General features: G+C 37.2%; 2 protein-coding genes, 2 long non-coding RNA genes and 1 pseudogene across 5 annotated transcripts; 4 read left to right on the top strand and 1 right to left on the bottom strand.

Annotated features, from left to right (window-relative positions):
* Window positions 1-15,259: 15,259 nt before the first annotated feature.
* On the top strand, window positions 15,260-17,047 carry LOC145121116 (uncharacterized). The gene is made up of 3 exons (XR_013714507.1): window positions 15,260-15,413; window positions 16,409-16,450; window positions 16,718-17,047. It is a non-coding gene; the product is annotated as an uncharacterized LOC145121116 (long non-coding RNA).
* A 22,624-nt stretch (window positions 17,048-39,671) lies between these two features.
* On the top strand, window positions 39,672-39,790 carry LOC145122919 (5S ribosomal RNA; annotated as a pseudogene).
* A 1,071-nt stretch (window positions 39,791-40,861) lies between these two features.
* Window positions 40,862-42,692, top strand: LOC145120691 (uncharacterized). The gene is made up of 3 exons (XR_013714307.1): window positions 40,862-41,516; window positions 41,685-41,755; window positions 42,019-42,692. It is a non-coding gene; the product is annotated as an uncharacterized LOC145120691 (long non-coding RNA).
* A 6,738-nt stretch (window positions 42,693-49,430) lies between these two features.
* Window positions 49,431-53,022, top strand: LOC145119388 (uncharacterized). The gene is made up of 10 exons (XM_079055042.1): window positions 49,431-50,642; window positions 50,729-50,968; window positions 51,047-51,164; window positions 51,274-51,426; window positions 51,518-51,706; window positions 51,786-51,992; window positions 52,063-52,265; window positions 52,344-52,422; window positions 52,499-52,636; window positions 52,725-53,022. The coding sequence occupies exons 1-10, from the start codon at window positions 49,657-49,659 to the stop codon at window positions 52,848-52,850; spliced, it is 2,439 nt and encodes an 812-aa protein (XP_078911168.1). The 5' UTR covers window positions 49,431-49,656; the 3' UTR covers window positions 52,851-53,022.
* LOC145119389 (Saccharopine dehydrogenase) lies at window positions 52,889-55,656 on the bottom strand. Of its 2 annotated transcripts, XM_079055043.1 has the most exons (13): window positions 55,400-55,656; window positions 54,902-54,999; window positions 54,725-54,807; window positions 54,507-54,633; window positions 54,341-54,404; window positions 54,159-54,256; window positions 54,005-54,089; window positions 53,805-53,928; window positions 53,624-53,725; window positions 53,482-53,546; window positions 53,308-53,389; window positions 53,131-53,210; window positions 52,889-53,035 (listed from the first exon to the last, which is right to left on the bottom strand). In XM_079055043.1, the coding sequence occupies exons 1-13, from the start codon at window positions 55,588-55,590 to the stop codon at window positions 52,978-52,980; spliced, it is 1,257 nt and encodes a 418-aa protein (XP_078911169.1). In that variant the 5' UTR covers window positions 55,591-55,656; the 3' UTR covers window positions 52,889-52,977. The 2 variants fall into 2 exon arrangements, with proteins under 2 accessions (XP_078911169.1, XP_078911170.1); XM_079055044.1 differs by lacking the exon at window positions 54,902-54,999 and having other exon boundaries at window positions 54,714-54,807.
* Between the last annotated feature and the right edge of the window lie 16,433 nt (window positions 55,657-72,089).

The raw sequence follows: 72,089 nt of genomic DNA, 5'->3' as shown, positions 1-72,089 counted from the left end.
AAAGGTTTATATGTTGAATGTTAGATCATACTTGTTGTCTTTGTGATACTTGTATGTGCCTGGTAGGGAGGTGGGGGTGGGTGAGGTCCCGTATCTCATCACTAGCAGAGTATGTACGGGGTTCCATATCTCATTAGTAGCAGAGTAGGGGCGAGGCCCGAGATAGGAGAGAGGTGAGTGTGGGCGGGGACCCGTATCTCACTATCAGCAGGAGCATGGATGGGGTTCCATGACTCACCAGTAGTAGGACAGGGGCGGGGCCCAAGATAGGCGAGGCCTTAGTACATGAATTCAGTAGAGTATGTTTAGTTTGTGCATTATGTGCTATGTTATATGATTGTATGTGTTGAGTGGGCAGGGCCCGGAGACAGGCGGGGCCTAAGAGAGACAGATCTGTATACCGAGCGGGGCTCGATGCCAGGCAGGGCCTGATGCCTGGCGGGGCCCGATGGCGGAGCTAGTCCGATGCCGGGCAAGTCCCGATGTAGCGAGCGGGGGCCCAGTATGTGGTTATGTATGTGGTATGTGGTTGGTTGGGGAACTCACTAAGCTTCGTGCTTACAGTTTTCAGTTTTGGTTTCAGGTACTTCCGGTAGCGGAGGGAAGAGCTCGGGGTGATCACATGGCACACACCATTGTTTGTTTAGCCTGGGATGTTTTACTCTGATAAAAAGAATATGTTTTGAGATTATACTCTGATTTGATATAACAATCTTGTTCATATATGGAATGGTTGATTATGATGGCTTTCACTAATGATTTAAAAATGAAATTTTCGGACCGTATTTTTGGGATGTTTCAGCACTGATGAAGGCAACCCAAAAGGACCATGCTACAATCGGGTCAAGTACATCCCAGTTACAATTATGGGCTTAGACACCAAATCCAACAGTCTCCCACTTGGATAAGTCTAATAACTATAACCGCCAATGCAACTTCAGGATCCGATTAGCAATCGTAAGCTTCCAAAAGCTGCTTTCGAACTCTGACCCAGTCAGTGACTCGTCCTTTAGATAAGGGATCATATATTCCTCAGTTCTCAAGATATCTATGCGGAAAAATACATGGAACATAATCATACTTATTGTCCTGCAATTTGTTTCCCGATTTCCGATTCGTCTGACATAGAACATAACTGAACACATCAATTTAGTTCTGACCGGGCCCGACACATAGTCAAAACAGAATCATCGAGGGGCCCAATATATCGCTTTTAATCCTCTTAGGATAAAAGGAACATATAAACTTCGACATTATATGCTTGTACTAACTACTCATCAAATTATGCACAACAACACGTTTTATAACATCACGTTACTGATGCGTTTTCATGCCATCAATGCACAACCAACTCGTAGTCAACAACTCATATATCTTGGTTTGAAGATTATATGATATTATCGTCTCACAATTACTCGTGATAAATTCCATGAAGTAATTCAGGTGAGCGCGGGTTGAATCCAATACTCAAATCTTATTTCAGGAGTACTCATGAATGGTGTAGCAAACTTTTGCTACGTCTAACGCCTTTGACAATCTACAAGCCAACTCATGACAATATAGCCTTATTACCTACTTCCAAAGTATGATCAACTGTGGATGGTTTGAATAATCTTATTATTCCGGAAGTCAAAACATGCAAAGTGAAACAATAGTAAATAATTGACACAAGACAGTAACTTTACTTATAAATAAAACTCCTTTTACTTAATCATCAAATGTCAATTACAATTTAGCTATTACAAGTTTCTATTTATCTAAATACTAAAACTAATATCATCCGTTAGCCCAATACCCCTCGCATGCTGCAAGTGCTTAACCCTATTCGGTCCCTTCGTAAGGGGATCTGATGGGTTGTCCTTTGACGATATCCCCTTTACCACGAGGCGTCCTTCTTCTACTTGATGTCTTATGAAGTGGTACTTTCTGTCGATATTCCTGGATCTACCATGATCTCTCGGTTCCTTGGTTAAGGCTGTTGGGTTTTGAGCATTTTAACACTCCTAAGTGTACATGCAACCCTAAATACCTTGGATCTATGTTTTCTCTATTATACATGCAAACTTGAACTTTCCAAGGTATTACCCTAACTAGCATACAAAACATTGATACTTGGGTAATAAAATAAGTTATATAACATACCTTTTCTTGTAGTTGGAAACCTTGGACCTTTAAGAACTTAGTGCCCCAAGTGTTGCACCTCAAATGGAATCACACAACACCACCAACAATTGGAATAACTTGAGAGAAGAACACTTGCTTCACAAATCGGCTAGCCCTCATGTATATGCCCCTAAGTCCTGATTTTAGGAACCATGGGGTTTCTTATATAGTATGGACATTAGGGTTACACCATGTAACTCATGACTTTCCACATTCCTCATGATCCATGGGTTTTAACCTCCATGTAGTATCCATGGGTTACGACATGGGTTTAGCCCAACATGAAGAACTATGGATCATAAGCCCACTTTATAAGAATGAATGATTTACCAAATCAATCCCCATTTATTTGATTAGTCTCTTTTGATCACAAAATTAATTCCAAACTAATTCTTGATCAATACTAATTAAATAATATGATTTCATATTAATATATTAGAACTTATAATATATTAATAAATCATAAATATCATCTTCTCACAAAAGTCTATCCAAACTGTTCCGATGCCATGCAACCTAAATGGACCATTCTACTCTCGGGTCAAGTACATACCAATAATAGTTATGGGCTTAGACACCTAATCCAACAAAGGCAACCGCCCCTTCATTATCGCAGAAAATCTCCACATGCTCCTTTATGGATGGTATGACTCCAAGGTCTCCGATGAAGTTTTTCAACCATATCGCCTCCTTCGATGCTTCGCTTGCTGCTATGTACTCTGATTCGCACGTTGAATCATCTACAATCTTCTGCTTGGAACTTTTCCATGTTACTGCTCCTCTATTCAGGGTAAACACCCAGCCCGACTGAGAGCGGAAATTATCTCTGTCGGTTTGAAAGCTGGCGTCACTATACCCTGTCACTCTCAAGTCATCACTCCCACCGAGGGTAAGGACCCAGTCCTTAGTCCTCCGTAGGTACTTAAGAATGTTCTTAACCGCAGTCCAATGAGCTTTACCAGGATTCCCTTGATATTTGCTGACCATGCTCAAAGCAAAGGCCACATCAGGGCGAGTACAAGTCATAGCATACATGATCGAGCCAACTGCGGAAGCATATGGTATTCGACTCATCTCTGCTATCTCATCCTCTATACTCGGACTCTGAGTCTTACTCAGTTTGGAATTACCTTGGATAGGTAAGTCACCTTTCTTGGAGTTCTCCATGCTGAAACGCTTCAACACCTTGTCCAAGTAGGTACTTTGACTAAGTCCTATTAGTTTTTTACTCCTGTTTCTCAATATCCTTATCCCTAGGATGTAAGCAGCTTCCCCAAGGTCCTTCATAGCAAAACACTTCCCATGCCAGGACTTAACCTCCTGCAAGGTTGGAATGTCGTTTCCTATGAGATGTATGTCATCCACATACAACACCAGAAAGCTTACTATACTCCCACTAGCTCTGAAATATACACATGACTCATCCTCGCTTCTCGAAAATCCAAACTCTTTGACTTTCTTATCGAAACAAAGATTCCATCTGTGAGATGCTTGTTTTAATCCATAAATGGATTTCTCAAGATTACACACTCTATTAGGGTACTTTGGATTGACAAAACCCTCTAGCTGACTCATGTAAACATCTTCAGCCAACTTTCCATTAAGGAAAGCGGTTTTTACATCCATTTGCCATATTTCTGTTGGGTTTTAAGCACTATAACACTCCTATGGTGCACATGCAACCCTAAATGCTTTAGATCTATGTTTTCTCTAATTATAAATTCATTTTTCAATTTTTCCAAAGCATTCTCCCTAACTAGCATACAATTGAACAATTGAACAATACAACTAGTTAGATAACTTACCTCTTAGTAGGACTTGTAGTTCTTGGCCTTCAAAAGCTTGAGAATCTCAAGTGTGATGCCTCTAATGGTTCACAAACACCAAATGCAAAAGGAGGCTTGAGAGAATAAGTTACTTAGCACAAAATCAACTTCACTCTCTTAGAATGAATGGGGTAGCCAATTTTGGGACTAGGGGTATGCTTTTATAGTGTTACTAAGCTAGGTTTACATTCATGCAAACCATAATGCTCCATGACCTTTCACATTCTATGCTCCATGGGTTAAACCTCCATGGACTATCCATGGATTATCTCATTGGTTTAGCCCATCTAAACAATCATGGATCATTGGCCCACATTATAAGAATCATTGATTTACATAATCAATCCCCATATATTTAATTAGTCTCTTTTGATCACAAAATTAATTCCAAATTAATTCTTGATCAATACTAATTATATAATATGATTTCATATTAATATATATATATATATATATATATATATTATACTTATAATATATTAATAAATCATAAATAATCTTATTCTCAAAAGTCCATCCTATCAACTTGCACTGATGAAGGTAACCCAAAAGGGTCAAGTATATCCTAGTTATAGTTATGGGCTTAGACACCAAATCCAACAATTTCATAGTCATGAAATGCAACTATGGCTAGCATAACCCTTATAGATTTAATCTTCGCTACTGGTGAGAAGGTCTCATCATAGTCAACTCCCTGAGTTTAAGTAAAGCCCTCCGCAACCAGTCGCGCCTTATATGTGTGTACTTTCCCATCCATGTCGGTCTTCTTCTTGAAGATCCATTTGCACCCGACTGTATTTCGACCCGGTACATTATCAACCAAGTTCCAAACTTGATTGTCATACATGGACTGAATCTCGCTGTCCATTGCCTCTTTCCATTTAGCGGACCCGGGGCCTGCCATGGCTTCCTTGTAGTTAGATGGTTCATCCAAATTTACCAATGTGCTATCACTGATAAACGTATCACCTTCAATAGTAATATGAAAGCCATAAAACTCAGGTGCCATCCTAACTCGAGAGGAACGTCGAAGAGGTAATGACTCGTCAATAGGTTCAACAGGAGCTTCCTCCTTGGGTTGATTGCAAGTGTTTGAGGTTCCTTCACCGCTTGACTCTTGAAGCTCTTCAAGGTCAATTTGCCTCCCACTGTCCCCTTGGCCTATGAGTTCTCTCTCGCGAAAGACTCCTCTCCTCGCAACGAAGACAACATTGTCACTTGGTCTATAGAAGAGATATCCAAAGGACTTCTGTGGGTAGCCGATGAAAATACATCGCTCACTCCGAGGTTTGAGCTTGTCGTGAGTCGCGCATCTCACAAAAGCCTCGCAACCCCAAAATTTGATGTGGTCTAACGAGGGAACCTTCCCTGTCCACATCTCGTGAGGTGTTTTGGAAACCTTTTTGGTAGGGACTAGATTAAGGATATGGGCGGCAATCTCGAAGGCATACCCCCAGAATGAGATAGATAACGAAGCTCGACTCATCATGGAACGAACCATGTCAAGCAAGGTTTGATTGTGCCTTTCAGCCACACCATTAAGCTGTGGTGTCCTAGGTGGCGTCAATTGTGAAACAATTCCACATTCCTTAAGATAGTCTAGGAACTCGATACTAAGATACTCTCCTCCTCAATCGGATCGCAACATCTTTATCTTCCTACCCAATATTTTGGTATTAGTTTCTTATGAATGGGATGAATTTAAAAACAAATTTTTTTATCTGTATTTTTGGGATGTTACAAAACTAATCATACATCATCCCAACAAAAAAACACACCAAACACATGATCATCAACTTCCAAATTCCAACTTTATGTTGACCAACTTCATTAACACCTTGACCACATTCGTTAACAACTTGAGGGGCATTCATATATTGAACAAATTCATTTACCACTTGAGGGGCTTCATGGACATGAAAATTGAAAGGAGTGCCAGGGGGCATCTAAAATAACAACTTCACCATTTGCATGAGCTCTCAATTCAAACATATTTTTTCTATACCAGTTGTTTGGTAGTGGTGGGTCAATCCAACGAAAATACCCACAATCCATGTCTTCATCCATGTAGTTTGTGCAACCATGGAACCTCCGTCTAAGGTTCTTTCGAGTCCATGTTGTCCACATTCCATGTAGGGGATTCATGTACAACCTCATGTTACTACATGAAGAAGACAATGATTTGCCCTAATTTTCTTTCGAGAAGTGGGTAAGAAACATGAAGTATACGAGATGGAAGCCCATTTTATACAATTTCATTCCCGCTCAACGAAGGATTTCCATTCCTTTTGTTTAACCTCCACGTATGCTGCCACATCATGTGAAACTAGCTAATTAATAAATTTGTCCCTGTTTGAATAAGTTATCCGGTATTCGGGACTAAATCAGAAAAAAAATATAGGACTTAATTGAATATGATGACAGAATGTAGAGACTTTATAGTAGATTTCCCTGAAAAATTAACCTTATATTGAAAAAAAAACAACAAAACGAAGTGGGTTTCTTTTAAAAAATAGTTCATTTTTTATATATAAATATGTATCTCTATGTAAAGATGACGAAAAATCAAGAACAATGGTATATTAAGTTTTTTTTTTCAATAAAAAATATGGCCTATAAAAAGGAAGTGAGTTTTGATATAATCGGGTGCATGTGCATCTAATGTAAAAGTCTACAACCACTTCCTTGGTCGTTGATCGCTTTAAATTTCTGACACTCATGATTGGTTCCTTGGTTCTTTGTTAATAATGGTTCTATATTGAATTTGACCATATACTTATATATTCATATATGAATATTATCTGTTCCGTCGTCCTGGTACGCTGAAACGCTTAAGCCAATATTTTACAAAATGGTTCGAACCGACCAGTTGACCCGGTCGGACCGGAAACGAGAGTGGTTCAACAATGATCGGTTTTATACTATTTCTAGACCAATCAAACCGAATGCTTTCTTCAAAAAACCGGGTTGAACCGGTGTGATAGAACCTATACAAAACTATTTTAACTGATTTATTGGACTTAGATAGCTGGATTTTACTTAGTACATAAAAAAACAACTCATTTTCAAAGCAAATTGAACATATCGATCGATTAGGTTATCCAGAGTGTACACAACTCAAAGGCCGAAGCACTTCACCGCCCGATATAGACCAACGGTCGGACTGATTGAACCGACGGTCGAACCGAAAATCAATTATCTGTTGTTCAACTATAATATCGGTTTTTAAAACATTGGGTTAAGTGGAAGATTTGAAATATGCGAGAATATACTTAACTTTATATTCACATGTGAATATTACATTCATCTGTATCGCCAGTACACGGGAGTGTTTTACGGCAAAAAAAAATGTGGCCTAGATTTGTTCTCATGTTCTGGATTTCTTAATTCTTCTCATTTGAACCTTCCCCTCTGAGATCACTCGCGGTATTTTGGATGCGACTCCTACGATGTTTGGTACCATCAAGGAGGGGATAATGGAGTTGCTGGATGAGCGGCTTGGGGCTTTCCGTGCTGAGATTGTGATGGGTTAGTTGGGTGCTCGAACTCACTCTTTTCGAGAGTTTAAGGCTTGCAGAACCCCAAAGTTCTTCGGGAAGAAGGACCCTATTGTTATTAGGCGGTGTATTAATGACATGGAGAATAATCAAGGAACTAGTTTCTACCCTGAGGGATCGAAAGTGGGATTTACGCCTTGCCTTCTGAGGGATGGAGCCCGCAATTGGTGGGAGGAGGTTGGTAACTCCTCGGGGGTTGAGGTCGTGGTGGCCATGTCTTGGACAGATTTCGTGGCAAGATTCAGGGTAGAGTTTGCGCTGTCCATTGAGGTGCAATAGTTAGCAAGGGAGTTTTATGACCTTCACCAGACAAGGGATACCATGGCAAAGATCACCGTTAAGTTCAGGGAAAGGGCTTTGTTGGTTCCACAAAATATTTTGCGGATGAGGACATGAAGAAGAAGAAGTATCATGATATAATGCAGAATGATATTCGGGAGTTTGTGAACCTGTCGAGATGCAATACTTTGGATGATATGATTGCTAGAGCCCGGGAGTGGGAGATTGAGATGTAGCTTCGGTCGAAGCACGGGCCGGAGCAGGTTTTGACCGCAGTGGGCCATGTGAAGAGGCCCAATACTCAAGATTCATGATCGGGAGGCCATTAGGACCGGGGCCATTGTGCCATGTGTGGGAGGACTCACGAGGGGAGCTGTCGTGAGAAAGAAAGGAGTTGCTTCAGTTGTGGCCAGGCTGGTCATTTTAGCAGGGATTGTCCTCAGGATTCGAGTCTGACTTGTTTTCACTGCAATCAGGTGGGCCTCAAGAAGGCTGACTGTCTGAGGTTAATGAGTGGAGTGGTGAGGACACCTGCTCCATCTACATTGAGGATTACTGATAGTCGTGAGGGCAGTGCGGAGTCTCCAGTGGTGAGGAGCCGAGAATTTTAGTTGCAGGTCGAGGAGACTCGAGTTCCACCAAATGTTGTTGCAGGTATGTATTGTGTACGATTTCTTCATGACTTAATTATTTATGCTCATGATCATGTGATTGTGTGTATGAGAAATTATGTTATGTTTAGTTAAGTCTCCACCTAAGGATCATAGTTTCTTTATGATTGTATGGTTTTTATTAATCGAGGAATTTCCAAATGTCATTTTGCATGTCGATAATCATGTTTGAAGAGTATCAGGTTGAGCCAGTTGTAGGCGTTAGTTCGGGAGGCGACGGTCAGTGATGACGTGAGCCCTGGGTGGGAGTGAACTGAGTGTTCTACTTGGAGGATCAGCGGTCGAACTGATTTTGATGGCTTCAACGCAATAGGCCGGAGGAAGTTGTAGTGTAAGTTCACTGGATTTTTGAAAGTTGAGATGGTTGAGATCTTTCGTGGTTGAGGGGTATAAAGGATTGGTCAGAATACGAGTGTAGGTTAAGTTGCTGTCAACTTCATGCTTTCATGGGTTATGCATGTGGTTCTTGCATCAGAAGCTTCTAGACAAAGATCTCGTTGTAGTCGGTTGTCCCTTTTGAGACAACGGAGATAGAGTTCAGAGGTGCTTGTTCTGTTCAGGTTGAATTTGAGTTGAAGTGTAACGCCCTGATTCTCAAGTACTAATTTATGGTTTTAATTTTCATAATTCAAGGTCTACTCGACGAATTGGATGCCTGACTCGTCGAGTAGCAGCGGGTTGGGCCACGTGTTTAAGTGACCTACTCGCCGAGTAGGAGCTGGAGGATGAAACCCTAATTTCCGGGGTTTTGCACACTATTTAAAGGATCATAAGCCTCCTTCAGCCCCTTGCACCCTCTTGAGAGTCCAGCAAACCCTAATCCGCGTGTGTGCTTCTTTCTAGTGTGTTTTAAGCTTTGGAAGGTGGATCTTAGTCAGAAGAGCTTGGAGAGAAAGTGGCTAGAAGCAAGGAACGTGTGGGGATCTGATATCTACCTCAGTTGGCATCTTTTGGAAGGTATCGAGTCGTTACCTTGACCTCATTTCATTCTAGATCTCATTTGGTTAAAGATTAGAGCTTTTCTAGCATATTATGAAGCTATTCTTGGGTGTGAGCTCAGATCTGAAGTTGTAACTTCAGATCTGAACTCTCTTTGGTATCTAAGTCCATAAAGCTCTCAGCTTTGGCAAGTATGAACCCCTCCTTAAGTGTAAAACTCAATTGCAAGCTTGGTTTTGTCATTATAAGACTTTAGAGCCTTGCATGCACGTAAAGTTTGCAACTTTACGTGATAAACATGCCTTGGGAAGCTGGATCTGCAATATGGAACCTTAAGATGGCTTAATAAGATCTGTTTGGATATGGACTGAAGGGACTCGGCGAGTTGGATGGTCAACTCGGCGAGTCCGATGAAGATTGTCATGGACTCGGCGAGTCAGTAAGGTGACTCGGCGAGTCAGCTAGGGTTTTCCCGACTTTGGACACACATGAACTCGACGAGTTGTAGGGAAACTCGACGAGTCAGTGGGGGGATTTCATGACTACTCGAGTTCTGGAAGGACTCAACGAGTCGGTGACTGCACTCGACGAATCCGGTCAACATGGACTGTTGACTTTGACTTTGACTTTGACTAGGGGTTGACTAGTTGACTTCTGGGGGCATTTTGGGAAAATTGGAAACTTATGAATATGGTTCTATGGCGAATATAGGTGGTGAAGTTTGTGGCGGTGATCCGAGAGTTTGAGCTTAACCTTTCGAGTCGACAGTAGAGAAGTGAGTTATCCTCACTATATCAGTAGGGTCTAAGGCACCAAGGCCGGCCCTTTATGGATTTGTATCCGGATTATGGCATGATATGTTTATTGATTACATCCTGGTGGTTAGGATGGTGATATGTTTATGCTTAGTGACCTGGTTAGGTCGGTGTCCTAGTTATAGGATGTTGCTATGTTATATGATCTGTTAGATCGGTTTGATTGTTATATGTGTTATGCTAGCGTATGATAGTTATGTGCACATGTTTATTTGATTGGGGATGGGTTGAGGCGGTCCTGCTTTGTGCTGAAGGCCAACAAACCCAGGGCGGACCGGATAGACTACAAACCCGGAAGGGTATGATAGTCAGACCGAAGTCCCAGCGAGCGGTCCGGATAGGCTGAAGGCCTTGCGAGGCGGTCCAGACGTGTCGAAGGCTCGGAGAGCGGTCTAGATAGACTGAAGGCCTACGAGGCGGTCCAGTCAGGCTGAAGGCTCGTTATGCATGTTGTTTTGTATTTGTTGATATGATATGATTATGGTTATATGAGGTTGGTATTTTGGGGGTAACTCACTAAGCTTTCGGGCTTATAGTTTCAGTTTATTGTTTCAGGTTCAGCGGATGGCCGTGGGAAGGCGAAGGCGTGACCGTACACTTCCTCGATTGATGATTATAATTTCTGGGAACTCTGATGTTTAAATTAATTTGAAAACAAATTGTAATGACTGGATGGTTTTAAATGATTTAAAAAGTTTTAAATTGGCTCGAATTTTATGGATGTTACATGAAGGATTGGTTAGCTCGTTGAACTGATCGTTTTCGTTAGTAGGATAAGAGCTGTTGTGACCTATCAACTTCTAGGTGTGGGTGATGCATTTTCGCATGGATTCATTCAACTGTTGGGATTGTTCAGGAGTGTTCGAGTTGTATCAGATCACGATGTTTTTGGTTCATCGATCTTTCAGCAAGTGAGTTATTGGATTGGTTATCCATTTGTTCCGATAGTGGGTTATTCGCTCCTTGTTGTCAGTTAAGGTTGTTCAAGGACTTGAAAATTTATCAGGGGAAAGTGCATTGGAGGCAACAATCTTTAGTCACTAGTAGATAAGTGTTTGATCTGGCTTGGGGTGTGGGTACCCTAGATTGTTTGGTCGTGGATTCTTAGCTCTTGTAAGCTCAGGATGATAATGGTGGAATAGTTAGATTGTGAGGTGGTTCGGATCCAACGGTTATGAGGTTGGCAGAGTGCAGTTGAATCTAAGTGGAGGAGAATCGCTTGGGATTAATGGGAATATTTCCAGGTGTGTAACACGGTGGAATTTCATATTCTAGGGTGGGGAACCAGTTCTGGCAGTGGTATGAGTCGGGGATTATCCCACGACTAATGTTCATTGTTCGATCGTAATCAAGGAGTTGAATGTTGAGGATTCATGTTATCTTGTCTGAGGACATGAAACATCGCTAGTGGCGCATTATGGGTTTATGGCTAGACAGGTTGAGGGTTGTGTTAGGACCTCGCTACCCATTCTTGTCTGATAAAGGCTTTGGAGTTCGAAACACGACCCGAACACATGTTTGGGGGTTTAGCAGGTTGGGGTTTTGGCCTGTGTTGATTTTAACTCGGTTTGTGTATTGTTGGAAAGCCCATGGGCTGGTTCCATGGCTATTGTGAATAATTGGCAAGACTACAGGCTGGCCTCGTAGTATCTGTTAGGATGAGTTTGGCTATTACTGGAATGGTTGTAAGACTATGAGGGGATCACATCCTTCGTTCGGATTGAGTCAGACTTCTTATTGTTATTTATTCACTCAGTGTTCAGGCATGAGGACTGTTAGAGCTGTATCGGTTATTGTACTAGTATAGCTTCCGATTGAGGGTGAGGCCCGTTTGGCTATGCTAGCTTGGGTGAGACCCGTGGGCGAGGCCCGTTTGGCTATGCTAGCTTGGGTGAGACCAATGGGCGATGCTCGTTTGGTTATGCTAGTTGGGGTGAGACCCGTAGCGAGGCACGGTTGGTTATGTATCTTGGGGGATCAGATCGTTCAGACATTTGAGGACATGCTCCTGGCATGTGGTATTGGTGGTAAGTCCCAAGGCCAGTGATGGAGAGTTGGCAAGATCAAGGTGTTTTGTGATCTTAACGTTCAAGTGGATTAATTGGTGTAACGATATATCGTGAATCAGTAAGTGTATGACTCATGAGGGTGGGAGGCGATAGTGTTTGGCATGGTTGGGGGCATTGGAGCAAGTTTGGAGTAGGGAAACTCGATGATCACTAGGTTGGATCTGTATGGCAGATAGGGTAGGGTAGCCTTTATCATTTAGACTCTTGGGTGGAGTCTTTTTGTGCGACCGTGCCTGAGATTGTCAGTCTCCGCAAACGAGTAAGGTTTCTGCATCCCAGTTTATTAAAAGGTCAACATGGAATCAGGGGATCACAGATAGATCGAATATGCAAACTTTTGGTTATCAGGGTGTGAGTTATGTATTGGTTTGGCACCAATGGTTGAGACTTGTGGTGGGATTCACCTTTGTTTTAAGGTTCAAGGTTATCGGCATCGGTGAATGGTCAAGGTATTTGTTTTCCAGTTACAACGTGATAATTCAGGGTCGGAAGGATTTGTTCGGTTTGGGTTGCAGAGTGGAGTCATTATGGTTGTGGTTTGGTATGGTTATGTCTGTCTGGAAGTCATACATGGTTTAGGGTTTTCAGTTTTCAAGCAAAGCAGTTGGATTTTCTTTTGTTGTCTGAGGGCGGAGAGTTAAGGTTCATTCTTCGCCAGGGTATGTGATTTCTGGTGTGAGTTGACTTCTAATTCCTAATCGGAATTCCAGAAGTTATGACAGGGTTGTCTGGTTTGACAGAGTAAGTTGTATTAAAAGATTTCGAGGACGAAATCTAATTTAAGTGGGGGAGAGTTGTAACACTCGTTTTCTAGAATGGTTCCATTTAGGGCCTTAAGGAGTCAAAAGCTTGGTTTTTTTTTTGGAAAACCGGGTGTCACGACGTGACCATAGAGAGGTCACGACGTGAAAAGCAAAAGTGAAGAAAGCGTATCTGGACTGTGGTTACGACGTGACACATATGTGGTCACGACGAGAGGTAGGCTGCAACCCAAGCCCATGATCTTTTAGGGCTCCCTTCGTGTTTAAACCCCATTAACTCGATTTTAAGGTTGATTATCAGCCTTCATCAGCCTCAAACCTCAGAAACCCCTAACCCTAATCCCTCTTGGTGGTTCTTGGCCCATATTAGGTGCTTTGGTAGGTTGAAAAAGAAGAAGAAGAAGGTGTTCTAGCATGTAGATCTAGCAAGGAAACCTCATCATCATCCTCGTGTGCACATTTTGGACCATTGTAGTGTCCAAGATTCGAACTTTATGCTTCTAGGTTGCTAGATCTAAGTCCTTGTTCGATCATCTTCAAGTTTGAGCAAGTTGAAGTGATGGGATTCCATAAAGTTGGCAACTTTATGGATCCTTGAATCCTTTTGAGTGTTATTTGGTTCAAATATAGGTTTTGGTTGTGAATTGGGAACCTTGCATGAGTTTTGAGTCATTTTCTTGGCCTTTGACCTAGATTGGATAGAGGACATGTATGGAGCATGCATATCCATAAAGTTATCATTTTTATTAACCTTTGGAGTCCCTTAAGGCTTTCTGGAAAGTGGGAGTGGAAGACTTAATTGATTAAGGACTCAAATCATTAAGTGGTTGCCTCATAATGTGGTCACGATGTGAAAATGAGGATGTCACGATGTGGCCGAGGATGGATTTCGCGACTATATTGTCATGTTATGCTCACGACGTGACCAAGGAGGGTTCACGTCATGATGCTTGCTGAGTGGGTTGTCCGTGACCGAGTTGGTTGAGTTAGAACGAGTCAAGTTGGAATCGAGTTGAGTGTGTTCTCACGACGTGACCAAGGGATGGTCACGACGTGAGGCTCATTGGTTGATATTGTTGGTTGTTGGCTTTGACTTTGACCGTTGACTTGATGACCTGGGTTGGCTTTTGGGCAAGATTGTTGGATTGAGTGCGTAGACTAAGGTTGGACCCTGTATATTTTAATAGGAGTATTGTAGCATCAGTTGCGGGGTATTGAGTTGTGGTTTAGCTGATCTCATGAGTCAGGTGAGTCTTCTCACTATACCGTGTAGGATGTTAGCTGTCTTTGTGACTCTTTCATGTGTACGTTGGGCTGGGCCCATTTATATGCATGTTAGGTTGGTCCCATTTGTTATACGTTGGGTTGGGCCCATTTATATGTATGTTGGGTTGGGCTTATTTGCATGTTGGGTTAGGCCCATTGGTATGCATGTTGGGTGGGCCCATTATCATGTTGGGTTGGTTCCATTGGTATGCATGTTGGGTTGGGCCCATTTTCATGTTGGGTTGGGCCCATGGGTATGTTGGGTTGGGCCCGTTGTATGGTATGTGATATTTTTGGTGAACTCACTAAGCTTTGTGTTTACGGTTTTTGGTTTAAACATTTTCAGGTACTTCCAGTTGTAGAGGGAAATTCCCGAATTGACTGCACATCATTCCCTGATGGCTTTTCCGCACTAATTATTAATGTTTTACTCTGATGGTTGAAAAATACAATTTACTCTGATTGGTTTCGGAACAAATGTTTGTATAGATTTAATGATTTAAAAATGAAAATTTTACTACTATTTTTGGGACATTACAATGGAGACCTACAAGTATTTGGTAAAATATTATTATACACGGTTTGTGGTGCAAAATTAAACTTATAAAACTCCATAAAAAAATATACAAAGACTACAATAAGCTCTAATAGAGGATTCAAGAAAGATGGTAGAAATATTTGTTTGCATTTTGTTAAAACTATATAGTTTTTGAAGGTTTTATACATATCATTATGTGTATAACATCCACATATTCCCAAACCTATATATATATATATATATATATATATATATATATATATATATATATATATATATATATATATATATATATATATATATATATTGTGTGTGTAGAATTGTCTTGTTTTTTTGTTCAAATGTGTGCATGGATGTGTGTATGTGTGTGTCTGATTCTATGTGTACTTGTCCTATCTTGTGATATCATTATTTAAGCCTGCATGTGTGTAAGGTCAGTGCAAACTGCAAACTCAAAGGGGTGACCGGTCAAAGAAAAGAGAGCATCCTTCTTGCAGCAAAATCAACTTTTAGTCTTCAATCGTATCAGGTTTGATTTTATATTATTTTTTATCGATTGCATTTGTCTTTTGGAACTTTTACAATTCATTAACTGTTGTATTTTCAATAATAGATTAGACATGTTTAATCATGGAATTTAGACATACGATCTCTAACTTGTGGTAAGAAAGCCAGCCCGAACACTTATTTTCTTTAATGATTATATTATTTGTAAATGAGTTGAGCTTTTTATCACCGGGTGATTCAAGTTCGAACTTAAATTCTTATCAGTGAGTCCAGTTCGTCTTTAAAATGTTCAAACTTAAGTTCTTATCGAGTTTTGATTTTCGAACTCTATGTATCCGTTATACTTATTTAACTCCAGCTTGAATAATATATTTATTGAACATATGATATTTTCATTGAGCTATGGAAACTCTTGAATTACACGTGAAATTTCTTGAAGTTGATATCGAGCTTATATCTCATTGAGCTATATAATCAAGTATATATATCAAATTTGAGCAAATGACTGCTTTGAAGTCCCAGTAGTAAGTGCCAAAGTTCATGTTTGCATAAAAAGTATCAAGATCACTAAGTATTACTAATAGTGTGATTCTGTGATGCATATATTAAGTTCGTAACCAAACAACTTGCATATTATCAACAACAATTCAAAAGTATCTTTATCAGGAACCAATCAAAATAAATCTGAAAGAATCAATACATATATATACAAGGGAAATCTGTACATATGTCTTTGTGATTACTAGAGAACAAGGAGACGAAAAAACTTAACAAATGTGTGAAGACGACGAGTTTAATTACACCTACTAATTTTAATGCATACACCCTATCTACATTTGATATATTGTTGTCACTTGTTACTCTATTACTAATAATTGTATAAATTTTTAATCAATAGCTTGTGTCTTAAGACATGTACTTACGGTTCCGAATCATTTCTTATATTTTAGAACATTTATTCTTTATATTAATTATTATTTATTGCTTTTATGTTAATCTAATATTCATGTTTGTTAGGAGTAGCCTTCAAAGTCATGGAAGACAACAGCAGTTTCTTCGGTAACGTTTATGTTTTTTGTGTTCTATTTGGATTAGTGCTTTTTTGTACAACATCAAAATCACAAGGTGCTTGGTAAAATCAAATTTAGAATGTACAGTTTAGTTTTATAAATAAGTAAGTAAGGCATTTTTCGTTAATATTAATGGTCACTTGATATGTAAAAGAAATTACAAAAAAACTCGAGTTTTCATAATTTTTGTTATTCTCATAATTTTACTGTTACTCTAAAAGCATACTTATTTATTTGTTTATCGAGCATCATTCAGCAAATAGGACATCTTCAACAATGGAAACTTTGCAAGAAGAACACAACACAAAACTGGAGAGGACACGCGTGCTCAAGAATCAAATCAAAGACGTGAAGCGTCAACTAGAAGAAACCAAGAATGACAATGTATATGATAAAATCGAAGCTACGAAGAACTTAAGTGAAAAATATAAGCAATTAAGAGAAGAATATAATTTGCTCCTTGGTCAGAAATCAGGAACAAAGCAACTTAATTAAGGATTTGAATTAGGGCTTTTTACTAGTGTTGTTTTGATGTTTCCATGTGTAGGTTAATTTGCAAGGATGCAATGGTATTTGTTATTTTGCATATGATAACAACTCACTTGTTGAATTTGAATCTCTACATCGTCGGAATAGGTTTATAATAAAACTTTTTTTTATCGAAAATCACTCTCGACGATCCTTTGCAGACCTGTCGCCAGCATTGGTGGCTCTGTACCGACGACATCTATCCCGACGACATTTTCCATTTTTACCGACGGGGCAATGCGACGACCTGTCGTCGGCATAGTGGCTGAAAGTGCCGTCGACATAGGCCTCATTTCCTACTCAACTTAACATGATTAATAAATCGGTTGAGAAATATAAACTTAACCCGACATGTTTAGTAAATAGGTGTAAACCGGATTGACAAGTTTATTTTTTTTTCTCATCCCAACATGTTTGATAAACGGGTTGAACTCGGGTTGGAACATTTAAATTAAAAAAAAAAAAAAAAAAAAACTTACATACTCCAATTATTATTCAATTAAAATGAAAAAAAAGTTATAAGCTTCAATAATTGTTCAAATTTGAAAAACTAAAACCGCAAACACAAATCAAGTGTCCAAATAACATTAGAAAAATTAATATTTAATAAATATAATAATCAAAACATGTTGGCAGGTTGAAATCAGGTTGGAAATTTCAACCATAACCCAATCTATTTAACTAAATGAGTTAAAAACTTTAATCCAGCATATTAATTATTAAGTTGATTTTTACCATGGATTGGCGGATGAGATTGTTTTTTGATAAAACTGCAAAAATGGTCTACGTGATTTGCATTTTCTCAGAAGATTAGTCCAAACCTTCCAAAAATGGGAGAAATAGTCATTTCCAGCTAGTTTCCATGTGGAATTGGTCTTCCAAGCTAACATATGTTAACTTCTAGTTGTTAATTCCCTCGCCATGTGAGGGCAAATATGTATTTTTTTTGTTGTGGTACTGTCTCCGTATTAACACCACAATGAAGAAAATATTATCCCTACAATCCCTTTTAAGATCCCTAAGTCACAGTTGGCTATTCAACTTCTATCTTCTTCTCTATACAACACTTAGTCGTTTCTACATTTTAAATGCAGATGGTGTACATAATGTGGACAAGAAGACTAGTAAATCAAGAGTTTGACACTTCACAAATTTATGGTTAGTTGCTCCTTTTCTTATTATGAAATTTTGTATGCTCTTGAGTATTAGGGTCAAATTGAAGACTTTTTACTATCATTTGGATCTATTTTTTATAGATGCAAATTCCACAATGTTTACCATAAAGCTACACTATAACTTCCAAAAATCATATACGTAGGAGGTGAAGTGCACTATGTCGATTTGGCAGACATTGATGAGTTCTCGGTAAATGAACTTGATGTTATAATGCTTGAACTTTGTTACTCCATACCCCTAACTATCATTTTAGGATTCCTAATGTTGACTTTGATTTTGGTCTTATAGCATTGGGAAAAGATCAAGATGTCTTAAATATGGCAAAATACATTCCACATAACAAGTTGATTTAAGTATATATACCGAACTTGGAAAAATGTATGTAACACCCGTTTTCCAACATGCATCAACTGAAGACTCAATGGGGCCAAATATATGGTTTTTGAGGGAAACTATATGATACGACATGGTAAATGGGGTACCATGATGTGGCATGGAAAATTCAAGAAGCGTGCATCTGGTGGCCGCCACGACGTGGCATGAAGGGATGTCACGACGTGGCAACTGTTGCAGTTGTTGCAACCTAAGCCTTTAGGATTTCCTCCATATTTAATGGCTTTATCTCTAGGGTTAGGTCATTTCCCTCAGCCCCCACCCTCCTATCTCGAAACCCTACCCTCTCCTCTTGTCTTTTAAGATCTTTGTTGATGTTTTGGTCATTTGAAGGTTGAAGGAACGCTTTTTTGAGCAAAGGATCAGCTAGCATATTGTCTTCATCTCTTGTTGCATCTTCTGGACTTGGGTAAGTCTCCAAGTTCTCACATTTATGGTTCATCCTTGTAGATCTAGATTTTTGAGCTCATTTCCTTCATGTTATGTTGATACTAATGGTTGGTTTTGATAAAGTTGGCAACTTTATCACTTCTTGAGGTCCCTAGGTCATAATATGTTTCAGATCTAGACTTTCATGTTGATTGGTGCCATGCATGGAGTCTTGACTCCATTTCTTACCCTATTTTCACCTAGTTTTTGAAGAGACATGTAATGGAAATGCATGTCCATAAAGTAAGGATTTTTATGGTTCATTTGAGGGCAATGGAAGCCTTCTGGAAAGTTGGAGCAAAGGACTTAATGGATTAAGTCCTTAATGAGAAAAATAGCTTCTGACAGTAACCACAATGTGGCGGAATGCTGATTTGCGCTTATGTTGTCCTGACATTCCTACGACATGGCCAAGGAGGGCCCACGACGTGGCGATGTCCTGCATGTCGTCTTTTATGTCTTGGCATGCCCACGACGTGGTGATTGTTGACTTGGTTGACCGTTGACTTTTGACCAGTTTGACTTGGGGTCAAACTTAGAGGTTTTGGGTTGTTGATTGGGCATTTATCTCTTTTGGTGTCAGTCGGTTCACGATATTGAGTAGTGCAAGGTGTGAGAGTGTTGTTGTTCTTCTCCGGTTCTTCAGTTCAAGTGAGTTTCTCACTATGCCACATATCCCATTGTATATCCTTTGCATGGTAGGATAGAGGTATCATTAGGGTACAAGTATTATAGTTGACTAGGATAAGTCCTCGTTAGTACGTGTTATAACACTTGGTGTTTTGGTATGCTAGACTGGTAGGGTCTTGCATGTTGATTGTTTGATACCGCTAGGAGTTATATTTGGTTAGGGTAACTGGGGAAGGCCAGTTATCAGGATTATGTGTGATTGAACAGCGGATGACTTAATTGAGAAGTGATAAATGGCAGGGTAACTAGGGAAGTCTAGTTACCAAGGATATGTAATATGTTAATATATGTTATGTGTTTATGTTATATGATTATGTGGTAATGATAGCATTGGTTCTATGTAGTTTAATTTGGATAGCCTGAGAACTCTTGGTCTAATGCCTTATTTCAATGTTATTGTATGATTGTTCGCTCTCGAATGGATCATTTGTTCGATTGTCTATCTCATCTCTGTCTCCATATGACTTTTTGTAATGTATCAAAGAGCAGGATTTGGCCCCTGATAATTACATGAAAAACCATGGCATTTACATGAAAGACTATGGGAGGACCGTGACACCTGTATGAAATACCATAGGAGGACCATGGAATTTATATGAAAGACCATGGGAGGACCATGGCAGGAAGACCATGGGAGGACCATGGAAACCATACATAAGACTATAGGAGGACCATAACATTCACATGTTCTATACTGATATGAATGTATGTATGTTGATAGGTTGGCGCTAGAGCCGAGGAATTTATGTGGATGCATTATATGTATGATGGAATATGTGGTATATTGGGTAAATCACTAAGCTTTATGATTATAGTTGTAGATTAAATGTTTTGTAGGTTGTTCATGAGAAGAGCTCGACGGGACTGTGCACACACATCGAAGATATTCGTTTCTAAAGTTTTGTAATTTAACTCTGATAATGTATGGTTTTAAACAATAAATGTTACTTAATGATTTCCGAGATAAAGGTTTTTAATTGGTTAATTTATTTTGAAAATGAAAAATCTCTTTGAAATTTTCGGCATGTTATAACGTATTTGCTAACTTACTTCATGCCTCCAAAAGAAAAACAAAAAATTATTCTAGAGGGGAAAAATAACACAGTAAACAGCCAATGAACTTAATAATAAAACCCCATTAGGATATGCAAATAATAACCTTGTTGTTGATCAATAGCTTAAAGAGTACATATATTTGATACTTTTTGGCAGTCATCATCAAGAAGTGTCACCAAATATTAGAAAAACTAGAATGGGGAAGTCATCAAAAGGTCAAAGTTCTTGTAGAAAGAAACTTCAGTTGGATGATTTTGTTTAGGAACCCACTAATAATGTTTTCATGAAGGATGTACAAGATAAAGAAGATTTAAATAATGGTGATGATCAAGATGCTGCATTGAGGCCAAAAAGAATTTGAACATGTAGCAGTACATCCCCATTATTATTGAGGATACTACAACGAGTGGGGATACATCGATAGATAATAATGTTAAATGAAAAGTCTTTATCATCTTAAGGATGAAATTGAAGATCAATGCAATGATGTAACTTGTGACTCATAAGATAAAAGAATTTTTAGTAGATGGGGAGAACAATATCCCTGATATGGATGTTGGCATGGTTGACTTCAGGCTCAACATTGATATTGATGTGGAATTTATGGGGAAGGGGGAGAGTTTCATAGTGTGTTTCCTAAAGGTGATGAACAAGAAGACATATAGGTCATAAATAATGATGAGTGCGACTCTTTAGATGATGGATCGAATGAAGACAGTAAAAGAAGAGCTATTATTAAAGAGTTGGGTAAAGAGAAAAGATGCAATCTTGGTGAAGTGCGTAAAATTAGTTTATATTTTGGTATTATATTTAAACTATAAAAGTGCTAAAGGAAAAACTTATTTACATGCACTTGAAACTAGAAGGAATCTTTACTTTAAAAATAACAACATTAGGATTAAGGCAGGTTATAGATGAGTGGTCCTTGTCATGAATGTGGGATAAGTTATTAGTTTAATTACCATTTCTAAAAGAAAGGTCAAAGAAGTAATGTTACACATCATTAACTATAATTCGATCACTCCATGCTTCACGGTTAACCCTAATTCTGATTAGTTTATCAAGACTTTAAAGCACAATCACATATTCTTGCAAACAAGGAAAGTTATGGCTTATACCATTATGTTCATATCCAAGCATATCATAGACCATGTGGAGACAAATCCGGTTGTTCCTTTGTGCACTTTACATGATCAGTTTCAAAAGAAATACCATGTGGGTGTTTCAATGGGCGTAACCAACTAAATTATGCATTATTAGGTCTATCTCGAATAAAACACATCTTAATAGGCTTGTTTCACTTGGGATACTCCAATGGGCCTATCCTGAATGACGATTGGAGAATACTAATTCATGATGGAAGGTACCATACTAATAGTTACCAGAATGGGTCTAGAATAATACAATAAAGTACAATGCTTAACTCGTATTCATATGCATACATGATAACACAACAAGTGTACTTTTCCAAATACATTCACGTCAGACACTCAATATGCTATGTCATGAATATGCCAACACTCACTTGTGATACAATTAACATAACCTTTATAACAAAAAACTTAGGTGTTGTTTGTTTTTTCTGGGGCAAAATGTCTGCAGTCTGCGGACCACATCTGTAGACCTCTGCAGTAGAAGAGGTGGACCAAACGTCTGCAGTCTGAATTAAGAAGATTGTTTGTTTTTTTAAAATCTGCAGACTACTAAAACAAACTAAAATCTAAATAAACTGATTTTTTTAACTTCAAAGTGGGTTTTTAATATTTTAATGACTTTATTGTAAATAATTAACAAATATAGATCAACTTTTATGTATTATTGTATAAAAAATGAAAATAAAATGGTACGAATTATATTTGATAAAACAACAATTTTGGTCGTAAAGTTATACCTAAACATTATAATTAGGGATCAATGAATTTAATACATAATATGGATGGAAATAAACTTCGATTTTAAAATGAAAATTTTCATTTTACTTTTTCAATTAAACCAATTAAAAACGTACCATAAATATTTTTCTCAAGAAATTGATGATACTGCATTAAATTAATGTTTTATAAATTTTGGCACAAAAAATATAAGACAATATTATGATTTTTTTTTCATATTTATATAAACAGCTTCAACGACCGATATTATAATAAATCTTTATTTATAGATTTGTCAAAAAGATCATGTTTGTGTCATCGAACATTTTTTCTTAAAGTATTGTAACTTTTTTTTTTCAAATTGTTTATCATTAATAAAGTCGGAATAAATATAAGTTAAAAAAAACAAAAAAAACAAAGATATATGTGTTTATCATTAATAAAGTTGGAATAAATATAAGTTTAAAAAAACAAAGATAGATGTGTTTATCATTAATAAAGTTTGAATAAAGATAAGTTAAAAAAAAAACTAAAATAAACAAAGATATATGTGTTTTTTTTAGGTTAGAAGATATCTGAAGAGGTTAGAAGACTATGGTCCACATCTGCGCCAAGAAGAGGACGTGCAGACCTTTTTAGGTCTGCAGTCTTTGAAAAAACAAACAGTCTGCAAAGGCTGATGTCTGCGCGTGGTTTGCGTGGCGCAGACAGAAGAGGCCAAGAAGATCTGCAGACAAAAAACAAACAACACCTTAGTGATAAGTGTGGCAATACGTAAATATTTCATTAATACCAAAACGGTAGCACTTGTTGTGAAACTACTTGTCATATGTATTTCGAAATGCATTTCAATATCCTTATAACTAATTCATAAGTTTTACAAAATACTAACATTCCTAATGGAAATTTCTTTTATATGAAGTCATAGTATTTTATTTGAATCTTTCAAGCATATGTATACAATTCATAAATAAAATATAAATTTTTTAACATGTATCCAAGTTTAAAATTCCATATATACTCACCTCAAGAAGTTAGGTTGTCAAACTTCTACTCTTCCGTCTTGTATTTTTCTTTTTATCACCTTCATTTTCCTTCAATTCTTAAAGAATTGAGACCATATATATTTAGAACTTCACACGTTATTCTAGATATACTATCTCATTCTAGTGTTTCAATACACCTTTCTATTATGTGTCCTAATTTATAATACCACTGCATAATGTTATAACTTCATATTAATAGCTCCAATATAGTTTACACATCAACTTTAACTCATATAAAGTCGTTTCCAATGGCAAGTTTCCAATTTATTCTGTAACGCATGGTTCTAGGAGGATAATGGATAACAATGGTGGTGATGGTGGTTGGAGGTCGAAGTTGGTGGTGACGATTAGAGATGTGCAGTGGTGGTGACAGTTAGAGATGGGGGTGGTGGTGGTAGTGGTAGAAAGTGTTCTTGAAGGTTGCTTAAAAACTGTAATAAATAATAATAATTATTATTTTAATATTAGTTTATAATTAAATAGAAATACCATATGGATGCCACATCACACCACATGGATGTTTGTTGATGTCATCGTGGATGCTACGTATGCATGGTGACTAGGAGAATTTCTTTGGTCAACGTCCAAATCAGCTTGATTATCGGGAGACCCCTTACTTTCATCCAAAAAGATATAAACAACACGGATTTTGTTACGTTAATGGTGTAAAATGTACAAATATCAGTATAAGGCCCATTTAAACGCAAAAGGTAGAGTGTATGGGGTTTTGGTGATAATAACCACAATACTTATAGAGTTACAGGTGACATTCACAAAATATACACAAATACACACCCATGTTTTTTTTAAGGAATGCAAAATTTTTAATGAATTGGATTTACAATTTGTACTAAACTAAATTTGCATTATGGCTTTTACACTTACTATTATAATGTTAGAAGTATTCATCAATGATTATAATAGGATAAAGATATAGAAAGATTGATATTTGATATTAAATATGATATTATTCATCACTAGGAAAAATTAAGGTGTATGGAAAAGAAGTGCAACAACAAATTAGAAAAATGAAAAATAAATTTGAAAAGGAAGACACAAGGAGATAGTCGAAGTGCAACAACAAAAAATATCAACTGAACGAAAGAATATTGTAGTAAAATGTGGCATTAAAACTACGTTTAGGTTCTAATATGTCAATAAGGCTATAGTGTAGGGGCCATTAGTGTACATAGGTTTAATGGTTAATCGGTTGTGTACATTTTAAGAGACTTTCATAGTAGCTTTTATGTCTTAGTTTTAAAGAGTTTCATTTTTGGTGTTCTTTCTTCTTTATATCTCCTCTCTAATCGCATATACTTCAAGATAAACATCATTTGGTGATTCTTTGTTCATTCTTCTTCTAATTTCTTCTTGATTATAGTTTAATGCTTCCACAATTTGGCACAACAAGTGGTATTAGAGATGGAGGGAAATTTTTGATCGGTTATGGTCCACTGAGTTAGTTCTTCCGATATGGAAGAGAAGGTGTAGGGAATCTCCAAACGGGTGGAAGATGGCGACTTTAAGGTGATATTGAATGTCCGAAAGTATGTTGCTCAAACTGATACAAAGTTGGACTTGAAAGTGCATAGTCGTGGGTTTCTTTAGCATAGCCTTGGGTCTTTAGTGGTGGACTTGTACAGGGATGTTCTTCAAGGTAGAGCCGAAGCGGGTTGTCCTTCGATTGCTCAGGATGGGTCCAAAAAATGGGTTAGACCGCCGGTTAAATATAGTGTAATGTCACAAATTCCAAAATAAAATTATTCATTCTTAAAATAAAATAAACAACCATTTTTATAAAGTTACATTAAAGTCAAACCATTTGTGCTTAAACCATAAATCAAAATCAGATTTATAAGGAAAAAAATGTGGATTCTCAAATCATAAAACCGTTGATATACGTGGGTACAGTCCCACCTTCGCAATTCGATAAGTACCCGAAAAACATTTAAATCCACAACTGTAAGCCAAAAGCTTAGTGAGTTCCCCAAAAATACCCCACAAAACAATACATATACAATGCATCCACAACAGTATAAATTGGATTACCCCCAGGCCTACAATCATCAAACTGGATTGCCCAAGGGCCCACACTTATCAGACTGAATTTTCCCCTCTAGTCCCACAACACACAATTGGAATGCCCCCAGGCCTACAGCCACAAAGACTGGATTTCCCCCAGGCCCACAATCACAAGGACTGGATTTCCCCCGAGCCCATAGTCACAAATACTTGATTTCTCCTGGGTATGATGGCCTACAACATGAAGCAGTACCGCTTCAACACAACCTCGCTATGTAACAAAAAAATAACATGCAAGAACAAGTAATCATAACAGATCTACGAGTCTAACATAACACTGCATCATAACAACATCCAATTTATGACATTTCTTATTTCGGGATTGTGGACCATAATTCGATCATGTGAAGGCCTTGGGCTTCAAGGAAATAAGGTTTATACCTTATTGGATGTTGATAATATTGGTTATGAGATCTAAGCCCTTGATTTGTATTTTGGAGAAAAAGGGTAAATGGGAAAAGTGATGTTTCAGACTTCTTGCATGATTTAAGGAATTTAGTTTGGTATGATTTAAGTCAAAATTAATTAGATAGAATTGTGGGACTTGTCAATATCTTCATGTGGATACAAAGATGTCACGTCCCCGAACGAGGCGGCAGAACATGTCGGGTTGTGCGACTTAATTCATGGATCACATGTAAACTGAATATATAACACATGTACAACAATAAACAAAACAACATTTGTATTCCATCTTGATGTGTGAATACATGGTTCATACAGATAATAGTATAGTACATGAATTGGCTTAAATAGGTAGACAGACATAACAAAAACTAGTAAACTAGATTGCCTGAAATCCATGACTATCCGTCGTCTGAATAGCTTGATTACAAATTCCTGAGAATACATGTAGTTTTAAGGGTCAACACAAGGTTGGTGAGAATTACAGGTTTTCTGCTAATAGCAGTAGTACTTTAAAAATTCTACAACATATTTTCTTATAACCATGCTTAAAACTGTGTTTTTAAAGAGTCTTTGAATAAGCTTTGAAAACCAAAATGTATCTTTGCATAAGTAAATCTATACTTCAAATAGTTTTGAAAGCAACCAAGCACATGGTTTGTAGTAAGAGAGATAGATTCTAGTTAATGTTTATAGTGAGTCCTATAACCGAGCTATGTGACTGAATGTACCCCCTACAACGCTTCATTATACGTCGTAGTAATGGTAGTAGATACTTATCACCCACTTCTATTGATCGGTCGAGGTTGTAGCTAGCAACTACAGGTGGGGATGTTAACCCCGTATAGATCTATAGTAGTGTGGGTATGCTAAGTGTTTTGACTTAGCTAATGAATATAGTCTCACCAAAAAGTGTTTATACTTAGATAATGAAGATAGTCTCACTAAAAAGCCTTTAACTAAGGTATGTGAATAGTTCTCATCCCTAACTTATAAGTGGATAAGGTACTAGGCATAATGAATTGTATAGAGTTTATAAAAGCGGAGTATATCTAGTATGTACATATAATGTAAGGTCCTCGCTTTTATAAAGAGGTATGTCTCAAAGAAATGTTCATCAGTACATGTATAAACTTTATGTATTTAAACATATAAATATACGTGCATGGTAATAGTGTGAATCATTGAAATACTACAAAGTTTTATGACTTACATTTTATGACAAGTTTTCACACAAATCATAGGCTTTGTAGTAAATTGGCATATGTTATTTTTATTAATTGTTTCATTTTTAAAACAAAATAACATATGTGTATCAAATGTATGACTAGTGTATGTATACATAATATGTATTTGTCAAAATAACATTTCATAAACTAGTTAAGTTTTGGAAGTATTTTTCACATAAAATAATAACATTTTATGTATGTTTTGCATCAATTGATATATATATATATATATATATATATATATATATATATATATATATATATATATATATATATATATATACATATGTATTCTCCCCCAAAGCGTATAAAACTTAAAAGAGGGGTCGTAACACTCACCTTAATGTGTGATTGTCGGTTTATTTCGAGATACTTGACGCGAGAAACCACAACTTGAAGCTTCTAAAATGAACCACCAAGACTATTTTCGTTACCTATTTAACCAAAGGGCAGGTTTCAGTTATTTTACACAAACCAAAGAGGGACCATTTTGAAATATTAATCATGAGAGGGGTTGTTTTTGGATTAAATGGAAATCAATGTTTTGAGGTGGGACTCATTTTGTTAGGAAAATCCATGAGAGGGGCTAAAGTGCTTATTTTAATTCAAAATTTGGAGAATGGGAATAGTTTTATAATAGATTCCAAAAAGGGGGGGGGGGGTAAAGTATTTAAATGGAAATGAGGTTTGGAAGGAGGCTCCTCCTCCTCCTGTTTACGTGATTGCATGAACGAAGCAAAAAAAACATGGGTCTTTGGTCTGGGATGTTCATGGTTGAAAGAAACACGAAGAACAAAAAAATGGTGGTGGTGGAGGACTTACAATGGTAGCAGCAAGCAGTGGCAGGGGTGATGGTCGAGCATCAGTAGTGGGCGGCAGTGGGAGGTCCGTCGGTGGCAGTGGGTGGCTCTGCTGCTTCTGCTACCCCGGTTCTCTTCTTCTACCGATAGTAGACGTCGAAGGGGAGGGGAGGGGATGTAGTAGCAGGTCGGAGGGGTGTTTGGGAGGTGCTTGGTCGATCCAAAACAGTGGGAAGTGGGTGTTGAAGTGGTGGTTCGGTGATGGTTTTTTTGATGGTGTTGTGGTGGTGTTCTTAAACTAAGAAAGAGAAGTCGAGAGGGATAGTGAAGGAGGTGATGTTGCTATGAATTTATGAGGAATGAGGGAAGGTTAAGCTCCCTTTTATAGCCATGCATCACCCTCACAAGTCCATGAATCCATACCTCCTTAGATACTTACATACACTAGACATAACATGCTTGTACCTCCTTGATCAAGAGTGTAACTAAGAGAGGGATGTTGGAGGAATTGAGTCACATAGGCAAGAGTGGAAGGAAGTCCAAAAATCATATTTTTATCTTCTTGCATGCACATGTGGGCCCCCAATGATGTCATGTTTAGCAAAGAGTCCCAAAAACAACCTTAGTTTGGTGTATTGAGATCTCGACGTCAAATATTTTTTTCGAAAGTGGTGAATGATAGTGTCGGGTTCAAGAATTCCAAAAACCTAAACGAATTAATTTATCGAGTTGTAGAACTCCGGGAAAACATGTTTAATGTTTCGCCTCTAAATGACCCGAAACGCTCGATTTTTCGGCTTTTGAAAATATTTTGAGTATGAAATTAAATATTAGACCGTATCATGAGTCCAAAAACGCTCTCAAGAATTTCCATCCGAGGTGTGTAAGTGCCTCAACGGATCGATTCGGTTTTAGCTGTTTAAAGAAAATCAATGTTTTACTGGTTTGTTTTCTTATAACTGTCGTAACTTTTGCATACGAACTCCGTATTGGATGTTCTTTATATTTGTAGAAACATGGGAACACGTATTATGACATTAAAATGTTTGCTTCGCTCACAACTATTTAATTCGAATTTTCAGTTTTTCAGACGCATTAACTAGAGTTGCAGTTTAAGCTGTTTGATTTGTTTGCCAGTTTACACATTTGGAAGTAAGATATCATTTGGTCTCTTATAATAGTTGAAATGACATTATTTATTTTACAAAAGATACACTAAAACTCAATAAGTCATATTACAAAGAGATTCATTGTGAATTGACTGTCCACAGTTTTAGACCTAAATTCGGGGATGCCACATTACCTTCCCGTTAAGGGAATTTCGTCCAAAAATTATTAAGCTCTTGACTATTTTGTTCCATTATTAACTCTTTCCACTAGTGAAGTTTAGCATTGACATGGATCTCATCGAGTGGAATGACAAGGTTCTCATCAGAGAGACACTTTTTGAGATTACACACATAGAAGGTATCGTGAACTTTGTTGAGTTTTTGAGGTAATTTGAGCTTGTAAGCCACCGAACCAATCCTTGCCATGATTTTGAAAGGTCTAATGTAGCGGGGATTTAGTTTAGCTTGTTTTCTGAATCTAATGACACCCTTCCATGGTCCAACCTTTAGCAGAACACGGTCTCCTACTTTGAGTTCTAATGGTTTGCATCTTATGTCAGCATAGCTTTTCTGCCAACTACGCGCAACCTTTAATAGTTCCTTTATCTGAAAGATCTTCTCCGTTGTCTCATGAATGATTTCAGGTCCAGTAAGTAAGGTATCTCCAACATTCTTTTTAGCTAATTGAGTATCTCCAACTTCTGCCCAACATATCAGAGAGCAACATATGCGTCTATACAAGGCCTCGAATAGAGCGGCCTTTATGCTAGTGTGATAGCTATTGTTATATGAAAACTCAACTAGCGGCAAGTAAGTGTCCCATGTATTACCGAAGTCTATCACACAAGCGCAGAGAATGTATTCCATAGTTTGTATTGCTCTTTCGCCCTGGCCATCCGTTTGAGGACGGTATGTTGTACTCATATCGAGTTTGGTTCCTAGGGACCTTTGTAGTGATTGCCAAAATCTGGAAGTGAATCTGCTATCTCGGTCCAAGATGATAGATATTGGCATACCATGTAGTCTGACTATCTCCTTGAGATAGGTCCTGATGAGTTTCTCCATCTTGTCAGTTTCTTTGATGGCTAGAAAATGGGCGGACTTGGTCAAACGGTCAACCACTACCCAAATGGTGTCATAAACACTTGATGTTTTTGACAACTTTGCTACGAAGTCCATGGTTATTTGTTCACACTTCCATTCTGGGATTGATAGTTTTTTTGAGTAGATCAGATGGCTTCTGGTACTCTGCTTTGAATTTGGAGCAAGTCAAGAATTTACCGACATAGGTGGCAATCTCTACCTTCATGTTGGGCCACCAATAAAGCTTCTTAAGGTTGAGATACATCTTATCCAATCCACGATGTATCTAATATCTTGACTTATGAGCTTAGTCTAAAACTAAACTCCTGACTTCACCAAAATTTGGGGTCTAAATTTGGTTCATAAAATATCATGTTTCGTCTTCCTTGAGGTCGATCTGTTTCTCCATACCTTGCAGGTTTTATTCTACGATATTTTTGGGTTTGATTGCTTCTAGCTGAGCATCTCGAATCTGGGTGGTGAGATTGGAGTGGATGGTTACGGTTAGAGCTTTTACACGAAGTGGCTTCACTTGCTCTTTCCTGCATAAAGTGTCTGCCACGACATTTGCTTTACCAGGATGATAACGAATTTCACATTCGTAACCATTTAGCAATTCGACCCACATTCATTGTCTAAGTTTTAGCTCCTTCTAATCAAAGATGTCTTGAAGGCTTTTGTGATCGGTGAACACGACACACTTTGTTCCATACAAGTAGTGCCTCCAAATCTTTAAGGCGAACACTATAGCTCCCAAATCTAAGTCATAGGTAGTGTCATTTTTCTCGTTTGTATTAATTTGTTGGGACGTGTATGCAATGACTTTATTCCTTTGCATTAGTACGCATCCTAACCTTTGGTGCAAGGCGTCCCAGAATACTTCAAAGTATTATGTTCCTTATGGAAGAGAAAAACTTGGTGCACTACACAACAATTGCTTCAATTTCTGGAAGGCGGACTCTTGGTTGTTTCCCTAATCAAACTTTTTGTCTTTTTGGGTTAGTGCGGCGAGAAGCATGGCTATTTTGGAGAAGTTCTCGATGAATCTACAATTATAGCCCCCCAAGCCCTAGGAATTAGTGTATTTCGGTTGGCGTGGTTGGTGCTTTCCAATCCTTAATCGCTTTGATGTTTGCGGGATCGACATGAATCCCTTTACTGTTGACCATGTGGCTGAGTAAATGTACTTCGTTAATCCATAACTAACATTTAGAAAACTTTGCATAAAGTTTCTATTTTCTTAACAGTTCCGGTATTAAACGCAAGTTTTGACCATGTTCTTCCTCGGTTCGTGAATATATCAATATGTCATCAATGAAAATGATCATAAATTTATCCAAGTAAGTTTTACACACCTGATTCATAAGGTCCATGAATAGGGCTGGGGCGTTGGTCAGTCCAAATGGCATAACCAGAAACTCGTAATGACCATATCGAATCCTGAATGTTGTCTTTGGAATATCTGATCCTTGAACTCTGAGTTGATGGTAGTCGGATCTTAGATCGATCTTTGAGTAGTAGTAGGATCCTTGCAGTTGGTCGAACATGTCATCGATCCTCGGGAGTGGATATCGGTTTTTGATGGTAAGTTTGTTCAATTCTCGATAGTCGATGCACATCTTGAATGATCCGTCCTTCTTTTTTACAAACATTACCAGATCTCCCCCATGGAGAGAAGCTTGGCCGGATAAAACCTTTGTCAAGAAGTTCTTGAAGTTGACTGGAGAGTTCTTGCATTTCCGATGGAGTCAGGTGATAAGGAGATCTTGCCACTGGTGTTGCACCCGAGATTAGGTCGATTCAAAATTCGACCTGTCTGACTGGGGGTACTCTGGGTAGATCCTCTGGAAATACTTTCGAGTAGTCGCACACTTGCGAAATGTCTTTGATTTCTTTACCCTTGCTTTGCTTATCCACCACGTGGGCCAAGAAAGGGAAGCATCTCCTCTGCAAATACTTCCTTGCCTTCATGCAAGTTATGACTTTTAGGTTTTTCCCTAATTTCTCTCCGTAAATCACAAGGGATTCATTGTTGGGTAAAGGTAGTCGGACGACTTTCTCGTAATATAGAATCTCCGCTCGATGAATTGATAACTAATCCATTCTGACGATCACATCGAAACTTCCAATGGCCATAGGCATTAAGTCGACATGGAAGACGTGGTTATTCAGGGTGAGAATGCAATTGGTGAGTATTTTTAAGGTGCTTTCTATTTGACCATTTTCTACTTCTACCGTGTAAGCTTCATTAAGTCCGCATGATTTATGATTTACCATTCTTCTAAACTTATGGGAAATAAAGCTTCTATCGACACCAGTGTCAAATAATACGGAAGCATAAATATTGTTGATAGGAAACGTACCAGTAACCACAGTTGGTTCCTAGAGAGCATCTTCCACACCTATCACGAATTCCCTTCCCTTGCCATCCTGATTCTTTAGTCTTGCGCAGTTTTTCTTAAAATGCCCTGGTTGATTGAAGTTGAAGCAGTTTCAACTTCCTCCTGCAGCTTGGGTTGCGGTTGTATTGTTTGGGGCCTTTCTGCAGAACTTAGAGGTGTGACCCCTCAAATTCCAGATTTTGCAAATCAAGAAATTTCCAATACGGTGGAAGTTGCACTTGGTACAGTGGGGTAGAGTTCCAGAATAGGGTTTGGATAGGTTAGGTATGTTGTGATTACAGCATACACAGTCACAGGTTCTGGGTTAGGTTTGTGGTGCTCAAATTTCCCTTTTAACTTCCCATGGAACTTCCTTTTTGTACTCCCAACTTGGTTCTTCTCCTTTGGCGGGGATAAGGTACCCTGACAGATACACTGCTCAGTCAACTGATAGGCCAGTTGCTTAGCACTATCGAAAGTAGAGGCTTTGGATGCAATAACGACCTTGGACTGGTGAAGCTAGTCCCCAGATGTACCTTTCCGTCTTTTTTTCTTCCAGAGTCACCATTCCCGGACAAAGTTTTGCAAGTTCATTTAATCGGGAGGTGTAGGCAGCCACCTCCGATTCTTTCATGGTGGGATTCCAAAGCTCCTGCTCTAGAGCCTGAAATTCCTGTCGGGTACAGTACTCATTGATCATCATCTGCTTCATAGGTTCCCAACCCATGAAATAGGCTTCATCGATTCCCATGGACTTAACATGGTTATTCCACCAAGTCAAGGCGGAATCCATCAGTGTACAGGTAGCATATTTCACTCAGAAGTCCTCAGTGCAAGCACTAATGCGAAATAATGCCTCCATCTTTTCTATCCAGCAGGATAGACCAACAGATCCTTCCGTGCCGTAGAAGGATCATGGTTTGCAGCCCATGAAATCCTTGTATGAACAAGGCCTTGAATTGTTTTGTTTTGCGACTGGAGTGCCACCACAATTTCTACCATTCCCGGTATTGTCATTTCGGGCAGTCTCATATACGGCTAAGTTTGTAGCAATCCCTTATGCAAGCAGAGTTTGCATTAGAGTAGGATCCATTTGAAATGGTGGGTTTGAGGCATTAATAACTGGTGGGTTTTCAGTGTTTCTGAATGGAGTTGCTCCAGAATTTGGAGTTTCTCCCTACGTTTGGGTTACTACTGCCGCTCTTTTTTGAGTAACTTAGGGAGTTGGTGGTGAACGAACTTGTGGACCTTTTCATGGGGCCATCATCTTAATATGTTTAGACGAACATGTTAGCTTGTTTTGCACTATGTATTCATAAACGAGTATATAAGAGTTGTGTGTTAGTGTAATTTGATCCCGAAATCTTACAGATTTCTAAATCATTGCATGAGAGTTTAACCGATAATTCTAACTGAGTAATGATAGTGTTTCACAAATAATATAGATAACAAGTTCCAACAGTTAATAAATACTGAAAATAGTTTCATAGATTAAAACTTGCTTGTTTTCGGTTACAATGGTACCAACCGTATAAGGTTAGAAATGGAAGCTTTACAAAAGAACAATTGCAAATCAGGCAGTGATAAACACTTGCAAAACAAAAGTTATTCCTCAAAAGTTCTAACCCTACCCTAGGGCACAAGCCACCCTAGATGAAACGTCTATCGCCCAAAACGCGAAATCAGATAGAGGACCAGTTCATCGAACTACTTCTGGAGATGATGTTGCCCTTGCTCAGCAACAACTACTCGGTGCTCAGCCGCATCCAGCCGGATCTCAACGATCTGGGTCTGGTACGCTAATACTCTATAATGAGCACTCATAGCATTCGCCTCGGTGTAGCTCGCACCTATTTGATGATAAAGTGTATGGATGGCCACAGATTCCTCCTTCTACTCCTCCTCGAGTCTTATGACTCGTTGCTGTAGTGAAGTGCCTGAAGCTTTAATGAGACCCTCCATGGATTGGGCTTTATCAGATAGTTGGTCACCCTGAGTCATAAGGCGGGGGATCGGATCATTCTCAGGGTCGTCCTGAGTGATGCATGTGGCGGAGCCTGAGAAGTATGTCCAATCTCGAGTCGTGGAGGAAGGTCAGTAATCCTCTGCTTGCGGAGAAAGTCAGGGAGCCAAGCTGGCTCATAGGGCAAAGTCTATTTCCCATACTGAACACAAGTGGGTTGGGAAACATGAGTAGAAGGGTCCAAATGGTACACAGGAGGAATGCTCATCCTCGGGGTCCTCATCAGAGAAAGACCCTTACCATTATGGCGATAGGGCTAATAGTGCGGCATAGGTGGAGAGGACGGTGGAGTAAAAGGGGCAGGTTCCTCATCAGTAAGGCCCTCCTCATCCTCTATGGGCCCGTCATCATCTATCTCTTGGGCATCCTGAAGTATTCCCTCATCATCAGACTCTGCAACCTCCTCTATATCATCATCCTCCTCGTCCTCCGAAGAATCCTCTTCCTCCGAGAGGTCTGTTGCGGCGACTGGAGCGTCACTCAGGGAAGTATGGATCTCTGGCTAGCTGTATCAGGACATCATGAAGCTCACTGGGGTCTGCAATATCCATCCAAGTTGGATGGTCATCGGGTAAATATGACATCTACATAAAAGGATTTTAAGTGTGTTCGTAAGTTTTTAAATGTATAAGTATTTTAATTATGTATAAGTGTTTTAAGGTTGACATAAAGGTTCTAAGGTACTAGATATCTGCAAACGAATCTTGAGAACATTCTTCAATCTCTAAAACTCTCAACCATTGTAGTCTGTCAAACTCCTTACTCAAGGTTGGTTGTGCACCGCCTCGACCATAAATAACATAGGCGTGCATTCCAGGTTTATTTGTGGTATGTCTTATGTACGGTACTAACCTTAGTCGAGGAGTTTGCCCTAAAGGGTTGAGTTGGTAGTTTGAGTTGAAAGGATGTTTAGAATTCTATTAAGTGTTCTCATCGCGTGTCAAAGTATATATATAACTCTTATATATTATTGTTGGTGAGGTTTGTAGTATTATTAATTTTTGTTTTGTACTCCAAGACTACCAAATACAGACGAGGGCCAAACAAAAAGCACCGTAGGACTGGATCATTTTAGCAATTAAGCCGTTCTGAAATCCAGCAACCCAAGCGGCCCTTCAAACCAGTTACCCTATACTGTAAGTAGCCAAAAAGTAGTGTAATTAATAACAATACTTTTATTAGGATCTTGTTTCTATAGTTGTATTCCTCTTTCGAGGATACGAGTTCTCTATAGCCAATTTAGCTTTGACTTATAAGTGGATAAGTTACTAGACATAATGAATTGTATAGAGTTTATAGTAGCCGAGTATATCTGGTATGTGCGTATAGTGTAAGTTACTCGCTTTTATAAATAGGTATGTCTCAAAAATAATGTTCATAAGTACATGTATACATTTTATCTATTTAAACATATATATATATATACATATATATATATATATATATATATATATATATATATATATATATATATATATATATACATGCATGGTAATAGTTTGAATCCTTGAAATACTACAAAGTTTTATGACTTACTTTTTATGACAAGCATTGTCACACAAATCATAGGGTTTTGTACTAAATGGCATATGTTATTTTTATTAATTGTTTCATTTTTAAAACAAAATAACATATGTGTATCAAATGTATGGCTAGTTTATGTAGACATAATATGTATTTGTCAAAATAACATTTCATAAACTAGTTAAGTTTTGGAAGGATTTTTCACATAAAATAATAACATTTTATGTATGTTTTGCATCAATTGATATATATATATATATATATATATATATATATATATATATATATATATATATATATATATATATATTCTCCACCAAAGTGTATAAAACATAAAAGAGGGGTTGTAACACTCACCTTAATGTGTGATTGCCGGTTTATTTCGAGATACTTGATGCGAGACACCGCAACTTGACGCTTCTAAAACGAACCATCATGACTATTTGTGTTACCTATTTAACCGAATGGAAGGTTTTGTTGGGTTTTAGTTCAAAAATAGTTTCAGAAACTTGAAAAATATGGCAACGGAAGACTTCAAATTTTGAACATAACATAACATTTTATACCCACCAAGGATCTCCTTGCAAGTTATAGAAAGATAAACTATCAACCGTAGAAAGGATGAACAAATAACAACCTTTGTTGTTCTTTGGATCCTCTTGGGAGGCTTGGAAGTTGATGAAGAATGTGGAACCTTTGAGACACCAACAATGACTTAACTTGATGTAGATGCTAGTCCAAAACTCTTAACTCTTAGGCTTTATGTTCTTATCAATATAAGAACACAAAGAGAGCAGAAGATGCAAGTGTTCTTCAAGTTTTCTAACCAAAACTAGAGAGAAAGGGAGAGGGAGGAGTGGATTCGGCAATTGCATCAAGTAGTAAAGAATGAATGCAAGCCTCTTCGTTTTATATGCATAAAGTGAAAGTATTAACCATTAGGTCTTAACACTTTAAGCACATATGTCCCCCATGTCATAAACATGTCCAAGCATGCCTTTTCCCATGCTTCATTTTTTTTGAATAAACTAATGGAAAGCCTATAACACCTTTTCTTCTCTCTAATTTTCGGAATTTGTAAATGAAAGAGAAGAGTTTGTTTAAATTTTATAAACTCAAGTTTTATAGAATATAAACTTTGTCTTTTGTGTAAAAGACAAAAGGGTTTCAACTAGTCCATAAAGTTGTACATAACTTATTAATTCATACCATATGAATTATATATAATCTTGCTTGATAATGAAAATTAATATTTCCATTAAAATAAATAATTTCCAATTTAATTATAAGAGTTTTATTGAATATTTATTAAAATCAATTTCTAATAAATAATCAATTATATCAAGTTGATGTTAGTGTGACCAACTAGTATCATATGTTAATGAGCAATATCACTTTAATATGACTGTTGAGCATACTAGACCTTTCAGGTTTCAATTATTTTACACAAACAAAGAGGGACCATTTTGAAATATTAATCATGAGAGGCATTGTTTTTGGATTAAATGGAAATCAATGTTTTGAGGTGGGACTCATTTTGTTAGGAAAATCCATGGGAGGAGCTGAAGTGTTTATTTTGATTCAAAATTTGGAGAATGCGACTAGTTTTGTAATATATTCCAGGGGGGGTTAAAGTATTTAAATGGAAATGAGGTTTGGGATGAGGCTCATCTTCCTCTTATTTACGAGATTGCATGAACGAAGCAAAAAAAAAAGATGGGTCTTCGGTCTGGGCTGTTCACGATCGAAAGAAACATGAAGAACAAAAAAATGATGGTGGTCGAGGACTTACGATGGCAGAAGCAAGCAGTGGCAGGGGTGACGGCCGAACAACAGCAGTTGGCGGCAGTGGGAGGTCCGACGGTGTCAGTACGTGGCTCCGCTGCTTCTGCTGCCTCGGTTCTCTTCTTCTGCCAGTAGTAGACATCGAAGGGGAGGGGAGGGGATGTAGTAGCAGGTCGGAGGGGTGTTTGGGAGGTGCTTGATCGGTCCAAAACAGTGGGAAGTGGGTGGTTCGGTGGTGGTTTTTTTGTGGTGTTGTGGTGGTGTTCTTAAACTAAGAAAGAGAAGTGGAGAGGGAGAGTAAAGGAGGTGATGTTGCTGTGAATTTGTGAGGAATGAAGGAAGGTTAAGCTCCCTTTTATAGCCATGCATCACCCTCACAAGTCCATGAAGCCATACCTCCTTAGATACTTACATACACAAGACATAGCATGCTTGTGCCTCCTTGATCAAGAGTGTAACTAAGAGTGGGATGGTGGAGGAAGAGATTCATGTGGCCAAGAGGAAAGGAAGTCTAAAAATCAGATTTTTATCTTCTTTCATGCACAAGTGGGCCCCAATGATGTCATGTTTAGCAAAGAGTCCCAAAAACAACCTTACTTTGGTGTATCGAGATCCCGACGTCGAATATTTTTTTCGAAAGTGGAGAATGATAGAGCTGAGTTTAAGGATTCTAAAAATCCGAACAAATTAATTTTTCGAGTTGTAGTACTCCGGGAAATCACGTTTAAAGTTTCGCGTCTAAATGACTCGAAACGACCGATTTTTCAACCTTGGCAAATATTTTCGCTAAAAATATTTCGAGTATGAAATTAAATATTATACCATAGCATGATCCAAAAATGCTCTAGGAATTTCCATCTGAAGTGTGCAAGTGCCTCAATGGATCGATTCAGTTTTAGAAGTTTAAAGAAAATCAATGTTTTACTGGTTTGTTTTCTTATAATTGTCGTAGCTTTTGCATACGAAATCCGTTTTGGATGTTCTTCATATTTTTGGAAACAGGGGAACATGTACTATGCGATTAAAATGTTTGTTTCACTCACAACTGTTTAATACGAATTTTTAGTTTTTCAGACGCATTAACTAGGGTTGCAGTTTGAGCTGTTTGATTCGTTTGCCAGTTTATACATTTGGAAATAGGATACCATCTGGCATCTTATAATAGTTGAAATGACGTTATTTATTTTACAAAAGATGCACTAAAACTCAATAAGTCATATTACAAAGAGATTCACTGTGAATTGACTATCTACAGTTTTAGACCTAAATTATGGGATGTCATAAAAGATCTCCGAAAACAGAGTTGAAACAAAGAATTTATGATTGTTTGAATAAAACCCACCTCCATGAGGTGGAAAATAATATTGTTACAAGGTGGCAACTGGGGCAGCCCAAGCCCACGGATTTTAGGGTTTTTAAGGTATTTATAGGCAAGGATTCATGTTTAAGGGTCTTTTCTTAGCCTCCATCACATCTACCACTCCTTGGGAGAAACCCTAGCCTCCATATTCAAGATTTGAAATCCACCTCTCTCATCTCTCCTATTTTGGATGCTTTTGCTTATGTTTTAATGAAACTTGGAGATCAAGAAGGTTCTTTTGGGTGTGATCATACCAACACTAATACACCGGATCCCATCAGAACTCTACGGTTAAGCGTGCTTGAACGAGAGTAGTACTAGGATGGGTGACCCCCTGAGAAGTGTTTGTGTCAGAGCCCAAAGTGGACAATATTATGATACATGTTGGATGGCGTTGTTACAAATGATATCAGAGCTAGGGCACGATTCGATGTGTTCGACGGGGACGTCGAACTCTATAATGGTGGAGGTGAAGGTGGGTTTCACCTTATCCCACATCGGCTGGGAAGGAGAACTAAGCATTCTTTAAAATGGATGTGGATACCTTTCCCGTCACAACATATTTTAAAGCCATGGGGTTAGCAGATCCCATAAGAACTCTACAGTTAAAAGTACCTGGGCGAGAGCAATTCAGGAATGGGTGACCCCCTGGGAAGTTTCGTGTCGGGTGCCCTAAGCGAACAATATTGTCATACGTGTGATATGGGGGGGTTACATATGGGTTCGAACACGTAGGAGCCTACACGGTTCTAGTGGTGGATGCTATTTGTTGGGAGGCAGATGTATTGATAGGGGCAGGTCTATGGGTTAAGACGATGGTTGAAAAGGTAGACAGGTCATTGGTTTGATTTGCGGCTTATATGTTTAGCCGCATGGTTAGGGTCCACTACAAAGGAAAACTTTCTCTCGTAGTGCGATATTCGAAGTTTCTTAATGGTGGTCTTGTCGAAGGAAACTCAAGGGGTCAACCGATAGGTTTTTTGGTTTATCGGATAATGGATCGCATGGGACGCCATTATCGATCCGGATACGGTTTTGGAGCATTATCCAAAGCACGAGTACAGAAGGTTGTGCGGGTTCCGATAGACGTGCATGAGTGGCTAAAGGTTGGGTAGATATCAAGGTCAAATTGGGACAACTTCAAGGTGTTTCTTTTAGGTAACTCGAGAAGTTTGGTTGGATATGGGTCGGTTTTCCAAAGTTGTTTCGAGTTTGGTATAAAAGTTTGATTTTCAGTGTTGAATACTTAGTTTGAATGCCAAGGTGGAGATTATAGTAAAATGTGGCATTAAAACTATGTTTAGGCTCTAATATGTCAATAAGGCTATAGTGTAAGGGCCATTAGTGTCAATGGGTTAAAGGGTCATACTTTTGTGTACATTTTAAGAGACGAGCGTTTATTTCTTAGTTTTAGAAAGTTTCATTGTTGGTGTTCTCTCTGTATCTCCTTTGTAATTGCATATATTTCAAGATAAACATCATCTGGTGATTCTTTGTTCATTCTTCTTCTAATTTCTTCTTAATTATCATTTAATGCTTCCGCAATTTGGCACGGCAAAGATAATAATGAACGAGAAAGAAAAAAGAGCTTTTTAGAGGGTATTTTTGTCAAAAGCTTCTTGTCCCACATTGTTCCATTCTTTTGGATGAGACTTAATTTTTTAAAGATAGTCTCATTTGACTTGGTTAATAACTTCTTTTGTTTTTGTTCCTTCCTTACCAAGCAGTTTTTGAAAAACCATACTCCTTTTTGTCAAGTTTTGTTCCATCCACCAAACGTACCTTGATTCTATGTAACTCTTGTTCTTCGGTTTCCACTTTCAAGCAACCATGTAGCAACTTACACCCATTTATGCGTTTTAGTTGGTTGGAGTGTCTCCCCTAGCGGCGCCCCAATGAGAAGGAACAAGAAAGATATATAGACGAGAGGGGATCAAGGTGTTCTTGAGATTCTATCAAAGAGGGAAGGAAAGGAGGAGATAAACATGAGGTTAATTGTTTCTGGTGGGTTGTCTTCTCCGATGAAAAGCAGTACCAACCAACAATCTTAGGTAGCCATTGGAGAGATCAAGATCGAGGAATAAGGTGGGTCTAAGACCCATTTGGGTTTCGGTATTTCCTTGCCAAAGGAGACTACGATAATGATTTTCTTTTGACGATGGAGATGAACCAATAAGTTAGTTGTGTTTTTTAAATATTGTGTTTGATAATATTCCTATTATGACATTGGATGGATTTCATATTTGTATACAGTGTGCTCGATATCTTGAGAAATATAAATGGAAGTTGTGCATGCATTCAGAAGCAATAGTGTTGAGACTTAGGTGAGTTAATATATTTTTCTTAAAGTTGGTGACATTAAAATAATAAATGAGTGGTGGTTATGTTCGTAGACAAAGGGTAAGTAATAATTTTTGCATATCCATCCATTTTAGATTAGATTACCCTCGATTTGATTTTTAACTTATTCTTAATTTATACTTTATAGATCAAGATTGAGGTGCCATATACGATTCTTACACAATTGAAACTCAATTTGACTGGAAAAAATTCACCTTTTTTTTTTTTTTGCATGCAACGCTTATAGATAGTGGTATGTAGCAATTACATGAACATTCAAGATGAGGTAAAGGCGTAAAGCAAGTGGTTATCCATGAACTAATTGTGCTCATCATGCCTGTAGTGAGGTCTCAACCTTCTTATCTTATCTTCTTTCATAAAAAATCTTATTCCTTTTTTGCCCCTACCCTGGTTTCTATCTTATAAACAACAGATCTGAGCTGGGCATCTTAGTGGTGATTGCCAGTATAAAAGGGAACTCTTGCGAGGTTTTGTCAAAATAAGAGGCCATGAACAAGTAAGTTTATTATTTTACTTTCAGTTTTCAAAAAATTACCCTGTTTGTTTTTGTTTTTATTTAATTTGATATGATATATAAAGGAGTGTGTGATAAGAAGGGTAATTAAGTCATTAGCCAACTACCCTTGCTGTTCAGAAACAGCTGCAATGGAAGCTGTGTGGGAGACGTGTTATAATGATACAAAACCATTTGACAGAGCTCCTTGATCTTGACAAATTTAAATATAATTTCTGGCCGTATTTATTAAAAGTATGATTTTTTTATGAGTTAGCCTTGTCAACGATATATGATTGTTTTTTTTACTTATTTGTCATTCTTCATATTTTTTTTCTTATCAACTTTGCCAACATTGATATATATCGTGAAATTTGTTTTTGGTCATTTAGTCTTATATTATCATTGAAAATGGGGTTATCTTTGTTTACTGTCTTACACATGTCAAAATATTGCTGTTATGGATCATTTGTCACGTCATAAAATGATTTTATAGGTAAATGTGTCAAAATTATCAATTTTTGTGTTTGTCTAATATATACAGGTTAAATAAAAAATTATCACAATTTTGCAACAAACTTGCTACCAAAAGTGATTATTACAACTTAAAGTAGTAAAACATGTCCTCTTACCATCTCTAGGGTGCATGCATGCTATATAAACTCTTATATTTTTATGAAAAAAAAAAAAAATCATTGTAGATATGTAAGTTTTCAAGAGAAACTATTTTAACCATTCAATATTAGGATAAACTAGGGTTTGTACTCCTACAAATTGCAGCGGAGAGTCCATGTTCATTTGAAAAAATAGTCCACAATGCATGAAGACGAATATGAAAAAAAAAATAAAAATCATGTTATATCAAAAACTTAACCTAAACTCTAAAAATAATTTTTTTGAGATTTAGATTCGGATCTTCGTATTAAATTCATAAAAATAGTTAAAAGTTGGGCTAAAAGCATAAAACAGTAAAAAAAAAGTATCATATAATCAAAGAGTTTTATTCAGAAAAACCTTATTAATTTTGACAATTTTTTTATAGTCTTTTTGTTAATAGAAAGTCATGATTATTTAATATTTTCTCAAATTAACAAAAAAGTTTTTATTTTTATTTTAATAGAAATGATAGATTATCATGTAAAATCAAAATAATCGAGACTTCTTTATTCAAAAAAATTAAGACTTTTTCAAAAAACTTCCAAAATTATAAAACTTTTCTACATAAAATCCTATAATCAAATTTATAAATAAATTTAAAAGTTAAGGCGTAGCTATAAAAAAAATGAGTAAATTACACGAATGGTTCCTATGATTTGGGATAATTTGCACGCTTGGTCCCTAACTTATTTTTTTAACTCGGAAGGTCCCTACTATTTGTTTTTGTTACACGTTTGGTCCTTACTGTTTGTTTTTATTACACGTTTGGTCTCTGTCTTACCTAAAAAGACTATTATTCAAATACGGAAAAATGGTAGGGTAGGTAAGGTAATGTGAGAGGGGTGGGGTTGAGGGTGTGTTTATTTAAATAAATTAAAAAATCAATGGCAAAATAGTCTTTTTAGGTAAGATAGGGACCAAGCGTGTATCAAAAACAAACAGTAGAGACCTTTCGAGTTAAAAAAAATAAGTTAGGGACCAAACGCACAAATTACCCTAAACCATAGGGACCATTCATGTAATTTATTTTAAAAAAAATTGGAAGACTTGTTTGTTTAACCAAGACAAAATTACAAAAATGGTCCCTATGGTTTGCCAAAAGTCACAAAGTCAGTCCCTGCTAATTTTTTTATGCAAATGGTCCTTGTGGTTTGCAAAACTTGCAAAGTTGACCCTTTTTACTAACACCGTTAGTAAAACGCCGTTAGGGACTGAATCTGTAAGGTATTTTCGTCTTTTCAAGTATAAAAGGACTGAATTCGTGACATTTGATAAACCATAAGGATCATTTTTGAAATTTCTTTGAAAAATACAATTAAATTGCTAGGGGGAGGGATCGAATTCGTGACCTCCACCCTTCTATTTTGCCCAACGACTTAACCACTTGAGCTAAAGGCTCATTTAGTTCTTACCTTCTAAAACTCGTTATATAAAAAAATAAGTAAATTACAAATAACATTTTAAATAAAACAAAACGTTTTTTTTTCTAAAATTCATATATACAATAATAAAATCGATAAAACATACACAATAAATAAAACATATTTTTATGTATTTACTTTACGTAAAATATGTTGTTTTATGTATTTCTAAAAATCGTTTTTCGGTTATATATATTTAAAAACACTTATAAAACCTATTCGGTTATATGTCTTATTTAAAGTACATATTTCAACTTAACCGCTAGTTCTAAATCGTATGGTTAAAATGACGATGAAAAAAAATAAAGATATATTTTTTTTAAATAACAATAATTAACACTACTTGTGACATAAAAAAAATATTAATTGTTTAAGGGAAATCTGCGAAAAAGTCCCAAAGTTTTGCCCCAGTTTATGATTTAGTCCCAAATTAAATTTCATTAATGAAAAAGGACGGGTTACCGGCTATTACACTCACTTTAGTCCTTTGAACCGGTAAACCTTTGATTAGCCGGTTACCCAAGCTTTAAAATCTCTCTTATGTGTTTCTCCTTCTCCCCCCTCTCTTTCTCTCGTTTTATTTGCAGGTGGGTAACCAAAATTGTGAAGATGAACAAGAATATACCTCTATTTCTCTCGTTTGTTCATCAAGGCCATATGGAGTTCCTCTCATTTGATTTGTAGGTGGGTAACATGTGAGATGGTGGTGTTCTACGGGAGGAGATATAGAGATAGTGGTGTTGTACAAGCTTCTCAACACTGATCTACTCAAATGTGTTAATTGGGTGATTGAAATCAACCCATATATACACTAGATCCTCTTCGTCTTCAAAACAATCCATCATCTTCCTAATGTCTAATTTCCTTTTTTTTCTGATTCTGATTCATAATTAGGATTTTAGGTTACCCTCCATTAACCTTCCCTGTCACCCATTCCTCTATAAAACCCGTCCATGGTGTTCTACAAGCTTCTCAACACTGATTTGGTCGAACTTTTTCCCTGGTCAATGGTCCATAAAACGGGGCGGAATTGGAATTCGGAGTTAGTGATGGCGGTGGAGTGGGAGGTGGAAAGGGTTGAAGCAATGGGATTCCAATGTTTCTTTGTACATTGAGGGGTGGTTTAAGGGCAAAAACGGGGACAGAAGAAGAAGGTTGTTTCATCAATGGTGAAGGTGAAGGTGAAGTCAAATGGAATTGGGATGGGGGAAGGGTTGTCACGATCTGTTGACTGGGAGTTAGTCAAACCTGGTTCCAATGGTCCTTCAGTTACAACAGATGTAGGTACAACTTCGAGTTCACTAACAAACCTCATCATTTTCTCAGAAGCACCTCTAATAGAAGAAACTTATTGAGGGGGATAAAGAACATCTTTTACAAAACTTCAGTTTATGGGTTCTTGAATAGACCCATGATTGACCTAATAATTTCTTTGATTGTTGAACATCTTTTATAGAAACTGCAATTTGAGTCATGGGTCGACCTATGACTGTAATGTTGTTCCATGAATAGACCCATGATACCTAATAATTTCTTTGCTCTATTGTTGTTTTCTGCATATTTAACATATATATTATCAATAGAGATAGAGATAAGAAATGTATTGAATATATGTGTTTGTAGAAGAATGAATGGGAGATTACCACAGGAAGCAACAAATTCTTGCTTCGATCTTACTTCCATGTGAAAAGGTAACCTGAGGGAAGAGGTAACCTGCTGAAAAGGTAAAAAGGGTTAAAGTGATTATATTACCCGGTTTCCTGTCCTTTTTTGTTAATGAAATTTAATTTAGGACTAGATCATTAACTGGCCCAAAACTTTGGGACTTTTTCGCAGATTTCTCATTGTTTAAATACATATAACAAAATTGTTGTTAAGTATTTTTTAACCGAAAAATGGTTTTTAGAAAACCGATTGGGCCAAAAAAAACCAATTCGGCCGATTTTGCCTTTCATTACAACGTAATAACATTTTATACGAAAACGTATTTTTTATAGACATAAAAAAAAACATTTTATGTAAAATAAATACATAAAAATAAATATGTAAAAAAATGTTTTATTAAAAAAATTTATGTAAAATAAATACACAAAAATAAATACTTTTTCTAAACGTTTTTTTTATAATACGCAAAAATATATTTTGTTTTATTAAAAAACAATTATGTAAAAAAATGTTTTTTTTAATTTATTTATTGTTTATATTTTATCGATTTATTATTATATAAATGAGTTTTAGAAGGTAAAAAGCAAGTGAGCCTTTAGCTCAAGTGATTAAGTTGTTGGGCAAAATAGAAGGGTGGAGGTCATGAGTTCGATCCCTCCCCCTAGCAATTTAATTATCTTTTTCAAAGAAATTCAAAAAATGGTCCATGTGGTTTATCAAATCTCACGAATTCAGTCCTTTATACTTGAAAAGACGAAAATACCCTTACAAATTCAGTCCCTAACGGCATTTTACTAACGGTGTTAGTAAAAAGGGTCAACTTTGCAAGTTTTGCAAACCACAAGGACCATTTGCATCAAAAAAAATTAGCAGGGGCTGACTTTGTGACTTTTGGCAAACCACATGGACCATTTTTGTAATTTTGTCTTTAACCGATGTAAAAAAAATCCACTTACATAAATAAAAAGGAAAGGGAAAGAATGGAACCCCAAAAGTACGATCAATGAATATGAAACCGCCTTACCATTAAATAGGAAGTGATACCAAATGGTCTTTGGCCTAGCGGTAAAGAGTGATTCTCTTAAATGGGAGGTCATGGGTTCAAGTCTCATTATGAAACATAGGTGGTGTTTAGGATTAACTTAGGAGTATGATAGTTTGTTTTTCAAAAAAATAAATAAATGGGAAGTGATATTTCCACTGCCAATTTTGATTCATCCATGAATTTTAACGAGAATAGATGAATGTGTCCTTTATTATTATTTAAGTGTAATTATGGTAGATGTTAGTATTTAGAGAAATTATATATCCTTCTACATTTTATTCCTACTTATATTCTACCATATCAAATGTTGACATGTGTCACATTTAATGAAATTGATAATATTTTAGTCCACTTGTCACCATTTAATGTGGGTAGGAAGATAGTAGGAATAAAATGTAGGAGGATATTTAATTTCTCAGTATTTAATATCATGTTTAATCCTTTTGTAATGAGTAAATAAAATAGTAAATTGACCCACTCTCTTAATCTTTGCTACTCTCCCCCCTCACACGATACCTTCTCCCTCATCTTTCATACGCCCAAGTCAGAGACCTTAAACCCACACCCAAACCCTCGCCGGAAACCGCTCCCTTTGTCGCCGCCTGCAAAATCGAAAACCGCCTTTCGAAATACGATTTGTTGGTCCATGGGGTTTAAAAGGTTTCAAGATTCGATTTGCAAAAGACTTCCGATCTAGTGCTTTCTATCGGCCGAGTAAGGCTTCTAATCTAGTGCTTTCTTTCAGCCGGGTTGGGAGGGTTTCTTGAATCCTACGAAGGGGCGGTGGTGGGAGGGCCTTTTGGAGAGAGCTTCATCCCCGAATGGAATCAACCGGAGATGGATGTTTCTGTAGAAGTTCCGATTATACTTGTATTTTTTTATAGGGAAAAAAGGAAGGTTTTTTGAGGGCCACAAAAGACGAGGGAGGCAAGGAGTAAGAAGATGCACCAGACAAGGAGATGAGGGTTGCAGACCTCCGATATGGGTGAAGATGAAATGTGAAGGAAAGGGTACCAAATGGTGTGTGTGTGTGGGGGGGGGGGGGGCAGATCTGATGGGATAAAGGGGATAACTAATTGAATATTTTATTTATTACAAAAGAATTAAAATAGATATAGTCTATCAATATAAGGGGTGCTTGAGATTAGTTTTGAACATTAAAAGTCGTTTTTAATAATGACTTTTTGTAAAATAAGTTATTTAAAATGTATTTGGATTAATAAAAAGTTAGCAAAATAACTTTTCGTTTAATTTTTACATGTAAAACAGCAAAAAGTCAGGTTTTTTGTAACTTTTAGAAACTCTTTTTTAAAAAGTCATTTTCAAAAAAACTTTTCTATTATCCAAACATTTTTTTTTTGGAAAAATTAAAAATAAAAAATCATTCTATAAGGAATCCTAACACTCCAATAGACCATAATTACGCTCTTAAGTACAAAGAAAGGTATCATTGCCAATTTGTTTCTAAAATCCGTGAATGAATAGAAAAGAACCGTTGAATTATCACCACCATCTACTATAATAAATGAATGTTTTTTTTGCCACTTGTCACACTTTCATGAGTTTTGCCACATGTCAATTTATGGTTTTTTTCAATTTTTAAAATAAAAAAGTCATATAATACTTATACTTGTATATGTAAAATATCAAATGTAATAAATATTATACTAAATTGCAATTAATATGTTTCTTTATTCCTTATTTCAAAATTTTATTTTAAAAAATATTTATTATTTATATTTTAATATTTTATTTTTTATAATCAACCGTGTAATACACGGGTTTTTACACCTAGTTCAAAATAGGTGAAATATAAATATAAAGTAAATGAAGGTTATATAATGATAGAAACACTTGTATATTTTTTGGATTTATTTTTATTGAAAAGCCCGTAAAAAGATATAAAATATAAGCGTTGTTTTGTTTTTATCCTGATATTAAATGGTTAAAATTCATCGAAGATTGTACAATGGCTCACCATCCCCATATCACACTCTTCCAAAACATAAAGAAGGTGTATTTAACTTTTATTAGTTTTTTATAAATTTTTTTATAATTTTTGTTTGTAATAATTTTATGAAATATATTATTATGTATTTATATTTTCTTTAAGTTATACAAAATTTAAAAAGTCCACCTCCGACCATATTTTTTTTCTTTCTCTTTAAGCAATTTTAATTTTGTCTTATTGATGTTAGAAAGTCAAAAGGTCAAAAGGTTAAAATCCAATTTTAGATAGTCTTAAAGATATTTGTTGTGTTGAATTGAACGGAGGGTCCATTTTTGTAAACTGTTAAAAGTATGGGGGCTTAAAGAGAACATTTCACCCTCGTGAACGTGAAGGCAAGCTTTTTGAAATGGGGACACCCATGAATCATTTGAACATGAAAACCAGTGAAGGATAGAATGAACCATGGCCCGATAGATTCTTTCCGATCAATCAAAGAACAAACCCCAATCAACCTACTATCGAATGAGGATTCCGTTCACTGATCAAATCCAGCTACAGAAACTCTGTTGATTGTATGTCTCAGTAGCACCCAGTCCATCAAGCTTGATCGATTTTGTTTTCATTAGAACAACATGAACTCTTCGTCATCGAACTCAAATAATGGATTCTCGAGTTTCAACGAAGCAAATCCCATTTTGGGGTTTAGTTCGCCACCGTTGACGGCCTCCAGGAAGCCCGGTGCTGCTACTAGTTCAGCTTCGACACGGTTTCTGAAGGTGAGAAATCAAGCATCTTCTCATAATCATAAGTCTACTAATCCTCTAGGGTTTAACCAATTTACGAGCTCATCTGAAGCGGTTTTAGGAAATTTGAGTTTCGAAAATGATCCCAAGGAGACGTTCCTATTTGGTGCAAACAATTCCAATTCCAGTTCACATTGGAATCCGGAAAGGAGAGTTTCTAGCGAGATTTCCAATGTTATTCTCGATGATATGTTGAAAATGAAGATCGGTTCCGATAAAGGTTATGCAAATCCAACTCAGAACAAAGCTGATGTCGACAAATCTTTGGTCGATGAACTTCCAAACGAGGTTAGCAAGTTGAAGATACACGATTCCACAAACGAAAGCCAGTTCATCAATTTTGTTAATTCTGAAAAAATGGGTGAGTTTGCTTTTACAAGCAAATTGGATGATATAGGGGCTCCACAGGTAGAGTTCAGAACACCAGACATGAAAAGTAACTTGTTTTCTGGGATGAATAGATTCGAAGCAAAGAAGGATTCTGTTAAAGACACAAGGTCAAAGAAAAAGAAAGACAAGTCAAAAAACTCCATTGTTGGTCATTCAAGGCTTCAAGACGATTATGGGTTTACCAGAAGAAATCCATCTGAAAATCCAGATGCTTTTGAATTTGAAGCATACTTACCACTAAATATTCCTCCATATGATGAAAAACTAGCTGATTTATCTAGATTATCAGGTATAAAGGGGCAAGAAGTTGATTTGTCTAACTTCTTAAGCAAAAAAGGGGTCGACTTAAAACCAGTAAATGAACAAGCTTTTACTTCATCATCCAGCAAAATAGCAGAGGACACATGTGAGAAATGGCGATTGAGGTGTGAGATTCTACACATTTTCATTTTTATTAATCAATTAACAATGTCATGATGTTTCAAAGAACTAAGACGATGATTTGAATCAGGGGAAACCAAGCTTACAACAATGGCGAACTGGTTAAAGCAGAGGATTGTTATACACAGGGGTTAAATTCAGTATCTGAAAATGAAAAATCTAGAAGCTGTCTTAAGGCTTTGATGTTATGCTATAGCAATCGTTCAGCAACTAGGGTTTCTCTTGGAAAGATGAAAGAAGCTTTACAAGATTGTTTAATGGCTTCCACCATAGATCCTAACTTTCTCAAGGTCCAACTTCGAGCTGCACAGTAAGCCTTACTAACCTTATCTATTAATCTTATAAAATTTCATTATATAATAATGTAATATCTATAATCTGTATACAGTTGTTACCTTGCTATTGGAGAAACTGAAAATGCAAAACAGCAATATACAAAGTGCATGCAACCTGGAAATGACAAGAAAGTAATAGCAGAGGCCTCTGAAGGTCTAGAAAAGGCACAGGTAATATGAATTATGAAGTATGAACTATGAAGTGTGAGTCAAATTACTAAAACACCCTTGAGCTGTGTATGTTTTAAGTTTTTAACATCTTCTGTTTTTACTTAATCAGAAAGTGTCTGAATGTATTAAGCAATGTAACGATCTTTCCCAAAGACAAGATTCTCACGACTTAGAATCTGCATTGAGAGTCATGAATGAAGCTCTACAGATAAGCACTTGTTCAGATAAATTGCTCCAGATGAAAGCAGACACCCTATTCATGGTTTGTATTAAAAATTTAAAATTCTAAAATCACTAAACCTAATGGTCAATTCGGTCAAAGTTATGAAATAGTCTTTTGTCTTATTTTGCAGTTGCAGAGGTACGAAGAGGTGATTCAGATGTGTGAACAGATCACTTCTGATGAAGCATCAAACTTGATTGTTAAATCATATTTCTATTTAGGAAAGCTAGATGATGCTCTAGAATTTATCAAAAAACAAGAGAATTCAAGCTGTATAATACCTTTATCTGATACAATACGTGAGCTTCTATCTTACAAGGTACGTTTAGTAAAAAAGAATATACAAAGACTTTTTAAGTTTTGTAAGTTTTGAATTTTGAATCATAATTTATATGCAGAAAGCTGGAAATGAAGCGTATAAATCAGGAAAACACACAGAAGCAATCGAACATTACACTGCTGCTTTATCACACAGTGTTGAATCACGTTCATTTGCATCAGTTTGCTTTTGCAATAGGTCTGCAGCATACAGAGGTTTAGGTCAAATCACTGATGCTATAGCGGATTGTAGCCTAGCTATAGCCCTTGATCCAAATTATCTCAAGGTTTGATATATATAAAATTTTAAAAATATATTTGGAAAAAGACGATTATAACCCTGGTGATGTAAAACAGGCAATATCTAGACGAGCTAGCTTGCATGAGATGATTAGAGACTATGGACAGGTGGCAATAGATCTAGAAAGACTTGTGTCACTTTTAACTACACGTGTGGATGAAAAGGGTGTTATTAATGAGATAAAACAAACTCGGATTTGGCTTTCTAATGTTGAAGAAGAATCTAGAAAGGGAATCCCGTTAAACATGTACCTCATATTGTAAGTTCTTCTCAATGTAAATTTTACAAAAAAGTTTTGTGAAGTGATATGATATATGATTATTTTTCAACTTTGTAGGGGAACTGAATCAAATGCTAATGCATCGGATATTAAAAAGGCGTATAGAAAAGCTGCACTTAGACATCATCCTGATAAGGTTTGTGTGAAAAATTGAAACATTTTAGTAAAAGTATTTGAACAGGATTGTGAAATTAGGGTTTATGATCATGTAGGCTGCACAATCAGTGGTTAGAAGTGATGATGGAGATGATGGGCTATGGAAGAAGATAGCTGAAAATGTACATAAAGATGTTGATAGGCTTTTTAAAATGATTGGAGAAGCATATGCTGTGCTTTCTAACCCCCTCAAGGTAATAATAATAATAATAATAATAATAATTCAACTTCATACTTTTGATTTTTTAGTAAATAGTAAGAGTTTATTTATGATTTCATTAGAGGTCACAATATGATCAAGATGAAGAAATGAGAAATGAAGGACGTAGCTTTAGTAGAAGCAAGTCATCAAGAATGGGTACAGATGTCCAAAATGCTGTATTTACGCGAACTGGGTCCCACCACTAATGCATATTTGTGTGTGAGTTTTTTTTTTTTTTTTAATGTTTGAGTAATATGTATTTAATGTATTAAAAAAATATTGTACAATTATAACTCATACAAGTTTTGGTTTGTGTAGTCTGAATTATTATTATTACACATATATTCCAAGTCCGACCTCCTTAGGATTTGTTTCCAACATCCATGGAGCCCTGTAGACACAAACAACAAAAAAAAAAAAAAAAAAAAATTTATATAAAACTGAACAAATACTATATCTATAGGGAAAAAAAAAAAAGAATAATACTTGTGCATAACGAAATTAATTGTTCCTTGTGAAGCACGTTGAAGCAGAAGTTCACGAGCTTCAATGGCAATTCCTTGAGGCTATTGAAAATATGGAAAAACAATAAATGCATTAAGATTTAAGGCATTTTACTTTGATGAATTATTTTAATTATAAATAATTATTTAAAAAAAACACCTCTTCTGGAAACCATACACCAGGTTGTGTGCTACCTTCAAGAACAGCAAGAGCAAATGCAGCTATGGAAGTTCCAACTGATCTGCATACACCATTCATTCTCAAAGAAATTGATACACACAAAAAAAAAAAAAAGATAAATAAATAAATAAATTTAAAGGATATAAGAATTACACAGATAATTTTTTATGACTGAAAACACCAATAGTATGCTTTCCATCAGAACACTCCAAATCAACCTGTTCATCAAGTTACAATAATTAAAATTTAGGTTACGAAAAAAAAAATTAAAAGATTTGAGAATAAGTTATAATACTCGTAGTGAGACACGCTCTCCAGCATATCCATCTATAACGCGAACCACTGGATCAAATAACTTAACCATTTCTTCTACTTTGCTTCTGTCTCTTAAAAGTTCCTAAAAACATTACAACAAAATACATAATTTTTTTTTTGTTGTGAATTTATTAGAAAAATAAAATAGATTGCAATCTTACAGAAGGAACAAATCGTGTCATTGCATCCATAGCCCAATTCCAGAAAAATGGAGAAGTTCCAAATCGAGCACTCACACTTGGAATTCCTAGGGTTTCATGGGTACTTGTCACCTCTGGTAAATTCCTAAAAAAAAAAAATCACAAAAAATGACACGTCATGCCTTCCATTGATGAAGCTTGAAGCATTAAATAAAACTTACAAGAGATACACATCTTGCTTCCCAATTCCTTTTCCAAAGTCGATGCTCATCATTCCACTATATGGTCTTAATTTGAGTTTTTCTCCTATATGATTTAATTTGAGTTGTTCATACAAAATGTATAATATTAGAATGTTTTAACTTTTAAACAGACCTTTATTGAATGCAATAACCTCCTCTCCAAGAAGTAAAAAACTAGTGGCTAATATTGTGGGCCCAGCTCCACCTGTTCCTGCTGTATAGTAGTAGAATCTAAAAGAAAAAAAAAAAAGTTATATAATATTTGGAAGTGAGTAAAATAACTTAATTATCGATTATCAATAAATAATGAAATACCTTAGGCGTTCAGGCTCACCCTTATTTTCGCTTTTTGCAACACGAACTAGTTCAGCTGCCATCACTGTCAAAATTACGAAAATACCCCTCATCACCAAATTCAAGTTTTATGAAAAACAAATTAAGATCTTATTTAATTATTCAATCAAATGGTGTGTAAAATTACAATTGCTGACTCCTGGATAGATTCCACCAGTGGTTATTGCTGGAACTTTTGCAGCTATTGCTTCATTATTATAAGCTTTTGCACGCAAGGCATAATACGTATCATCACACACATCAAGATAAGCTGTCTGAAAACAGATCAAGATTATTACAAAATGGTATGATAGATTTCTAAAAGAAATCAAGAAATCTTGTAATTAGCTTTTACCTTGATCTCACCTTGGCCCGAATTGCAGCTTCCAGGACTCTGCAATCTTCTGTCTGTTGAAATGGGCCTGCAGCATGCACCACAAGATCCACATCTACAAAGGTAGAATATGCATCAAGAAATTAGATCCCGTAGGAGAAAAAAAATGTAATTTTTCATATGTTTTTGAACAACACACACACACACACCATTTAAAGCTGATTCCAGTGATTTATCATCATTTATATCAAATTCAGCAAATTCAGCGTTCTTTCCGAGTGTTGTCACCATACTAGCACCTTTTTCCCTATCATGAAACAAACACATGAGTATTAAGCCTATAGGGTTTGGAAGTAAAATAGGTTAAAACATCATGTGTCCTTTATGTTAATGGTTCTTGAAGTAAATGAAAGTGATGCTTCTGAATTACCAAGTATACAATTTGATAAATGCACCCTGGTTTAGCTATGGCTACTTTTACTACTAAGCTATGATTTTAAGGGGTAGATATGAAGATACACAGTACACAGCTAACTGATTCGATTGGATTTCTTTCTTCAATCGATTCTACCACAAACAACGAGAAGAAATTGTGTGATTCTACTTGCAGTTGAAATTGCTATGAACGTGCTTTGTTTAGGGGAGTTAAATTGAAAAAAGGAATTAATAAATTATTGGGGATTGTTAATTGGAAATGGAAGCAAAACCTGTTACGACCAGCAATGGTGATGCGGAGGTCGGGGGAGAGCTTAGAGAGAGCGATGGCGGTAGAGCCACCGACTCTACCGGTTCCTCCTAGTATCAGAACCCTTGAATTGGCGGTTTCCTTTGGAGGTCCGGCGGAAGCCACCGTCGGAGTCCTGATGGCGCTCAAGTGGCGCATACAGGCACACGCCATATCTCTCTTCCTCTATGTGTCTGCGCCGAGTCCTATCCAGAGTTCGTTACAGTCTCTCTAGTTAATAATAACGGGCATGGAATTAAATAGTATAACATTATAATTATAGTATTTAACTATTTATTATTGTAAATTAAATTACTTTTATTTTAATTTTATTTCCCTAATTTTTAATGCCTATTATGTAAGAGGTAAAAGTTCTGTTGATGGGAAGAAATGGATTTCGGTTCAATTTCAAAACAATGGAATTTTACTTAACATTACAAAATTGTATGTTTATAATAAAAGGTTTAATTATAGGATTCTTATAATCAATGATTTACTTTATATTTTTAAATAGTTGACTATTTATTTAATTATAAACTTATCATCATCCTCTCTTATAAATGAAGGTTTTTTTTGTCAATTGTGAAATTCTCAAGAGTTTTGTCACATGTAATTTTATTTTTCACTTGTTATTTTTTGAGAATTTCTATTTTTTTTAAATAAAATACCATAAAATTCTAACGAGTTTTAATCATTCTATTAATTTGATAATAAAATCTCATAAATGCTCTAAAGAATATTTGATTTCTTTTATAAATGTTTCAAAAGATTACATTATGTTATATAAAAGTATTATTTTATAAAATATTTAATGTTTAAATATTAATATTAAATTTTTATTTTTAATAAACTCGTATAGTATACGAGTCTCACACCTACTATATTATTATATATCATATCGATTATGGAGATAAATTTTTGAAAATAAAAATTAGGAAATATATTTTAAGATTGGTGAGTATTAACATGATTTTATAACATTTAAAAAAAATGTCATATCATATGTAATATCATCCTCCATATTATAACACCATTGGAAGAAGTTGTCACCATCTTATAACATTAAATAATTTTCATATCATCATTTTTTTGAGTTTTTTTTTTAAATATAATTTTATAAAACATACTATTTATTTATTTAGAGGTTTGGCGGAGGGAGTTTGGGTTTTGCAATATTGTTTTAGTTGAAGAGGTATTGAATTGTATAAAATATAGAAAAAAAAAGAATGATGTGAAGAAATAGAGTAAAATGGTATGTATTTATAGGTAAAAAAATATTTATTTATTATTATTTTTTCTAAAAAAAGATGGTTGTTGGCAACGGTCATGTTACCGTTTTGTGCATTTTTTTACCGTTTCAAGATGTTATAACGCCAACGGCTTATACCATGACAACTTTTGGGGGCGGTATTTGGTGGAGCTTAATGTCGTTGTGGAGGTGCCATGTCAGCTCCTCCACGACGCTATTACCCGATCGTCTAGACAACCAACAAAATTTTATATATCAACTAGCAAGTTTAGACAAAAAAGAAGAGAAACAAAATTCTTTAATATACAATAAGGGCTCTTAAAGACTAACTAATCAATATATCTTAAATTTACAACATTGATAAGAAATCTAAAAAAGATGAATTCGTCATTAATGAATTGAACATGGATTTTTTTTTCTCGTTTTTGTATCTCTAAAGATAATATTACTGCAAAACATCCAAATGGTCTATAAGTATCACCACGTCAACCCATTTTTACACCATATTTAATGGTGAAGTGTCTGGCCGACCATTTAAAAATTAGCCTAAGATTGATATTTGCTGAAAACCAATAATCTCGCCAAGAACAAAGCTTATGTTACAAATTTTGTGCAACCAACACGAAGAAATCAAATGACGGTTCGTTTCAATATTTGTTTGGCAGATCGGACATAGAATCAAATGAAGATCCATACCCTTTTTATCAATGTTACTCCTTACAGGTAGTGTGTCGAACACGATTCCCCATGCTGAAATATTCAATTTAGTTGGGGGAGAAATTGGAACACTAGAGTGGCAATACCAAGAGCATGTCAAACTGAAGAAATAGAAAATAAACTTGTATTTCTCAATTCCTAAGTCCAACAATCAACATTGTCCATTTAGACAGCATCAATGAGAGTATTTGTCAATTCCGTAAATTCAATTTTCTCTCCATTCCTTAACTCTCTCACTCAACCCCACCTTCAATCGCAATCCATAAATCCCAAACCCACAATATAATCTTCTCCAAAACCAACAATAAACAATCTTGGAGATTGTCTACAGTGCATTGCTCTTCTATTTGTCTTTCTAAAAATCCGTACCCTCCCCATTCCTAACCTTCTTTTTCATACAGAAGTGTTGAAACAAGAAGTAAACTTCGCCAACCGATACTATAAGCCATGCAAGGCTACAAACACCTAAAGATTCACCTTGAATCGAGGACCTTTGTTGTTTTTTGACTTTATCTATGATTCGGTGAACCCCCACGCATTGCACATGAATGTAATTATCTATTTAAAATGATAACAATAAATTCGTTAAAATATCTATGTCATTGTCATTAACTATGAAATAACTATTTTTCTATACCAAATCAAAATGTTGATGTAAAACATTACCATTATATGGAACCATATGATAAAATAGATTAATTTTAATATTAAAGTTGAAATTTTATAAACAGTTAAAGTATAATTGAAATCCTAACTATCAACCATATTATATATAGAAAAACGATGGTACAAAACCCTAACTAATATTGAGTGCAACATAACTACTAAACCGACTATCAATAAAGGTCCATACTGTGGGAGGCTTCATTTTCATTTCAGGTTTTTACACTTTACTCGGGCGAGTCGACATCCATTCAAGTCTTCAATTCTCAAGTCATATTTTACGGTATCCATTACATCAGCTCCTCCAAGTTTTAACGATGACCCACCATGTGATATCACCGAATCAATAATCAGAGTTGAATTCATTCTATAGTTGATCAAATTATAATCACACATACAATCAATAATGGGCTTTTTAGATAAGCGATCAAAATGATTATTGAATGTTGATGCATGTCGTTTTCAAAAAATATCATTAATGGGCTATTTAGATGTATTAAATAATAAGTAAATGCAAGTGATATTTAGAATAAATTATAATGAATACAATAATGGAAGAAAAAAAAACCATAATTGCAAGGTTGAAGTATATGTCTATACCTTTTAATAAGTCACAATCTGATAATAGTTTTCCAAAAAACAATTTGAAAAATCAACATACTTAAATTGTCGGTTGAAACGTTAAAAAATTAAAGATACACAAAAAATAATAATAATAAACAAAAATAAAGGCCATAGGGTACAATACACACATGCTTTTGTAGACAGACTGCCAAAAAAAAAAAGGCTGACCTAGGTTTTCAAGGTACCTTCAATGGATAAGACAACCAAGAATGGTGGAGAATGGGATAGAATCATATTTTCCAACTTGTGATTCGAAATCCGAAATTTGAACCCGTGAGTCGACTTAGATATACATGCACGCATACACCTACAATGTAGAGGATTGTAACTTCTCAAGTAATTTTTTTTCTTCGTCTTATTTTCAAAAACCAACAACCTCATGTACATATGTAAACAATATATATATATATATATATATATATATATATATATATATATATATATATATATATATGTGTGTGTTAACCGATTCAATATGAGAAGTATTGTAACATACATGTTCAGTTATCGTGTTTTATAATGAATAATATTATGAAATATTATATGAATTTGAATATTGAGTTCTAACAGATAGTTTTTACTTGAATTGAAGTAAAACTATGTTTAGAATCATTCCATTTTGTTTTGGAAGTCTTATGATATTCCAATCTAATGTCAAATATTGAAATTTAACGAAAATATAAAATTTGAAATAAGTAAAATTTTATTATTTAAAGTTGTAAATAATTTCTTTAGAAACATTTAGGCGAAAACCTCATCGAAATCCGAGTTATAACGAAGAAGTTATGACCAATCGACAGAACCGGCACGACGCCATATGACGTAAAAAGTGAGTTTTTGATAAACTACTTTTTACCTTTATGATCTAAATGAAAATCTTAATATTCATTAAACCGATAATTTTCATAAAAAGAACGTCCAAATCTGACTTCGTATGAGGAAGTTATGATTTTTCCAAGATTCGGTATAGCAGTAGACAGCTAAAAACTCGAAATAAAGATCGAGTGATTTTAGCAGACAAAACTTAAACGAGAATCGAAGATCTCGTTAATAATAGTACAACGGTAAAAGACAGACGAAAACGGATGTCAGATGAAGAAGTTATGAATTTTTAACGGACTTTTCCTGTCCCGGCCCGTTAAAAATATAACTTTAAGAATAAAGTCAAAATTAGCCGACGGAGTCTAAACGAAAGTTGTAGAGTATCATCTCACCTACGCGTGGATATAAAGAACGTCAAAAACGGAGCTCGTATGAAAAAGTTATGAATTATTGAAGTTTGAAAATTCGGAGTACGCCCCGTGTACAAGAGTACGCCCAGCATACTACAGACGAAGGACACATATCACGCAGGATCAACACGTCCGAGGCCCGGGAACCGAACCAGTGACACGAGTACGTCCAGCGTACCGAGCCGCAACGCGTACGCTCAGCGTATTGGGATTACCCCAAGCGTACAAGGGGTTTTCAGCCACTATAAATAGAAACCGAAGGCTTCCGAATTTGGTTTACAATTTCACTCTCTCTCACCCTTTTACTCTCTCTCAAACTCTCCTAACACCCTCCGCAGTCCCGGTATCATCCCTAATACCCGAAGCAAGTCTCGACGCTCCGAAAGCCAGAGAAAAATCATATTTTCTAGCCGAAACTCTGTCCGAGTAAGGCCGATTTTCAACTAAAATCCCCGGTTTCGTCACAGAAAGTCATATTTAGAGCCAAAGTGCTGCCAAAATTATCATTTAATCCCCGGTTATTTCACGGTGAGTTCAATATAGAGACAATTGTATGTTATGTATTATATGTTCAATGTGCTTTCCCATGTTATTATGATAATGAGCTATACCTTTGACCACGAAGTGTATGACATAAGAATCACTTGGGTACTGGTATGTAGCCTTTGGCCATGAAGTGTATGACATAAGCATCACTTTGGCATTAGCAGAATGTTAAGATATGGCTGAAAGCCTGTGTATTCTAGCAAAATGATATTCTGAAATTTTATTTTTCTAGCGCCACTTGAGCTGAAGTCTTATTGATGTATATCAAGTATTGAAATTGTTATGTCTCATTGATTACAACTCTTTGAATCAGATTATTCATTGATATGGAAAGCATGTCATATGATACTCATTTGCCTTTCTTGTTCCTTGTCCCTCTTTGCTTCTGTCATATTGATATGTATATGGCGTAATGTTATATTGTAATTGTTATTGAATTTACTAAGCGTCACCCGCTTATCTCTCTCAATGTTTAATCTATTGCGGGTGATAAGCATCCAGTATAGTCATGTACTGGTAGGAGATGTAGAATAGATAATATTATAACTTTTGTATTGTATTCATGGGAAAGTATGTAATATATATATAAAACTTTGTAAAAATCTTAATAGTCAGTTTGTATCCAGTTTATGTAAATAAACTATCAATGTAAAATATTGTTTTATGAATATGAATGTAGCATGTTTTGGAGTAACAATATTGTGAAGTATGAAAGTTTGGGTCTTTTAGAAATACGAAAGTTTAGAAAGGGGTTCTTTCAAGTATCAATTAATAACCATAAGATAAAAATACTCTTGAATTGTAGCGACATAAATTATAAAACTCTTGTGTCTACGAGACAAACCTGGTATGGAAGACACCTTCCATCTCTCTTATCCTTCATGTGCTAACAACTCGATCCTTCCTCCTTGGGTTATGGGGGTCGACATACAACCACACCAAAACAGGTAGCAACTTTAGCCGCTAGTTGTTTCGTGTCAATGAGCCTTCAATTCTTTTGTCGATTATCTTGATTACTTCCTCTTTAAATCTCACGACTAAAGTCGAAACTATGTCGGACAAGGTTCTTAGAACCTAACTCATTTACACAAATATAATTTATCTGGACTTGCTCTTCTATGGCCACTTGGGCCTGAACTTAGAGCCACTCTCTTAGACATCACCATTCAATAGGTAATGACGGAAATGAAACGAATTTATAGTGTTAACCACACTATCTATCTAACTATCAGTGACTTAACAACTTTGTGACTCTTCCTGATCCAAGTCCGGGTCTTATGCTTCGGGTAGTATAAGGATCTACTACCTTTCACACACACTCATATTTCTCCCAAGAATTGTCTCATAGTTTCCAAGTCACTTCCAATGCTACAAACGATGACCGCTAAACATCTATGTATGTGTCCCAACGAGCACATACGGCAAATTTTCCTAGACTCCACTAGGACTTTGCATCTTCACCCACCCTACCTTATGAATATATGCACTATCAAGCACATACTATACTTCCTAGACTCTCCTTCTAGGATCCCTTCCACTTTACTTTACCATTTATAGAAGAACCTCTACATACGTTAACTATTTATCTGAAGAATACGATTACATTCCTTTAAAATCAAATAGTCCGTTGACTAAAAGATCTGACACTACAACGGTTAGACTCAAATGAGAGTTATGCAATAGCACCAAATCAAGCATTCTAAAATTATTTAATTTTGGGAGCATGCAACCAACTGTATTTGTCAAATAACTAAGTAATCTCCATATAGTTTCTAAGCAACAAATTACAAGCAAACCTCTAGGATATAAGGCATCTTAAGTATCGGACAATTCTAACCACCAATTCCTGAAAAGATCCCTAACCTACATACTAGCATGCATTTCTAACAGTTCATATCTCTGTAGACATAACAAATATGGATATTTTGGGAATCACTTTCCTTTCTGAGCTCTGACTGATTGTACGCATCTCATTATTTGTATTATTCTTTTTTTTTCTGAAAAAATTCATTAAGATATTCAGATCCTCGGTTTGAGTCTGGAATCACACGAGTGTTCATCCAATTCTCTCAAACCAGGGCTCTGATACCAACTTGTGACGTACCGATTTAAACCCCCAAATTTTTATTTTTATGTATTTAATATATCAAAATATAATTACATTATGCCGAAACATGTTATGAATGCGTGTGTGTACAATTGAGTCTTGCCCTTCTCTTGAATCAATGAAGCTCCTAAAAAACATTTATAATCAACTGGGTAAGCATAAAGCTTAGTGAGCTCCCCAGAATACCATATCTCACAATAAATATACAATGCATACACATAATGTCTCACGACCTTTCACTGATTCCCCAATAATACACATAATGGCCTTCAACATAAAGTTGGTCCGCCCTTTTTGACTTCAGCATAAAGATGGTCCGCTACTTTTCCTTCAGCATAAAGTTGGTCCGTTACTTTGCCTTCATCATAAAATTGGTTTGCTACTTGGCCTTTAGCATAATGCTAGTCTACCCGAGTCTATTCGCCTTCAGCACGAGGCTGGTTCGCCCTCAACTCCCCACATAATATATTAGCACAAATATAGCAGACAAACAGTTTAATACTATAGGAAACTAACAAAACTATCCTTATTGCCTAATTGCATACTACATAACAACTATGTAACGCCCGTTTACTTAAATAAATTGATAAATGTAAGTCCCAGACTAGTTTGTGAAGAATTTTGAAAGTCGAGGGTTAAAAGTGTAAGTTTGGGACTAAATTCAAAAGGATTTCGGAGGTCAGAGTGCGTTTGGTAAAATCCTTGTGTGTGTATTAGTTAGTGTGTGTATTTTGGATAAAATCCTTGTAATTGTAATTAGCATGGAATAATGAAAATAATAATAGTAACCACCACCGTAAGGTGGTGGACGCCGCCGTGAGCCGTCATTGGCCACCACTACCCGAGGCGGTAGTGGGTGGTGCCCCACAAGCAAACCCTAATGGACCTAGCAAGACCTAAATGGGCTTAAAGACTTATTTGGGCCTATTGGGCCATGTTTGAGTGAAAAACCCTAATTGCAAGTATTTGGGCCTTGGACTTATTGGACCCACTTTTGGGCCATTGAGATTGGATTGTGTATTAAGCCCAATTTCTCCATATCAATTATCTAGTAGAGTAAAGGACTTAATGGATTAAGTCCTTAATGGGCTAAGTGAGAAAACCCTAATATTCACTTGGGCTTTGTGTTGGGCCATCCAAGAATAATCAATGGACTAGAGTAATTAGTTGGGCTTTAGGGTAAGGCCCATATGAAGGATTGGACCCAATTTAAAAAATTGGGCCATAGTTTGGGCCTAGATGGTTGTATGATATTGGGCCCTTAGAATGAGACATGTTGGACTGGACTGAATAATTGGGCCTTAAGGGAAGTCCATGTAGAGGTTTGGGCCCAATTTGGAAAATTGGGCCATAGTTGGGGCTTGGTCCATTATTAGACTTTTGGGCCTTTGGTTTGGGCCTTGGGCTTGAGTCAAGCTAAGATAGGGGTAAAGTAGTCTTTTACCCAAGTATGGACTTATGGTTATGAGTTAGAACCCAATTATTAATTGGGTGTTATTTTGATATTGACAGATCGGGAATCTGTCATCCAGCAACTATGGTTTTGTCAGCAGGACTTCAGCAGTGTGAGGTGAGTTTTCCTTCCAGTAGGAACGAGTCTACGGCCACAATGCTGGCCTGTTTAGTTAGCAGTAGTTCCGGGCTACAGTCCGATGCAGTAGTTCAGTATGCTTGATGTCTTTGTGATACAGGCATGATATGTGTTATGTGTTCCGGACTATGGTCCGATGCAGTATGCAGTATATATGTTTATGTTATATGCCATGATTATGTTATACTATGTTTAGTCAGTTCCGGATTTCGGTCCGATGCTGTTCCGGACTTTGGTCCGATGTAGTGGGCAAGGCCCTAGTTAGTTCCGGACTTCGGTCTGATGCAGTGGGCAAGGCCCTAGTTAGTTCCGGACTTCGGTCTGATGCAGTGGGCAAGGCCCTAGTAGTTCCGGACTTCGGTCCGATGCATTTCCGGACTTCGGTCTGATGCAGTGGGCAAGGCCCTAGTTAGTTCCGGACTTCGGTCTGATGCAGTGGGCAAGGCCCTAGTTAGTTCCGGACTTCGGTCCAATGCAGTGGGCAAGGCCTTAGTCAGTTCCGTACTTCGGTCCGATGCAGTGGGCGAGGCCCAGTATGTACTTTATATGTTATTGTATGGTATGTGGTAGTTTGGGGGAGCTCACTAAGCTTCGTGCTTACAGTTTCAGTTTTGGTTTCAGGTACTTCAGCTAGCAAAGGGAAGGGCTCGGGATGATGGCATGGCGCACACCACAGTTTTAGCATGGGAGTTAGACTCTGATATTTTGATATGATCTTGACACTAGTTTCGATTTGATAAATTTATTATGAAATTTTGAGATACACGATTCATGGTTTTTATCTTCTGATATTTGATATTATGGTTTAGTAATGTTTTCAAACAAAAATTTTGGGTTGTATTTTTGAGGTGTTACAAGTTGGTATCAGAGCCTTGGTTTGAGGGATTCGGGCGCACTCCCGAGTGTGTCTGAACTCAAACTAAGGAAGTGGTATAAAGTTTTCAAAAGAAAAGAGTTTTGGAAAAGCAAAAAGAAACTTAAAAAGAAAAGAGTTTTAGAAAAGCAAAAAGAATTTTTAGAAAGAAAAGAACTTTGAAAAGAGAAAAAGGGTGTGGTGCATTCAATCGGCCGAGCTCAAGTAAGTACTCCCAAATTATCCATACAAGTTTATGCTATGTTATGATTATCAGCTTTATTAGAACAGCATGCTAGATTAGGACTAAGGATCTAGGAAGGATGCCTTATGTGTCTGTTATATGTGTTTCAGCTCTATGAAAACTGCATGCTAGTACAGAATTGTCAGTATGATAGCCAGAGTAGTATATGCTTGATTATGAGTACTCGATGCTCGAATGATGCTTGCTTTGTGCTTTTAGGAGTCTTAGTTGTCTTTCACTAACTAGTAAATGAATATGTTACGTTACATATTGTGAGGATTAAATAATTTCAGAAGGTTAGGTCTAGCTCTATTGCGCAGCTCTTGTCTGAGTCCAACCGTTGTAGGGTAGGATCTCTCATTCGAAGAATTATCTAGTCTTAGTGATATGTAATAGTATTCACGAGCTAGTTAGGGGGAGGTAGCCGAGACTTCTTGTGCAGCTGATAGCGGAGAGTGGGTTGGTGATTACCCTAGGGCAAGCCTAGGATGAGAGTAACAAAGAGCAGTGGTAGTAGAAGGGACTTGGTGGAGTCAAGGCAGTTCTTGAGGAAAGTACGGATAGATGTGGAAGGTAGTATGGGCCCGTACTACTGAAAGCAGAGGATCTGTACTCGAATCAAGGAAGGCTGAGATAAGACCAGGGAACTTGTAGTGTGTGAGATCCCTCGAGTATGATGAGTATTATGATGATCGTGATGGTATATTTCCATGTATAATGACACTTAGAGGTAGACCAAATGGTGGCTCTGGTGTCGAGGAGGGATCAGGCTCAAACTCTGTAGCCGGGCAGCTCGATGATCAGATGAGGAGTTCATTCCATCTGAGGTTACGTGCAGTATCATTGACCAGACTCCTGTGATATTCAGTATGATCAAGGAGGGCATTTTACAGAGTTGTGATGGGAAGATGAGTGCATTCTGCACTGAGATAGCAGTTAGGACAGGGATGTGTACACTGATGACGATTCAGAAGTTCAGAGCTGGAGAAGCTCCAGATTATCATGGGGCTAGGTACCCCATTGCTAGCAGCAGGTGATTGGCAGATGTTGCCAATATTTTTGTACTATCTGTGGTCTCGAAAGGGGACAAGATCCGATTTATTCCCTATATCCTGGAGTATAGAGCACGCGATTGATAGGAAGAAGTTGGTAGTGAGTTGAGTGTTGATGCGGTTGATGCTATGTCATGAGATGATTTTAGATCAGATTTCGGGCAGAGTGTGCCAGTCGATTGAGGCGCAATAGTTGGCGCCAAGGTTATTAGATCTCCGTCAGACTACAGAGATTGTGGCAGAGTTCACAGCCAAGTCTCGGAAGGGAAAGATTAGTTGGAACCACAACGGACTAGCAGGTGAGGAAACAGAGAAGGTAAGATATTAGGACATACTGCAGAATGATAGAGGGGAGATTGTGAGTATCTCGGGGTGCAAGACCCTGAATGATATGACTTCTAGAGCTCGAGAGCGGGATATTGACTTAGAGCACACTGGGAAGAGGGAACCAGATCAGTTGCTTATAGTGAGGGGTCTCGGGAGGAGACCGTAGATTTCAGATCAGCTTCTAAGAGGCCAGCAGGGTCAGATTCGGTGCAGCACTTGCAGGAAACTGCACAAGGGAGCCTTTTGTTCCAAGGGTTGAGTAAGTGTAACCCTAAGTTAACCTCGGTTTGTGTCTGAATTATATTTTCAAGAGATGTCATATGCCAATTGCATGCCGAGAAGCAACTGAGGGAGGTGCTAGAGACTTTGAGGAGGGAGAGAATTTTTGCAAGGTTCTTCAATTGTGAGTTCTGGTTGCGCGGGGTGCAATTTCTTGGGCACCTTGTCAATCAGAAGGGTATTCTAGTCGATCCGGCCACTATAGAGGCCGTGATGCAGTGGGAGATTCTGAGGTCTCCAATTGAGATTCAGAGCTTCGTGGGTCTAGCGGGTTATCACCGGAGATTTATTCGGATTTTTAGAAGTTGTATGACCTTCTTGAAGGGCTAGCATTGAATCTAACAAGGGTAAGCGTGAGTTCTAGCAGATTGGTCATGGGAGGGTGTGAAGGATTGAGAATCCTTCCACTATAGAGGCCGTGATGCAGTGGGAGATTCTGAGGTCTCCAATTGAGATTCAGAGCTTCGTGGGTCTAGCGGGTTATCACCGGAGATTTATTCGGATTTTTAGAAGTTGTATGACCTTCTTGAAGGGCTAGCATTGAATCTAACAAGGGTAAGCGTGAGTTCTAGCAGATTGGTCATGGGAGGGTGTGAAGGATTGAGAATCCTTCCAGTTTTGTGTGTTGTAAGGCATTAGCTGAATCAAGTGGGGGAGAATCGTCTAGGGATTCAGAAGTAGGAGCAGTTTTGAAACCGGGATAAGCTTCGCATCCTTGTCAAGAAGGAAGACAACCCAAGTGGTCGTATAGTTTGAGGATAGTGTGAAATGGAAGTTCGGAAAAACTTGATAATGACGAGATCGCGTTCTCGGAATGCTTGCTAGCAAACCTTAGGGAATCAGTCTAAGGATTCCAGTCAGGACATGGGTTCAGTTTTGGATGTTAGGTCGCGTGTATGATCGACGTCGGATGTGTTCAGATTCGTAATCAGCGAATGAGATAGTGTGAGAGAGTGTTGTAAGCCTGCGGGTGTAGGCGTAGCATTCACTAGCAGTCAGATAGTGTCAGAGTGTTGTAAGCCTACGGGTGTAGCCGTATCATTCACTAGCAGCCAGATAGTGATAGAGTGTTGTAAGTCTGCGGGTGAAGCCATAGCATTCACTTGGTTGGTAGATAGCATGAGCGCGTTGTTAGGACGCGGAAGGAATAGTAGTACCCACCAGTTCGGGTGTAGCAATAAGGATATGGAAATCCATGGATTGGATTTCGGAATTATCTGGATGGATTAGATCTAGTTGAGCCAGTGATAGGACTGTAGGGACGCCACTGCAGTTCTGAGACCGAGGAAGCAATGAATTGCTAAAGGTTGCTTGTTATATAAGGCTGCAAATGGTCATGTAGCAATCGTGTTTAGCTGTGGTTTGGTAACCTCAGGATTCGACGTGTGGAATCGATCAGTTAGATCAGAAGGCCGCTAGGGCCACAGTAACAAGATAACCAGTAGCTGTAGTTTCAGAGAAGGATTTCGTTCAGAAGTTGTGTGAGGCGACTAAGTAGGGAGTCCATTGGCTCCACAATCGGGCTGGAGACCGGTATTTCAGATGACTGAAGAATGAATTGAGACCAGGAAGGTCTCGATAGATGTTGGAAAGCAGCCATGTAGCAGCATGCTGATTCAGGCAGTTCCGTGTTTCAGACAGTTCAGTGTTCAGGCAGTCAGTGTTTCAGGCAGTTCAGTGTTTCAGAAATTTCAATGCTTCAGACAGTCAGTGTCTCAAGCAATATCGATATTTGGGGATTTCATGTATGGTTAGAGTCACAGATAGCTTGGGTTATGCTAAGTCACTTACAGAAGAATTATATGAGTTTTGGCTACGTATAAGTGAATTGCAGGGATAAGGGGGTCTGTGATTCTGTTCTTCTAGTGGGAGCCTTGAGTTATCAGAAGATGAGTAGGCAGCTGAGAGACAAGTGGATTGGATTCACCAGTAATGATTCAGTGTGGACGGTCTGTTAGAGGGTCAGATCATCCTGAGACTACAGATTTCTGAGTGAGTAATGTGATCGTAATGCACGAAATTCGCTTACCTTCGGGTTCTAGAACCCTGCGGGGGATAGTTTTGGGTGCCCTGGGAAAGCTAGGGTGTGCCCAGGATTGTGGTCATGATACTTGAGTAATTGGTCGCGTAAGGAATGGTAATAAATGATTTCGAGGACGAAATCTAATTTAAGTGGGGGAGAGTTGTAACGCCCGTTTACTTAAATAAATTGATAAATGTAAGTCCCAGACTAGTTTGTGAAGAATTTTGAAAGTCGGGGGTTAAAAGTGTAAGTTCGGGAAAAAATTTTAAAGGATTTCGGAGGTCAGGGTGCGTTTGGTAATTTATGGACTTAAATAGAAAAGATTTGAAGACTTAAGGGTTTATTGGTAATTTAGGGGTCTATTATGAAAGAAATTTATGGGATCAGGGCTTAAAAGGTAAGTTTTGGATTCAGTTGTAAAGATTTCTGAAGGCAGGGTTAAAAGTGTAAAATATGGATTAGTTTGAAAGAAATGAGGGAAAGGAGGGGCTTAACTTGTCATTATGGGCAAGGTTTCGTGAGTCAGGTATATAACCCAACATCACCGGGTGCCAAACCGTAACCCTAATAAGAGAGGCAGCCGTCACCCCCCCCCCCTTTCCTTGCCTCCGTCGCCGTCGCCACCATCCACCCATCCGTCTTCCGACCACCTTGCGCCATCGATCAGCCCTTGTCACAGGCAGCAGCGAGAACCGGCGTGGAGGACTTGTGCCGGCGGAGATGAAGTGTAATAAGTCGATAGCGCCTGCTGCCGCTATCTCCGACAGTTGGCGCCGATGTTGCTACTGTTCTGTTGCCAGCGACGACGTGCAAGGGCTGTTGTGTCGGTGTTTCGTTGCTGCGGTTCCGACGCCTACTCCAGCCGTCGCCTTCTGTCCAACTGCCACCTTCTCCCATTGTTGTAGTATCAGTCGTCGGCTACCAAGGTTGTGCCGCTGCCGCTCGTCGTGCGCTACCTGGCGGGAGGCCGTTTCCAGATCTATTGCGTGATGGGTTGTTCGTCGGCAACTGAGAAGAACCACCATGGCGGCTGGCCATGGTGGCTGTCGCTATTAACGCCGTCGGGGTCGCCGTTTCTGCCTTATTCCGCCGCCATGGGCCACCGTGGGAGGTAGCTGTGGTGTATTTATGGGTGTGTGTTCACATGTTATTGCTGTTTCCGTTTGTTACGAGGTTGTATGTGTGTTTTGTTTAGCGGGGATTCATGGAGAAGCCACCGCCACCACCGTGAGGTGGTGGCTGCCACCACGAGCCACCGCCGGCCACCATGGTGTGCTGTGTATGTGTGTGTATTAGTTAGTGTGTGTATTAGTTAGTGTGTGTATTTTGGATAAAAGCCTTGTAATTGTAATTAGCATGGAATAATGAAAATAATAATAGTAACCACCACCGTAAGGTGGTGGTCGCCGCCGTGAGCCGCCATTGGCCACCACTACCCGAGGCGGTAGTGGGTGGTGCCCCACAAGCAAACCCTAATGGACCTAGCAAGACCTAAATGGGCTTAAAGACTTATTTGGGCCTATTGGGACATGTTTGAGTGAAAAACCCTAATTGCAAGTATTTGGGCCTTGGACTTATTGGACCCACTTTTGGGCCATTGAGATTGGATTGTGTATTAAGCCCAATTTCTCCATATCAATTATCTAGTAGAGTAAAGGACTTAATGGATTAAGTCCTTAATGGGCTAAGTGAGAAAACCCTAATATTCACTTGGGCTTTGTGTTGGGCCATCCAAGAATAATCAATGGAATGCTGATCTACGCTTTCAAAATAACTTGTATTCTCAGGTCACCAGTAGACAGGTACCGATGACCAGGTTTTGAGAAGACGAAGCATATTCAAGACTTATTTTCATATATATATTTTTGGTGTCTTACAAATACATTCAGAACACACTTGTATTAAATTATATTATTAATGCAATGGATGATGTTGTTTCTTGTTTTATTATTATGCATTGTTATGATACTGTACATGACGTCCTCCGCCCACGAACGTTTCCGCCGTTCTGGTTTGGGGGTGTGACAGATTGGTATCAGAGCTTTGTTTATAGTGAATTGAGTATATCAACCCATAAAAGATATACAACTATAAACACATCGGGATTAAAATACTCTGACAAAGAGTTTATACTTTTTAAATAATAAAATATTTAACTAAAGTATACATACAAGCATTCATACTAGGATCAATGTCATACTAGAACAGAACAAAAGTATTGCGATTGTTGGACAACACAAGTAGGCTTGGGGACATATAATCAGATCTGGGAGTGATATAGCCTGATCAACTATATCTTTCCGAGGAGTGATTATCATGTGCCTAAGAATGGTTGTGGTGTTGCAGCAAGTCTAAAAACTTACCAACACTACTACAATGAAAAACTTTAGAACAAAACATAAACTTAAAATACTATAGGAGTACTTTGTGTTACTATAATTACTTATGTGCAAACTAAAAGGTCTTTACTAGTATGTCAATAGTTGTTGAGTGGATACGCTAAGGTTATATTTGACTAAGATGTTACAGACTTAGATCTGTGATCTTTGCTTTACTTCCTGTTCCTTGTTTGGTTGTGGGCTTAGAGTTAGGGTCACTTATTCGAAGGTCTATTCTGTTTTAGTTACATATGACTGGTATGCACTACGCAAATGTTTGAGTAACTAGTAAGGATCATCCTATAATTATCTTAAGTAGTACGTAGGGTTGCTAGAAATGACGGAGACATAAGCTTCTATAATCTGAGCGAGGGAGGATCAGCAGACAGAATCCTGCTTATTCTGGTTCGTAGGGTTGCTAGAAATGACGAACAGGGTAGGGCAGCCATCAACCGAGTCATGGAAGTTGATGCCAATGCGGGAGTTAGTACAGTCCGCATTCACCATCTTGAAGATGCTCATGGGAGAGCTATGAGAGACAGTGAGGCTCTGCAGCAAGATTTAGCTGCAACTCGAGCTGAAGTCATAGAGCTCCGAGCAGGCCAAAGAGTACATGAGAGACAACTGATAGATGTGGAGCGTCAGCTGGCCGCATTAAGGGTTCATCCGAGGGGTGCCCGTCGCAAGTAGGAGATGCTCTACTCATCCTTTCTTTTGGTTTAAGGAATAGCCTTCTTATCTATGCTCTAAGTAGCACTTTTCCCTATAAATTCATGTTTATCTTAAGA

This window comes from Lactuca virosa, chromosome 6, assembly GCF_052849685.1.
Source record: "Lactuca virosa cultivar CGN04683 chromosome 6, Lactuca_virosa_CGN04683_v6, whole genome shotgun sequence".
In the NCBI taxonomy this organism is placed as follows: domain Eukaryota; kingdom Viridiplantae; phylum Streptophyta; class Magnoliopsida; order Asterales; family Asteraceae; genus Lactuca; species Lactuca virosa.
The sequence above is the reverse complement of the archived record's forward strand: the minus strand, read 5'-3'. Positions and strand labels throughout refer to the sequence as shown.

What these genes read in the sequence shown, in the direction of transcription:
- LOC145119389 (XM_079055043.1), bottom strand. Translation starts at nt 55,590, where the DNA reads ATGGCGTGTGCCTGTATGCGCCACTTGAGCGCCATCAGGACTCCGACG. An exon ending in GGTGAGCCTGAACGCCTAAG is followed by an intron (nt 54,257 to 54,340) that starts GTATTTCATTAT and finishes TTTTTCTTTTAG; the next exon opens with ATTCTACTACTATACAGCAG. An exon ending in GAGAGCGTGTCTCACTACGA is followed by an intron (nt 53,547 to 53,623) that starts GTATTATAACTT and finishes CTTGATGAACAG; the next exon opens with GTTGATTTGGAGTGTTCTGA.
- LOC145119388 (XM_079055042.1), top strand. Translation starts at nt 49,657, where the DNA reads ATGAACTCTTCGTCATCGAACTCAAATAATGGATTCTCGAGTTTCAAC. An exon ending in AAGCAGACACCCTATTCATG is followed by an intron (nt 51,427 to 51,517) that starts GTTTGTATTAAA and finishes CTTATTTTGCAG; the next exon opens with TTGCAGAGGTACGAAGAGGT. An exon ending in TTAAACATGTACCTCATATT is followed by an intron (nt 52,266 to 52,343) that starts GTAAGTTCTTCT and finishes TCAACTTTGTAG; the next exon opens with GGGAACTGAATCAAATGCTA.